This window comes from Papilio machaon, chromosome 6, assembly GCF_912999745.1.
Source record: "Papilio machaon chromosome 6, ilPapMach1.1, whole genome shotgun sequence".
NCBI classification, from domain to species: Eukaryota; Metazoa; Arthropoda; class Insecta; order Lepidoptera; family Papilionidae; genus Papilio; species Papilio machaon.
In genome coordinates, this window is record NC_059991.1 from 86,031 (window position 1) to 158,119 (window position 72,089).

Below are 72,089 nucleotides of genomic sequence, written 5' to 3' on the forward strand. Positions count from 1 at the left end.
TACAGCTCAGACTCTTAGACGTTGCGATGGACATACTATAATTGTTGACACGTTACGCTGAAACAATTACAATGTAAATAATGCGCTCACGAAGTATGTGACAAGTGAATATGGTCGCTCGACTCGATCGCTAGTAAAATGATCTGCGTGATATTTATTTATTGGGACTCGGGAACTGGCACGTGCAGGGCGTTGTTGGGGTACGGCTAGGGCGGCGGCTCGTAGCGCTCTTCATGCTAGAGGCTCTGAAGACAGATCGTCGCTCTCCTATTATCATATATTTGTGGCCAGATATAGAGGTATGTTGCGCTGCCGACCGGCACATCGGACACCAGATGTCGGCGCGGACCCGCCGATAACTCACCCGCTCCCCATATTATCTGGGATATCTGTACAGATAGCTCTCTAATTTTATTGGTGGTGGCTGTAACGTTTTTTGCGGTTCCAGGAAGGGAGCGCTCACTTGTGTGTGTGCGTGTGTGTGCGCGGGTGTGCACGCGGCCATTAGGAATGCCGTTCTGAAGTCGGCCGCGATGGTTGTTTGATAGATTCGGCGATCGGTTCCCGGACGACGGTTATGAATAACATCTACATAAATATTGGCCACATTCCTGGATCTAATCCAAACATTAATTTAAGTACAAGACATTTGTTAAGAAAAGAGTCAATTATATTGGCAGTAACCGAGAGCCGGGCCGCCACGCTGAGACGTCCGCTCCTAGCCAACGGGGTAGGAGCTGCCCCGCTCCTGCGCAACCGTCCTTTGTTTCTTTAAACTAAGATTATTTTTATGATATGATCATTTACTTTGGTTGTTTCAAGAACGTGTCTTGAGTTTAATCTTACTAATATTATAAATGCGACAGTTTAGGTGGACAGTGGTGGTGGATGTATGTAGAATATGGTCTGGAAGAAAACATAGGCTACTAAGTTAAGATGTTTGATACCGCTCGCACGTACTCGAGGGCGATAGCTACTTTTTTATAGTCAAACGTTGAAATAAATAGATCTCTTTACACTCAGGGTCTCACTAAATGGTTACAAACATCGTGATTACAATATCTGATCACGATAAGTAGATAACTTTAAGTAGGTACTGTAAGATAGTTTGATTACTTGCCTGCAGCCGGGTTGGTGGGAGCACACGACACTAAAAACAAGATAACTTTTTGAAAAAAAAAAATGTAACAAAAAACTGCAAAAAAACAAAATCGTCCCCTCTGACTGCCACTGACCGCCGAGAATCCTTTATAGTCGTTTTAAATTAAAAATTAAAAACATATTGGGATTGTTTTTTGTATGCCACCTGCGGCCGCGGACAGAGACTAAATTACGTCTTTATCAGATGTCATCGTCAGTGCGGCCGATTGGTGTGTCGTCCCGCGGCCCTTCGTCCCCGTGATCGATAGTGTGCCGATATCGCGCTGCGGGGTCACTACGGGGTCACTGCGTGGTCGCTGCTGGGCCACTGCAGGGTCGCTAGGGGGGCTCTACAGATCTGAATATAAATTACAAATACATAGATTATTAATACTAACGCTCAGGTCACCCGGCCGCGTCGCGGAGAGCGCGCTGTCCGCAAAATGTGCGACTGGAACGGAAAATTTGGATCAAGGAAATCGCTTTCGACCCGTATGTCTTTAGGTGACGTTATTGTATGTGACATCCAAGTTACAAATCGGAATGAGCTAAGACGAATATCGATTCATATCGATGAAGTCACAGAAGCAAAGACTTCGTCTATTTAACATATATTTTTTTCTATGTGTAATCTTCAAAGGAAATCACTGGATATACAGAGTGTAATGATTTAAAACAGCCGATTCATCGTAGTAATAGATAGTTCCCGCGCCGGGAGCGAGGACTGGCGGCCACAAAACGACGACTAGCAGTGATTTACTGCCGCCAGGTCGCTGACGTTTGTCCGTTCCGTGTTGACCCGTTGCCGGCTTTCGGATTGCGGCTCAGAGGCAGCGACGAGACGGAGAGCTGGGAGCCGTGCAGCGATCATCATTGCTATAAATTAGTGTAATCATTAAATTCATTAAATGTAAAACGAATTGTACCAAAATCTGTCGCTTACTTGTAGCTAATCAATTTTCTTAATCGCTCCACACGACAGCGACACAAGTTGTAGGGTGAGTGGTGTGTGACGTCACTTTAACAAGTTTTCATGATTATGCTTGTTATATGATTCTGTAAAGCACTAACTCCGGTCAATCCTCACATTAAGAAACTACTGAATTGTTAAAAGTATAAAAAATTATGTGATTTTTGTTTACTACTAGCATTTAGTACCATTCAAGGAATGTAAATGACGTCAATCATCAGGCGGGGTGAAGAGAGCAACGGGCGGGCTTTGTGACCACGCAATACGATTTACTTACTTATACCTTCATAAGCATTTTCTACGAGTTGATTTCAGTTTGATGCTATGAGATTAAATTCCATGCGCGCCGGCTGTCGTTTTATTTCATTATTATGCCAAGAAAATGCAAATCAGAATGTCGATTAACGAGTGCGGCCGCGCCTCGGACCTCCTACTGTACATAATTATATGAGTAATGAGATTTTGGTGGAATTTCCTAGGAATGTTAGTAGAAATATGATTTATGTGTCGGAAGAGCCTATTAACACCGATTCGCATACCGTGCCGCCGCCGCCGCCGCGCCGCCACCGCGCCGACTTGCGGCCGCAGCCTCGGCGCGCGGCGTTAATGACTGCTTGCCTTTTGTTTATTACGAATGTCGTTCTGTAAGTATGTTAATGGTCCGTACAAAAATGTTTAATTGTCTCGCAGCGGCATAACTCATGTTGGTATGGTTCGCCGCCTGATGTTAGATAACATGGTTTCACATGTGATTCAGTACAGTTCACCACTTGGTGTCGCTGCTGCCGCTCATACTAACTGTTAATTTCAAATTGAAATTACACTTTTTTTTCACAGACAATGAGATGGATGACTTAGAGTTTTCATTAAGCCTATTGAACACTAGGTCGATCGGTCACCCGAATAAACGGGGGGAATGACATACAATGTAAGCTTTTTTAGCCGACTTCAAAAAGAAGGAGGTTATCAATTCGACTGTATTTTTTTATATGTGTTACTGCGAATCTCCGCCCCTGGTGCTCCGATTTTGATAAAAATTATTTTAATCGAAAGGAAGTGCTTGCAGATGGGTCCCATTTTTTTTTAAATAACTAGAAGACTAGTAGATTTTGAATATAGCTTCAAAATTTGTTGCGAAAATTAGGGACATTTTGAATGAAACGAACGTAACCAAAGTTGATGGAAATGATGTAACTTTTGTTCAATACCTAGACAAAATTATTTTAGTTTCATAAAGAATAAAACAATAACAACATTAGTCATGCCCGTAACGCAGAGGGGTAGACAGAGACCACGGACCTCCAATTGGCGTGGTCCTGACACACCTCTCTCGCTGATTCTACATTCAAACATCTACTCAAAAGTGCACGTCCGTTTCGGGTGCTCTTAATTAATCATAAATAAAAGGAAATGGTTATGAATAAAATTAACTTACTTTTATCATTTTATGTAGATGAAAATGATGAGATAGGTAGGTACTTGTTTAACTGCAGGATTTGGAAGTATGTACTTATCTTTCAAAAATCTCAAAGCGTTTTTAAAAACTGCATAAGTAATTATTTACGTTTACAATAATTTGTAAAGTCGTCTTTTTACGCGGTTTTTCAGTAATTAAAGCAAAATTATTTTGAACTTCCAAACGATTGTCGCCTTTGTATGGAACATTTATGTCGGTGGTGAGTCGTGGTGGTGACGCTGCTTACGTCGTTGCACGACGTTGCGGCGCGTCCTTGCTTTATTGTTTAATTTTTATTATATAAGCTAGTGTGGACAGCTTCCGGCTTTAAACGACGCACTTTATCTTAACATGCTGAACGATTGTAAGCCTTTTGCGGAGAGCCATAAGGTCTATTCTCACCACGCCGCCGACTGAATGGCGAGGGCCGCGGCTTTGTCCTCACTGACGAGTGATAAGATATCAATATCTGCATAGATGCATACCATGTTGTAGTATTTCAAAACAATTCTGGAAAAGCACTATTTTTGAACATTGACAGTCGACCGTTAAGAGGTGGCGTGAGTGAGTTATCATAATTAAATTTGACGTAATCCCACTTGGGGAGATATACTTGTCGCTCTATACTCATAAGACGACTTTTGAAATGTTATTAGTATAGGTACGTGACACAGATATGGTAGGTACGAGTACCTACCTACTTATACATTGCGTGTACCTAATGATATTTTTTTCTAATTTCGGCAAAATACAACTTAACAAAAATAAAGTAAAATATACTAAACTACTTATGTATTTGTTGATATACTAATTTAACTGTAACAAATGTCTGGACAATGTGTAGATTACTATCTTCGTATGAATATTATATGTAGGTATATATAATTTAAAATTAAAGTTTGTTTGCCTCCAATATTTTCCTAAACAACGGAATTAAATTTTAATGAAACTTTAGTGCGAGTAGGATGGTAGGTATGTACCTACTTTTAGCTTGCGTTTGTTTGTTAACTTCAATGATTTCAAATTTCCTGTGACTTTGGTCCGCATACCTACTGTGTTCAGTTTAAATTACTATTAAATAATTTTCTTACATGTGAAGGTCTGTTCTTTTCAAGCGTTCCTAAACCACTAGACAGATTTTGATAAAATGACGGTCCGGTTTCAGTCCTGGGCCGGACTGTGGCTGTGTCCGCGCCGTGCCGCAATATGGCGGCTGCGGATGCGGTAATTGCGTTCGCGGAACGGCCGCGGCTGCGGCACGCATACAGATTGCAGCGCACGCAAAAAGTGGCCACCGCCCATCGCCGCCACGCCCCCACGCTGCCACACCCTGTCCTACACTGCCATACCTTGCCATACGCTGCTACACGCTTGCCCTCCAGTTACCAATGCTTGAAATAGTCCTCTTCAAGCGTTGCAGATTAGATTCACTACGTACCTACTTCTCCAGCAGAAAAGCTCGTAAGACATATTTCAGTTTCCCTAGTACGCTAGTCATTTATACGCGGCTTCAACTCACGGTTTTGCTAACAATTTTATGTCTTTATCCCGCTCAAACAGCTACTCGAGGCATTGGCGAGTGTTGGATGAACGAGGGACTTATGAATGCGCGTTAACCTTTAACGCATATGTTCAAATTGTTCTTGTTATAGTTCTACTATGAGCATAATATGTACAACACAAATTAAGTTTATTAATTAATTAGGAACGGCATAACGTCCCATTTTGTGGGACATAGTTTAGGTTTTTATTGTATTGTAAATAAATAAATAAATAATAAATAACTCACGTATGATCGTCGGGTGACGGTACTGACTAGTTTCGGACCCGTCGGGGTCTATCTTTAGAGCTGGTATTTATTTTCAGATCTTCGCAGTCGCGTCGACATATGACCGACGAGTCCGAAACTAATCAGTGCCGTCACCGGACGATTATACGTGAGTTAAGCCGTTCCTTATTGATGTATGTCTCATAAAATTTTAAGCAGGCATGAAGTTGTCTGAATGAAGGCGAGGTGAGTGCGCAGCACCGCACTAGGACGCCGCACACCACACTCCGCATACTGCACACCGCACGCCGCACGCCGCACGCCGCACCCAGAATGCGATCAGATTACAGCGGCATGCAGTAACGAGCGCGTTGCTTATTCATGAGCTCGCCGCTCATCGACGCTCGCGACGCGGTCACTTTCGCCGCGCCTGGGAACACCACGCTCGTGGCTAATGCGATGTGACACGGCCGATGCGAAGGACGCTATTTATGGCAACGTATTGACGCAGCGACGTGTTGGCGAACATCTGCGTGTGACGGCCGCCGCATTCCGCGCGGCGCTCGGCGCGGCAGAGCGCACGTCGTGCCCGCGATCCGCTTTCGCAAGTTCCCACGCCGACTCACTCATATACCGGCTAAATTATTTCGCTCCAAATTCAGCCCCGCTCCCCTCTTCTCCCTCCCCGCAACCACTTTATACTTTATCGATACAGTAGTTATCGTTTACCTATATTGCGCCAGCGCAATAACCAGACTGTGTGTCTCGAGTTCTTCAAATGACGGTGCCGGCTAGTAAATTAATTGTTTTCGGCGCTCTCAACTTCTCTGCATTTGAAACGATTCCAACAAAACAAAATGCACTAAAAAGTAACAAAATAATGTCATGAAAACCCTCGAAAGTAAGAAAGTTCTCTTCTTTCTTGTAACATGTCTATATTGTATAATTATTGTTATTTCGCAGTCGGTGTCGGCCGAAGTAAATAGGTGACATTTTATATTTGAGATGTATTTGACACACTTACGTTTATGTCCCTACTTAGGCCGAAACTATAATAACTAAATAATAGCGCCGTAAGCTTACGATGCTGTTATTCGTGTGCATTTTAATCGACGTTTTTTCACAATAACATGGTTATTCATAGACGATAGATATATTCCACCAAAGACGTTCATTTAGCAAATTTAAGGATCTATAATTACTCCATACATCATTTTTATGTAGGTCATATAGTTTGACCTACGTAAGCCAAGAAAGCAAAATTGTGCTTTTCATTGTAACGCGATGTAGTATTTTTCATTTGCGTTTCTTGTATACAAATTATGTATTGTTATGTTATGTGATAGGCATTTTCTTCGTTTGTATAATTTCAACGGTTTACTAGATCTGTTTGATATCTTTTATGTAATACGAGTATCACTATCTGTAGTAACAACGGCCGCGTCCGACAACAAGCTACTTGTTTGTTTATCGGTTAAGCTTATTGTTTGTGTTCATACTCGAAAAATACAATTTTTAAGAAGAAACAAAGCCGTCTTCATAAAAAACAATCTCAAACAATATGCACTAAAAAGTAACAAAATAATGTCATGAAAACCCTCTAAACTCTAAAGAAACTCTTTTTTCTTGTAACAACATGTCTATATTATATAATTATTGTTATTTCGCAGTCGGTATTATACAATCAAAACAGCATACGAACCTAATGATTATCGAAATTATCCATGTCTGTTTTTTTAATTTATAAGTCAGCAAACGAGCAAGTTGGTAACTGAATTCGCTGAAATACAGATGTGCTGCCTATTATTAATTAATGGAGGAGGAAATTCACAGAAAGAGGATACTTCCCCTTCCTATGCGTACCCTCCTCCGTCAAAGTCGCTATTCCTTCCCATCTTATCCTTATAAGAAAAGGGTGGAAAGGGAAAATAAACTAAAATTATAATATCCGCCCTGGCTTCGCCTGGACATCAAAACATGTCACCGGCTGACAATGTCACTTATCGTCTAAGGATTTATTTTGAAATGTTTCAGTGTTTAAATTGAAGAAACAAACATGCAAATTTTTATTTATTTGTTCACAAAAAATGTACACTATACAAGATTCATAAAGTGCACTCACTCATTATCTTATACTTAACCTACTTTTTCAGGAATGATTACAGGATTACAACCTTATAAAAGTAAAATCGTTTAGATATTTTATAATTTCCGTTGATCGCAGGTACTTATTGTTTGTGAGTTTGAGTCAGTTTAGGACACAAGTGAGGTTTTAGAATGCTTTAGCGTGCCCACACCCTGTGCTCGGTGAGCTGAGGGAAACAGTGGGGTTTTAGTCGGTAGTCTTCTATAGGGAGGGAGTCCGACATAACCACCGCGCCTTTCCCCTCTAGGGCGCGGTGGTATGCGTAACGCATATCCCCACTATAAAAAAAATGGCCACAAGTGAGGTTAGGTGAATGTGCCACGCCATTTACCCTGTACCCGACACACCGGATGTGTATCTCCCACGGCTCACGTAGCCCCGAGGCATTTTCCTGTTGAGATAGTTTTTCATAATTTGTTTCCTTTGAATGACTTCAAAGTTTGCTGACACATCGTCAATGTTTTATGAATGTGTACAAGCCAAATGCATGTAAAATGCAGGCCAAATGCTAGTAGCAAATGAAGCGCGCGGGCGAATACAGTGAGTTATGATCCGCTCGCAGTTTGACATCTCTCTAACTTCCCTCATTAATTACTGTCATAACGTGCCCCTCCCCCCTTGCCCCGCGCTCGTTACGAAGCGCTTTGCGTTTAATTGACGTCGCGCTGCGCCGACCTCTTCGCGTCTGTATTTCATTCAACTGTCAAACTTAGGAGACGTAATTCGACTTGGAGACGAGCACCTCGAGTGCCGACTCTTTGTTCTCGTACCCTGGCCCCCTCGTGAGTGATTGGTGGCGCGCGGCTCGCGGAGTTAAGGTACGGTGTGGTGTACACAATCAGTTTAAACTAAAACATAGCGCGAAGGTGTTTCGCTTTTATTACAACATTTTTAATATTATTCGGTTAAATATCAAATCTTATTTAAAAATAGGTAATGTTTAATTCACAAGATAAAATAATTCGGAGGAGTCTGTAACATAGGAATTTCTAGCCTCAAAGTCGGAAGTTTTCAGTTAGCGAATCTTCAAGTGGTGGATACGCAGGGCATATATCTATCGAGCGAGTGCTTTGAGCCGCGCCGCTTATCTCTATTCGTTTTATTTTGCGAAGAGTTCGGCGGCGGGCGACGGGCGGCATGCGGCGTGCGGCGTGCGGCGGGCGGGTCGCGGGGCGCGGGGCGCGAGCAGGACGGCACAGTCGTTAAGGTGTCAGCGCAAAGAGGCTTGCGCGCGTAGTCACCCGCCGCGCTGAGCGATATCTTGTCAGGTCCGCCGCAATTACGCAAGTGGAGACTGAATTTCAATAACTTTACAACTTTGATATTACGGAGTTCAAAGTAGTTATAAAATGGTATTTTATAGTTAAATGTGTATATTCAAAACTGTTATATCTCAATAATGATGGTTTTTGTTAATGTCTAATATCAGCCCACATGTCACCTCAAATGTTACCTCAAATGTAATTAATGTGATGTCTAAGTATATAACGTTTAGCAACATAGTTTTTAATTGTACCTTTATTTGTTCTTGTCTCTTTAACCACAAATGAAACTCAAAACACACGCGCTGCGTTGTATTGTTTAGTAATGTACATTTGAAATGTTATTAGAGGAGGCAATAAATCGTGGTCGGCGGCGGGAGGCGGGGGCGGCGGTACTTCGACGTGTCATCAATTGAACGGCGCGGCTATTTGCGGCGCGGTGGAATTGCGTCGCGATGACGGACGCGGTGGAAGACCCGCTTCCGACACGGCGCGACACAGCGCGAAACTGTGCGCGGTGCAGCAGCGACAGTACTGCTGAACTCAAATCGGTGGAATTGAATACAAGCTGTGAACCGGCGAGGGCGGCATTCTTGCGAGATTTACCGCTCAGATGTGCTCCGAGATAGCACCGTGCTGTCGCTCCACCGCCGCCAGCGCGTCGCGTGTGTTCATGCGACACAATCGACAGCAGATTTAAGAAGCCGCGTGATATCTCTTTAATAAATGTTGTTTTCTCCGTCGATTAAAGGCAGGCAACTCATCAGCAATTGCGGCTGTCTATGGACAGCGGTCGTTTCGTTCGCTTGCTCGTTTGCTACCAGTAATATAAATAAAAACTTTTCTGAGAAGTTGACAAGTGCGATAAAACTTAAAACAAATTCCACAATCACAAAGACCTCACATATGGCATTCTCCCTGATTCTACTACCATACTAGTTAATAATATGCGCATGTGTGCATTTGGCAGCAAGAGGAGAGAGACAGCCACCGCGGCCGCAGCCCCGCCACTACAAAGCTGTGTCCGCCGCTCGTTTAGAGTAATTATAACAGAAACGTTTCAGTGGAAGCGTTTCGCAAAGCAAAAAAGTAGTCGTTTGAACGAAATGCCGCGTAACGCCGCCGACCTAATGACTGCGCCTGCGCACACTAACGTGCGTTAATTAATTGTACCAAAGAAAGGGGCATTAGTGGCAGTGAGCATCGTACACTGCACACAAGTACGCCCGGGAACCTTGTAAACTGAATCTGAGGTGCGTTTTCCCGCTAAGCGGCATCATTCATGAGAGTCGACCTAAAAGCACGTGGCATCATGCAGGCGCATTTCCATGTCGACCTAAATTCACAAACATTATGCACCGCAAACAAAGTGCGTTAACATGCTTTATCAATTATTTCGCAAACATTGCTAAGTAATGGCGGTCGGTGCGGGTGATCTGCAACTCACAACTGGCAGACGATGTGCCTCCGCCTCCGCTTCCCTTCCTTGCATCAAACCTTGCAGTTAGGACGCGTGCTAGTAGAGCGTGCAACGTGCGGCGCGTTATATTTGATAATGATACTTGAGTCGAGAAGTAGTCTCCGCTTAGAGTGAGATGTGTCGTGGCACCTCCTGCTTGGCTCTTATAAATAAATTGACTAATTTTAAAACAATGTGATGTATGTTGTATCGGTGTACGGTGGGCTGACGGCAGGGCGGGGGAGGGGGGGCTACCGGTGGGGGAGGAGTAGTCTTAACACCGGAGCTGTTAATCCAGGGCAGGGTTGCGACGTGCCGCGCTGTTGCTCCGCGGGATTAGTAAGAGCCCCTCACACCGCACGACACGACGCCGACACGTCTTCGTGTCAGATAAATAATAAATTGCGTCGATGGGAAGAACTCCTGATTTTTAAATAAAGGCACAATGCAGTACCTACGCATCGTAGCTGCGGTATGACGCAAAATAAATAAATAATTAATATATGTTGTACTACAATGTCTATAATAAATATGTTACAAACTTCTGTTTGGAGAAACTATATAATTTACGCTATATTTGAGTTTTCCAACACAGTTGCTGGTCAAAGGCTGTGCTTAGCCTTCCCAAACGGGCCGGTCTCCGTCGCGAGGCATAGTGTATCCGTGGAGATATCGCTTACATTATGCATTAATGTCAACATATGCTGTCAGAGGGCACGCTTCGGCGTACACAGCGGTAATCCGCCCTGTCACCACTGCGCCGCGGCTGCGCCCCGACTGTGCCCCGAGAGAGCTGCGACTGCGCTCCGAGTGCGCCGCCGGGGAGCGATCACCACTGGATTAAAGGATTCAATGTAATGACTTGACTAATGTGAGAGCTTACCTCCGCTGACACGAACACGCGTAGCTCGCCGCCGCCGCTTGCACCTCACTGCTTGCATCTCACTGCCTGCACCTCACTGCCTGCACCTCACTGCCTGAACCTCACTGCTTGCACCTCACTGCCTGAACCTCACTGCTTGCACCTCACTGCTTGCACCTCACTGCCTGCACCTCACTGCCTGCACCTACATGACAAATATTCTTATCTTTTTCTCGGCAAAGCACGTAGTGTTGTGGACATTGAAAAGGTATATTACAAACTAAACTACAGTATACCTAGATCTTACTTAACGATGTTATAGAGAGTGGACGTTAAATGACGAGAAGTAAAAGATATTTTACTATTCTATAATAATTTACTATTTTATTATCACTTATCATTTCTGCCGCCTGTATTGAGCGTATTTATGAAACTTTAAGTCTACACACAAAGTCCCGTAAACAACTGCGATTATGACACAGGTCAAGTCATAAAATTGTCACTTTTTTTAATTTTACTAATATTATGAATGCGAAAGTTTAGATGGAGGGATAAATAGATGTTTGTTACTAACATACGTATCTCCGGAACGGCGCATGGAGCACGCTGAGATTGGCATGGATAGGTATAGAACATAGTCCGGAAAAACACATAGGCTACTATTGAAGTTTTTTTAATAAATTCCGCCAGGTCGGAGTCGTGGGCGACAGCTAGTCTGATAGAGTAGTCAAAAAAGATATCTGGCTCGAGAAAAGTAACGCTGCTATCGTAGTTAGTTCTTAGAGAAAATACATAAAATCTACATAGACATAAAAATGGCATAAAATGGCATAAAATGGCATAAAAAATATGACGTGACAGCTACAGTTTTCTTCTTCTTCTAATGCCTGTCCATTAGTGGAGATTGACCGTCAGCTCAGCAAACCTATCCTTGTCCTGTGTCAAGCGAAAAAGTTGTTCAACGCTGGCAATAGTGGTCCATTCCCGGATGTTTCTTAGCCAAGACTTTCTTAATATCGACGATTTAAGGAGTTTGATGTTGAGCAAAATTAAAATGTTTCGAGCAACATTTTAATTTGACGTAATTTATTTATGAGCGAGACAAGCTCATAAATTAGTCAGATAATGATATATGATGTGAGGGGCGTGAGGTGTTAGTGACGTCACGAAGGAAACTTTTAACCATTAGCTAAACAGGAACTTGAAATAAAATAATATGTATGCTTTCTTTCGGGAGACATCTCGTTGTTTTTCGGCATTTGCGGAAGCTAAGCTCACAAAGTGACCAACGAACTAAACCGGAAACGAGCGTTTAATTATGAATGGACAGTTCGCTGCAACACTCCGCCATTCACCACAACTCGCCGTAGCTCACCGAAGTCCGCTTGTGCCTTACCAGGACTCATGTCAGAGATGTGCCCAAGCGGAAGTGTAGGTACCGCTCCAGCACTGCGCTGTCGCTGTCTGCTGACGCACGACTATTTAAATAAAGATTTAATGTGCTCAATAGGTTCGAGCTATAGATACGAAATGTTAAAACAATTGTTTATTTTAGGACCGTGAGGCAATTACGCGAGAGATTTGTGTGCGGCACGCCGGCGGGGCGCGGTCCCCGGGATAAATCTCGCGGCGTCACACGTGCCGCGCGCAGTCTCCGGGGACACCGTCTCTACTTTAACTTCCTGCGCGTCGCATTGTGCTCGCGTCGACTCCGGCCACTTGGTCGAGTCTGCCGCGAGCCAGTCATCGCCCTGCTCAATGAACATCATCGGAACCTCAGATCTTCTAGTACTAGACAACGATTGTGCAATACTTCCATACAACGACTTCATAAATAAATAAAGTATAAAAGATAAGCACAAGTTTGCAGTATTACTGTAGTAAGTCATTATTATAAAATCTTTATAGCAAATATTTCCTATAACCTAAATAAAATTGTGAACATAAAATTCGCTTTTCTCGTTGCGTTCGTTGTAACATGACATAGAGGTGTCGTCGGCTGGTCCGTCGCTCGTGTCGAAGCGTTATTTAACACCCTACACAGATCGTAAGGCAGTCCCTGTCAAAACGCAGTATAGTTAACTTAATGAGCCGGAGTGCGCGGCGGAGGCGGGTGGGAAGCAGATGGTCGGCGCAGCGCGGCGGCGGCACCGTGTGACATCCGAGCGCCGAGTGCCAAGCGCCGAGCGGGTTTTTTGTGAGGGCGCGGGTGCTTGCCGCGCCGCACACGTGCGTCGGTCGCGCCGCACCGTACGTTCGCGTATTGACACGCCGCGTCGACTTAATGGCTTGTAATATAATTAGCATGACGATTTATATCCACCACGTTAAACCGATAGAGTGTGATTAGTTAAACAAAATGATACAGGACGCTTGTGACAGCGAGCGATCTGTTTGCAGCGCGCTCTCCGCACAATATGGTTGGTACCTTTGCCTTTGCCTCGATCAAGGATCCGGAATTGAGTACGAATTACTGATGCACTTGGATTGGTATTTTGATATAAATTTATAAAACCTTTTTGCCAAAAGAAATCTATGAAATTGATCCCAATGTATTATAGTTACAAGACATATAACGTATTTTTGAGTTAATCACAGATTTATATCTAGCTTAGTAGTTAAGGACATCCAAAAACGTGGTCGAGGGTTCGAATCCCATATTACAACTATAGCCAAACCAAGTAAGCTTCGTAGGAATGGTTACTTTAATAGTAAATTAACAAAAATCTAAGAAATAAAAATTAAAAAATTAGCGTAAAAGCTATTTTGTACAAAAAAGAGCCACATGGCAGGTTTAACGCAGGTTCATGAAGCCACGCCTACAGTCTTAGTGATTCCACGTTTTTTCCTGAAGAGTGTGTGTGCCGGATTACAACAAGCTTTTCCCCTTTTTTGTTTTAATAAAAGACCTTGAAGAAGTGATGGCAAGATTCGTACGGGAAAAGGATGGGAATTGAGATAAAGGGTGGGTAAAAAAGGGTAAAAAATGAGTGCATTTTCTTAAATCTATACTAAATATTGCCCTTAGAGATGTTTTAACGGCAGACCACCGACTGAACGGCCAGTTTGTTATCGTTCTATAACTCACTCGTACGTGTCGGGTAGAGAATATAAAGTGATGCTCAATTTAATGAGAACATCTGACACAATTCCTGCCGGACACCGCGTAACATATCAATATTGCACTGGGCAATACCTCAACTGATACCGTCTTCACTTATCACAAACACCATCAGCATACGCCCCTGGCACTTATCACTCACTCTATGTATGTGTATTTGAATGGCTTTGGGTTTTAATAGCGCGATTATTTTGGCGCGATTTATGTTCGTCGATAAATAACACTCGGTTGTCGCATTAACACAAGCCGCAAATGGATTTACCGCCGCCCGCTGCCCGCCCGCTGCCCGCCCATCGCTATCTGCTGCTGGGCGGCGGCTGACGTGCGACGATCGACGGACCTCAAATCCTCTTATTTATCGAGGCTACCTTGCCACCTCGAACTAAAATTTTCATATAATGTTATGTATTATACTCGTATATCTTACTAATATTTTAAATGTGAATGTTTAGATGAATGGAGGGATGGATGATCTGGCGCAGATTAACGAATGAACGGAACATAGTCAGGAAGAACACATAGGCTATTTACTATATATTTTTTTAATTCTGTACAGTCGGAGTCGCGGGCGACAGCTAGTAGTATTATAATATAAAGTACTAGCGATCGCCCACGACTTCGTCAGTGCAGAATTAAAAAAGTAGCATATAATATTCTCGCGTGCATCAGCTACCTTCCAGTCAATATCGGTCCGACTGTTCCGAAGATGACATGGAACAAACGCGGCCTTGCCGACAGACATATAGACAACAATTTATAACTAGATTTTTGTTATTTAATAAATATTTTTATTCTCCATATTACACTGCCATTTTATAAATATGCATAGATCATATAATATTTGACTGATAAGAATGTTTCACGATTTTTTATGAAATAAAAATTGGACCTCAACAACACTCTTTGGACTCGTACAATTAGATGTCGAGTTTCAGGCGCAGTACCTCCAGTTAACATTCAAAGACGGGTAAGATGGAAAATCGTAGAACACTCCTAAAAATATCATAATTGTTTATAAGCGTTTTCCCCCAATAGTGAGTAAAAGCAATTGTGAACGTGGCTAAAAGCAGCGAGTGCAGGGCGGCGGGCGCGGCGCGGCGGTAGCACTCAATTAGCCGATCTGTATTCCCGGCCCGCCGCGCCGCCGACGCCTTTTCAATTAAGACATTACCGTCTCGGGTTAGGTATAAGTCAACAACACCATACAGCAAACAGTCACTTTTCCACCTCGAAAATCACCTGAACTAAGTATGTAATTATAATAGATAAGATGTTGGCCCGTTTGTTGACTTTGGGACAGGATCTTAATGTTTTCTCTTTCGTCGGCATCATGGACTTGGCGAGGTGTATGCAGCAGAGCACGCCCAGGTGCGAGCGGTGTTGATCGGAGCAGGCTCGGGATGGCCGGCCTTGGCTTGACTCTATATCAGAAGAAGGCACTCCGGGTCCTCTTATATTACTTTATTTGTAACTTTTAAGACTTACCTAGGAACACCAAGAAAATAAGTATTACACATCTACATGTAAATCTTACTTCTTACTAATATTATAAACGGGAAAGTTTAGATTGATGTATGTTTGTTAGTACGTATCTTCAGAACGGTTCAACGAATGTCGATTAAATTTGGCATAGATGTAAAACATGAGCTGTAAGAACACATCGGCTACTAATTAAGTTGTTTTTAAATTCCATGCGGACGGAGTGGCGGGCAAATGCTAGTGAGAAATAAATGAACAACTTACGGCATCGTAACCACCAAGGACTTTTTATCTTAACTCCTAAGGTATCAAATTTGATCAACTGTTGTATAATATGGATTGTAAGGATAATGTGTCATCTGTTAACATGATATAATTGCATAAGAATTTTACTTTGGTTTTTGTTATTTTAGCTATGTAAATAACTAGTTGATGGGAAGTAGTGACGGGAGACGTTGCTGCACAGAGCGCCCGCCCCTGCCGCCGCGGGCCCTGATTGCGTCGCCACTCATTAGCATAAATAAGGCGGCGCGACAAATTACCTCATCTCGCTATAATATATTTATTGTGTGGCGCGGGGGGAGGTGCGGGGAGGGGGGGGGGAGCGGACTACGGCGGCGGAATGCGGCCGGGAGTGCTGTATTTGCGGCTCATTGTCGCCGCGTGTTTACAAACAGCGGCTAATGGCGCTGCCGATGCCTCAGCGGCGAGGCTATTGTTTATTTTAACGCATCCAAATCCCTAGCACTTAAAAATACAAAAGCCGGAGACATGCGTTAACGTGTGATGAAGCGGTCGCGCTCACAATGTGCGGCGCCGCTATATTTAAGTAGCGGCTTACTTAACGATACGGCAGCATCGAAATAGAAGATGAGATAGCACCCTCCCCCCCCCTGCCCTCCCCCACACACCCCGCACGTGCTCCACAGCGGCTCGCGACACGATCGCATCGAATGATTTTATTGTATTTGTACTGTGAGTGCGGACCAGAGATCCGCCGCCGCAGCATGAGGTACTAATAATAATATTACATTACAATATATTATTTTAAGTAAAACTTAATCCTTACTTTATTTCATTTCATTTTTGTTACAAATCACTGTATTTGTAAATGCCACAGCAGCAATGCCATACCTACTCCATGTATAACCAATGTCTATAACTCGCTAAAACAGCGACGCGACTGTGAGCACAAAGACATCTCCAACACGTTGTTGATTTTATTTATTTATAAAAAAAAAACTGTACACTACAATAGATTCATAAAAAGTCGCCAAACTGTTTGATGGCGACAGACACTCATTATGTTATACTTAACCTAGTTTGATTTATATTTTCAACTGAGCAGTCCAAATAGTAACAATAATGAGTTGCCTACCTTAAACGGACAAAGAAGGAGACGCACAGAGGCTTTTATCCCACCCTCGCTCAATCCAATTTCCCTTACTTTATAAGAGAATGAGGAATAGAATTTTGTCACTCATCAGACTGTTCGCGGAATTACTTCCACTGTAGGCGTGTCTTCTGTGTGGCCCCGGTGTTACGCTTGTGCCGGGCGAATGAGACATCCGTGCCTACTCTACCACTGTTAATATCTGTCCAGTTGTTTAGGAAGTCCAGTTGATTAGAACGCACGGGTAACAAAAATAAAAAATAGGACATATGATAGGATTAGCAGGAAGTATATAGGTATGTAGTGTTTGTGATCTCTGTGCGTGTGTGTGCGTGTGCTTCGTGCAAATAAAAGATCGTTTGCATTTAAATTGATAGATTTATTGCATTGAGCGCGGTCGCCGGTCGTCGTCCGACACGAACACAAACATCATCACATCGGTACAACTTCTATTATTCTATTACAAATTACTTACAACTACTATAATTTCAGTATTGCTGATCATCTCTTATACATTTTTCATATAGCACGCTTTATGTATGTTACCAAAAAACCACGATCTCTGATATTCTGAAGAATTACCAACTAGCTATGGTAAAATTCACAAGTGTTACATGGACTTTGTTTATTTGGAGCATTTACCACAATTCGCTAAGTAGGTAAATCACAAGATATAGTACTTCAAGTAGGTACATGGTAAAGATCGAAAACCGCCTGTTTAAATTAAATTTTATTTTAAAGATAATTTAGTTTTGTTATGTTCTATATAAATTAAAATCAAAATTAATTTTGATTTCTTAAAAAACATAATTTTAATCGACTATTCATCGATACTTGTGAAAAAGTATTCGAAGAAAATCTTATGATTTAATGGAATCAAATGCTCGAAATAAACAGAGATCACTCAAAGATTCCGACTTTTACCACACCTAGTCGGTAAACCTTAGCTTTTACCAATGAATCCTAAGTTTCGTCGTAGTTCGGGGTATTTATAGTAACACACATATGTGTATATTACAATTGGATTATCTTTTTAAGTTCTAATTACGAGTAATTACAACGGAACCTAAGTTTAAAACATGTTTATTCAGTGATTACAAATGTTTTGCTGAAGCGATGCTGACTCCACGGATGAAATTAATATCGACAAAAGGTATTGTAGTGGAGATCTGTGCGATTAGCGCCGTATACCGCACGCCGCACGCTTCTGCGCCCTATGCCCTATGTACAACTGCGCGCCCTAGCGCCAAATAACTACGTATACAACTATATCTAACCTATTTATTCACTTTTAGCTATAGGTATGTATTTACATACTTGTCTATATATTGAATACCTAGTGATGGGGTGTGGGGCGTGCAGGGCTGTGTCGCAGCATAGCTTAGCCCACCGCTGACATGACGCCAACAACTTGCACTCGCTGCACTTCTTCCACAATCGTAATCGAACAATTGTACATGTTTCTACGTAAACTATTGCCACCGCCCAACCCCGCTACGGCCCGCCCCTGACGCATTGCCCGTTTTCCTGCATTTGATATTGCCAAGGAAGAATTGTTATCAATTGCAGTGCACTTGCGCTGCGGAAAAAATTACACTTAACATTATCGGGCGAATGTGCGTTATGAACTCCCTGCGCGCCCTCGCCACTCTTGTGACATATGCCACTATACTGCATGGTTGTTGTGAGTTATAGCTATTCAATGTCGCAAGATTCGCTGCGCATAACACAATCTCAGCTATTGGCGGGATGTGCGGGCGCTTCCGCCACGAGAATGAGACTCATGACCAGACATCAGTGTTTGCATAAACGTGAGCCGATATAAAGTTTGAATCTTGTAGGCACAATTATCCTTAATCTGGCCACGACAAATGTATGTATAAACCGCGCGCTGGGCACCCGCACTCACCCCTTGAGATGAAAGCACTACATGTCCACTCGTCGCGGTACAATATACAAAACGTTTGACGTGGACGTGATTCAGCAGAACATTATATCAGGTAGAGAGTTAGCTTAATACATTTTAAATACGATGGATAACTTTGTAATTCTACAACAGGCGCAGCTTTAGATTAATTGAACTGAAAAGAAGTTAAGCTTGTCGTTGGAGAATCAAGTTGCAAAACATCGTAGTGTTGTTTTACACTAGCACAGAATAGCGAGGTGTCGTCAACCCTTGCTGTTTATACGTCAGCGACAGGAGCGTCAGGAGCGTCAGATGCGGCAGGAGCGGCAGGAGCAGTGCGAGCCGCTCCTGTCGGCTAAGCTTAACTATGTCTAAGCCTTGCTACCTAACTTTATGCCTACAACTAGAGTAATGTCTTTCTTTACAGCCTTGCAGTGTTCACGCGGCGGGCGCAGCCGAGATGCGTAACTGTCGCACACTGGGCACGCCGAGCACGCCGGCCATGCCGAGTACGCCGGTCACGCTGAGAACGCTGAGCACGCCGAGCACGTCGAGCACGCCGAGCACGTCGAGCACGCCGGGTACGCCGCACGCTAAGTGCGCGCCGCGTGCGTTCTCAGAACCAGTACAAATCCTTGGAGGTGTCCTGCACCTGCGCCTCCAGACCTGCGACAAAGAATAGTTGTTTTGGTGAGCTGGTCACTCTCCTGGCACACCTAAAGTTTCTGCTTGTGTGTGGACCAAGATCTCAAAGTCAGCGGGAGATAATGGTTGCTATCTTACTGATATTATAAATGCGAATGTTTCGTTGGATATATGGATGAATGGATGAATGTCTATTTCAAGGTACCTCCAGAACGGTTCAATGGATCTCAATGAAATTTGGCATAGATGTAGAACATAGTCTGGCACAACACTAATTAAGTTTTTTTTAATTAAATCCGCGCGGACGCAGTAGCGGGTGACAGCTAGTATTTCATATATGTATTTTCCTTGTAATTACTGACACCGATCACTTGCCTACACATTTTTAAGTTACGCAAAAAAAATATTCATGCTTATACTCGTATTTCTATTGAAGTCAGTAAGAAAATAATAATTGCTTATTAAACGAATGGAGATTTATAAAAAAACTTGAGAGGTGTCGAGGGACACTCGGATGGAACGAAGTTCCTTTCGATTAATTAGTGAAGGAACCAATGTTTATTCTATGAATAAAAAACTTAAGTCTTCACAAGAAGTAGGTACATTTTATTTCTATGAATTTTCGTTATATATTGTCACGTCGTTGCCATGGTGAAGCAGCGCTCATTCGTCGTTAACATACTGTAGCAAAAAGTGTCGTGACAACTTTACGTAAGAATTTTTTCCGTCTAGCCCCCTTTCACAACGCGCGATAAGGAACTTCGTTCCAATAAAATTAAAACAATTAAAAACGAATAAAACAAAAATATTGTTAAAACCGGCGTAAGACGGCGGAGTCTGTATATCCCTGGTAACTGTGGTAACTCGGCTCTACTTTACAAACAAAATTAAAAGTAAATTGAAAAAAAGTGGTAGTTTGTTACTCGAGGGCCTCGCGGAAAATAACTTGACCGCATCAATTTAGCTCCTGCCCCATCACTGATGTGAACCATTAACACGTTTCTAATCATTTCAAACATCTAGCTTATTTAAAGTGAGCAGGCGTTTAGTGGCGGCGTGCGCGGGCGTGCGCGGGCGTGCGCGGGCGGCGATGGCTGGCAGAGGCAGTGTGGTCTCTACAGTTGATTCGATTTTAATTCAAGCGTCCGATGTGCCGGCATAGCGAACATAGCGGACATAGAGCGCATTGCACGCCGGACATCGCGCGCCTCGGGATCAGAGCACGGCTCAATGCTGTGTCGCGCCACGCCATGCGTCACACATGTCACGTCACGTCAAGTCACGTCACGTCGCTTTGCGACTGCAGTGCTGGCTCACCGCTCCTCGGTTATACAATTGTTTCGCATAGCTATAAATGTAAGAATAGAGTGTCCGATTTTGTATTCTTAAATTAACCATATCAATGTCTACACTACACTAGTTAGACCAGATTAAATTGTTTAAACTTAACATCGCGAGTAAATCGCAAACTCGCTCGCGAGTTACATATGAACAAGCACTTGTATTAAATCTGAATAACTAATGAGTACATAAGCATAGCTACAAGTGATTCTTGTGATCTTATTTACGTTTGTTTGCTCCGTCAACAACAAACCACTGACGAGGAATTTCGACGAGAGGCACTTCATTAAATGCAGACAACATTTCATGTAACTTCAGAACTCCTCTGTAGTTGTACCTACTTGTATTAATACATATTGTCATCCCTTTCATTCTCTTAAATAAAACAGAGACAACAATATTGTATTAATACAAGTGTGGCAGTGCAGTGGAGACCCACAGTGAGGACGGAACATTCATTGTTTGATGATACGAAAAACACTACCTATTATAATGGCCATAAATGAGTGATAATTAGTCACTTATGGCCATTATAAAAATATTAAATATACTGTTTTTCATATCAACCTAAAAATACCATTCAGACGTCGCGTCGGTTGCCAAATCATTGTACCTATTTATTTGATGTGCCGACCATTTCTTAATATGTGTTAAGATTTCAATGATCTGAACGCGACAGATAACTTTGTACCTCGCACAACATGATCTTGTGTCAAAGGAGAGCTCCGCTGCGTTCCATCGCCGCACAAATGTAGGCTTGGCGCGGCGAAACAAAGGCACCAAAGAACGAAACTGAGAGCCGCCACCGCCGCGCCGCCGCCGAAGCCGGCACGAGGTAAGCGCACGCGCGATCTGCGGGCACCGGGACCGCAGCGGTGCATTAGCCTAGAGGCATTAATTGAATCTGTGCGTCGACAGCGGCACGGCCGGAGGCACAGGGAGTAGGCAATAATTGACGTCGCTCATGATTTAGTGGCAGGACACAAGGAACCGCCCGAGGGCGGGGCTCGCGCAGCCGCGATTGGCTCCGCGCGCCGGGTACGCACCCCGCCCGCCCGCGGCCCGCGGCCCGCGGCACGCTGCCACCGCAAGCTCCTGCTCGCCTGGTAACGGGCGGCCACGCGCCGCGCGCTTGCCGGACGGCGCGGCGCGGCGCAGCGGCTTCGACATTCATTTTGACGGGAACGAATAATTGCCATCTATAGCGCCGTGCGACACTAGATGGCGTTGTACGCAAGCTCTAATCAACGGATCGAGGCAAAAACTTTATAACAACAATGGCAACCACATTTTTACACACACAATAGTGGTTGCATCGCAAGGGAAAGTGTCAACGCAATAATGAGACGCGGCGCAGTTGGCACACGCTGGTGTACCGCAGCGCCCCCGCTAGAGAAGATGCTCATTAATGTTACAAAAGCTATTTTCTGACTTCTCAACATATTGTACACACATATATTGTAATGGATTAATTAGTTGGCGTTTATGTAATTAGCTAACGGTAGGTACCTTAATGCTGCCATAAAAATATTAATTTCCGAAAAGAGGCGAAACTGTATGTCTCCATGAGATGAGCCTACGTTTTATGAAATTTGACATAGGTATTTGTTTTCAAGTCATACTAGAGATGCTACAGTGGGCTAATTTTGATATGGTGGAGTTGTTGATAGGCAGACAGGTAGGTACTGTACTGGACACTCATGTGGTTATGTACATCTGCCAATAATAATAATACAATATCCCAGTTATTAAAATTAAGTATCGGTAAATAATATAATAAATATCTTATTTCTTGTCGTGCACCTGATGTATCGCCGGTACTTATAACCAAAATTTTAAGTTTAAAAAATAAATTTTAATTTTCTCTTCTGCCCGCAACTGACCGTTTGTTCCGATTAATCTCCGATGTAGCTCATCAGATTTTAACCACACTTTTATAGGTTTATTTTTTTGGTCTGGACTATGTATATACCATAGAGTTTTGTATACGGATAACGTTGTCAGCTTGCAATAAACACCTCTTCTACCAGACGAAGCAGCCCGGACGGAGCGCCCTCGCTCGGCCGGACCCTTCCCCGCCCCGCATCCCGCTCGGCTCCGCCCCGCGCCCCGCCCCGCGGCCGCCATACTCAAAAGGTTCCGCCGGCGGCCCCACATTCCGACGACCGCGCGAAGGTCCGCGACAACCGGGACTCTATCGATATCGATAATAGCAATGTGTCCATTCAAACTGACAGCATGAGGTGTTGTGGCCCTCGGGTGTCTAGAGTTAGTTTACACTTCAGCTTTCAATCAACAAATTATCTTTAAGATAATTCTATAATTCATAAATTCTATTACAAGATAATATCGTGTAATAGAATTTATGTATTTTCCTAGATTTTGTTTTATAGATTTAACGTCTTTATGATTCCACGTCCGTTGTACTGATTGCTAATGTTCAGGACATTACGCAATCCCAATCGAACAATTAATTTCATTCAAGTAAGTGCACGAGATGCAACCGCTGGTTGCGCAGGGCGTCGCTCGGCAGCGCGGCACAACACTATCCTCATACAAATATCTTGCCCCGCGGAAGGAATTAAGCATACATATATCACTCGCCGGCATCTACGCTTTCATATTAAAAATGCCGCACCGCCGCCGCCCCTGCGTGTGTCGCCGCACGCGAGGGCGCGCGGCCTCCCTCGGCGCGTCCCCATCAGCCCACAAAATTGTCACAAAACACATGCACACATATACCTATTCACAACTCCAAGGCGGGGGACGAACAAACTCACTACTAAAACATAATAGAAAAAAATGTATTTTTTTTTATAAAAATTAGCGAAACGTCGAGGCAGGCAAGCTGTCCCAGACCAGTCGGAGAAGCAGGAGAACAATAAAAAATTGCACGAAGCTCAGCCTTTTTCATTGTGCTTTATAGATCTCCTTATTTTTTTTAATCTTTATGAAAATAACAAAGTTATTAAAATGTTTTTAAATGCAAGGCGAACAAAATTTTAAGGTTTCATTGATCAGACATCAGCGCTATAAAATAGGTATATGTAGGTATAGGCAGTAGAGAGAGAGAGAGAGAGAGCCTAGAGATATATAGCATGTCAAGTTGTAGAAAGAATTTTAAGAAATATTTAATTATTTTTTTATTTTGCTTTTATCTGAGTTAACCACAAAAAGGTATAACGATACGAAAGTTCAATTATAAAGAATAGGATATTGAAGAAGTAAATTACCTACCACAGTAAAGACAATCATTGGAACGCAAGAGCGCGAGCTGGACCTATTTCACTTGAAAATTTGTTCAACTGAAATTGTACAATCTTTTGATAAAAAACGAAATACCTTTAGATTTATTGAAAATAGTTGAAGTTGAAGGTAAATTGGACTTAAAGATAGATAGATATCGAGGTCCTAAAATCCCATATATTTATTTAATTTTAGGGAGAGTGTGAGCTAATAGAAGGAATTGAATATATAAAATCGAAGTTGTTAAAATGAGTGCAAAGTTTTGATCACATTATTAAGCCAATAAAAGTTTACAAAAGGTTACGAAGCACGTGAGTTTGGTGTCGCCGCACCGCGCCGCGCCGGTCACGGGCACGTCCGCCAACAATAACCACATCTCAAGGTTTAATTTCTATAAAAGTTTAAAAATTATAAAAGTTTTTTCTTTTATTATCATGGCTTAAGAATTAACAAGAATATTCGATAAAAATGAAAAAAGAAACTCGGTTGGCAGTACGTACCCTACTAATATTCTAAGGATGAATACGAACCAAATTGTATTCTAAGTTTATAGTTTCCTATAGGCTATATGCGTACATACTAAAGGTCGCCAACACAGAGTATGCTGATACGAACTAAAATATGCTTGCGCTGTAGCATTTGATGCAGTGTCAGTGTGACACGGGGCGCGGGCCCAGTGTTGATGGAAGGCGGAGCGGCCGCGCACTATTCATTTGCGCCTCGCTTACGCCTCTATATAACATGCAGTGTGCAGTGTGTGGTGTGCTGCAGGTTTTACGAATTCCTATTGCGCTCCGCTCCGCTGTCGCTCGGCTGGGGTTCTTATCTGACGCTCGAGTTAAATAATCATCGCGAGTTATTCGGAGGGCGCGCATCCGTCGTCCGCGGTGCAGGCGGTGGGCGGGCGGGGCGGGAGGGGAGACGGTGAGGAATTTAATTCGGCGGCGCGCCCCTCGCGGTGCAAATTAATTTTAATCACCGTCATTAGAACAGGAGCCGGCGGCTTTGAAGTCGCCGTGCGCGGTTTTTGCGCGGCCGGGACGCCGCCGCCGCTGCCGCCGCCGCCCGCCGGCGGGCACATAACCATTCAGCGAAATGGTTCACCATTTAAGATAAACAATCGAATGTAACTTTTTAAACAAACTAATATAAATCATACTGAACTTGTACTCGCCTTGATCTTTGTATACAAGATAGACAATAATAATAATGGAAGTCGACGCATAAAAATGTGTCTCTACCTAATATATTGTGCTTGTAATGTCAGGAATTTATTCTATTACTTTTAGAATTCTAGGATAAATGTAATAAATGGCCCAGCCCTCTGATGCATGCGCTTTCAAGTAGGAGGGTATAATGTTTTGGGGCAATGTAGGGGGCGGGTGCGAGGTGATTGCGGACTAGTGAGGGGCGAGTGCGGGGCGAGTGCGGGGCGATTGCGGGGCGATTGCGGGGCGAGTGCGGGGCGAGTGCGGGGCGAGTGCGGGGCGAGTGCGTGGCGAGTGCGAACTGACAATAATTTTTCGTCGTCTTCCCCGCAATTCCTAATATACTAATATAGTGAGAAAACATTTGATTGCGTCTTTGTTCTGGATGAACTAACTTATTTAGAGACTTTGCTCCACCAGCATTCGATGATTAGTTGAGGCTACATATATTTTTCGTGTAGGTATCTATTAACGAGTTAAACCGGACCCGGAAGCTGGGTAGTCGGTAATAAAATACATTCGTATTGTTTTCCTAACTTTGGATACTCATTACTTAACAATCGGAGAGAAGGTTAATCCAAACGTAACAAAGAAACAATTCGTTACAAAGGGATCGTCTGAGCGCGCCCAAAGCGGCAACGCCCCCGACCCCCACCCCCGACTGGTGGGCCCGAGGGTGGCGGCAGTCGATTAATGCGGTGCTGCCGGTGCCGGGCAGATGCAGGTCGTGGTCGCGGGAACGAACGACCAGCACCAACAGCGTTAGCGCGACAAGTCCCATGCCCGCCGCGTTTCATATCGGCAAAGCGCGCCACCTCACCTCCGCCTCGCCGCTAAATCATTACTATTAAAGAATTCACAGCGCGCCTGGAATCTCTTTGAACAAATAAAATATTTCAAAGGCCGATGCCGCCTCTCTGTATCGCTTGTTTGTATCAACAAATAGCTGCTCCGCGCCGGCGGCAGCTTTTACTTGATTGATAATGATAATCGACAATTTTCTATTACGGATGACATGTAGGTACATGAAGAATATCGTGTGTGAGACAGAACGTGGAGCTGAATCATCGCTGAATTTTGCCGGAATATCATACGAAGGACGCGAGCGGCGAGCGGCGAGCGGCGATCGGCAGGCGGCAGGCGGCGAGCGGCCGCAACAAAAAGTCAACAATACTGTCGTGTGAGTGTGAGTGGCTGCAGGGGGAAGCCGGAGGAATGCGAGGTCGCCGGCGGCTTTCATCTACCGCCGCTCCCCCGCCGCCGCCCGCTGCCCATCTTATAAATTAGCTCGGACGTCTCCCGGCACAAAGACGATGGTAGCCCGCCGCCCGCCGCCCGCAGCCCGCAGCCCGCAGCCGACCTCTCCATTCAAAAGTTCGCAGCTCGTTTATCTACGTAGCTATTCTATTGCTCAGAAACTACGTAATACGGCTTACTAATTAAGAGTATTTTATTTAAAATATTTTCATTGAGCAGGAATGTGTCAGCGCGGACAATGGACCGTGTGAACGCCGCAGCTGCAGGAATGTCCAATATCTGACATTTTCAAGTGTTTCTTCAACGAGAAAAAGACGAAGACTTAATGATACATATGTGCTATTAGGTTTATATAGTACTAGCTGTCGCCCGTGACTCGGATTTAAAAAAAACTTAATTAGTAGCCTATGTGTTCTTTCAGACTGTTTTCTACATTTGTGACAAATTAATCGACAGAGGAGGGGAAGCACAGAAAGAGGATCCATTATAACATAGCTCATATGACAATATATGGGCATTTAACTTTCTTTAACGTATGTATGTTTCTATGTACTTACATATATATAAGGGTACGTACTGTAGGTATGTATGTAATTTTTTTGTGGCAAAAAATGTTTTCTTTCTTTCAATAACATGTCAGTTGAGCTCAGACCAGATTTTGTTGAAATTTTATTGTGTAGGTTTGTTTGGTATAAATTTGGTATATGTCGTGTAGTGTGCGGCGTGCGCGGCCGCATGAGGATTACTCACCGGGCACGGCGGGGTAGGAGTAGGGCGCGCAGGCGGCGGGGTCGAGGTGCGCGTGCTGCGCCCCCCACTCGACGGGCTTGTACTGCGCGTGCAGCCCTCCGCGACCCAGCAGCAAGCCGCCGTAGCCGACGTGCTGATAGTCGCGCGCGTAGCCGTACGGCTGGTGCCAGGGGTCGTACTCGTACAGCTCGAGACCGCAGCCAGGCGCGCCCGGACCGCCCGGCCCACCCGCGCCGGTCGCGCCGCACGCCGCCGCGTTGAAGAACGACGCTGGCAGGTTGCGCGACGCCAGCGGCACGCTCTCTGCACACACACGGACACACGTCACAACTACAGCTACACTAGCGCTATATATTCACCTGTAACTTACAACATTACAAACTCTTACTTAACAATACAATTTACATTATCATACATCCGGTGCCAAGCAAAGATATAGAAGAAGTCCCATGTCCGTGAAGATGGGAAGCAGTCACACCAGAGACCACGGTCATTTCCGTTGCTGACGGAGAACAACAGAGCCGACGGTAAGAGTACCGAACTATGAGTTCCGCCTCCGAAATGGCCATACAAAAGCATATGGTCATCTCAGAGACTGAACACTTGTTGTGTGACTGAACACATGTTTTTATACGTAACTAGAAATAACCACAACAGGGAGTAGCGTGCGGAAAAAAGTAAATGCAATGCGCAATGGTAGGTTGTTTGACGAGCCGTCCACGTCCCACTGTCCCCGGGCCCGGGACAGTTGGCGGAGCCGGGGCCGGGGCAGGGAAGGTAGACGCGCTCGTATGGCGAATGACATCGACAGTCAATTAGGAGGATTTGAATTCATTCACTCATTCCTTAAATAGCTGAGCACCAGCTCGGGATTTGTGACATATGTGGGGCGCGCGGTCGCTCGCAGACCGGTTCGCCGCCGTCGGATAATCGCATACATGAATAAGTTATCATAAAGCTAAAACAAACATTGTAAAAGGATCAATGAATGTAGTTTTCGTCGTTGATAACTTTTAATTCTAAAGTCTCCCACAGCCTTAGGTCAGAGAAACTGGCCTTCTGTGCCGCCCGTCTCCGCGCGACGCTACCTGTCACCTGCCCAAGTGGTACACTCTGCATTACCATCTCTTATTTTTTTATCTTTGACCGACAAACTAACGGATTCCATCAGACACACAGCATGAGCGAGCTGCATTTTGCTGCGCAGTGCTGTGTCCATCCGTCTTGCCGTCTTTACTCTGACACGTTACTTGTTAGAAGATAAGATTAATGAAGCTGCAGCGAAACTCCCGCGAAACAATATATTTTAATATACTCTCCAAATTAACAAATTGTTCAATAAACTTGTAACACAAACGTGTAACTTGTACTTTAAGTTAACGTGTGAGTTGTGTGCGAGCGGTGGGGCGGTGGGGCGGTCGTGGGGAAAGGGAGGCCATTCTTAAGTTGTTATTCTAAGCTCTCGTGTGCCACCTCGTGCCCGGAGCTTCTCAAAACCGAGCATTGTTCAAGCCTCACATATCTCTTCATCAAATCTCATTTGACAAAATAATCTTAGCAAACATTTGTTTGTAGCGAATTTTGTCAAATACAGATAGGTATTATGTTTATATTATTATAATTAGGTATTATATTTACGACAACCACTATGTTCAGAATCGGTTATTTCTTTGACAGGTTAAGTTTGGTTAGGTAAACAAAATTGCGCAGATGGCGTGTGCTCATGTGGGCGTGTGGGCGACAGCTAGATCACCGCCGGCTACCACTGGGCTGCGGGGCTGGCGTGCGCGCGCTAGCTATCCTTCAGTAGAACTGAAGAGCGCCGGCTCTGCCGCTTCGCTTCGCCGCATTGCATACATATTCATTATCTATTTCGCAACTGATATCTGCGGGTAAAAAGTGCCGCTTTTATTTAGACACAATCCATCACACATCGTTTTACAAATTGTCGAGAGATGGCGCGTATTTCGCTTACGAGGCCGTTCATGTGTAGTGTGTAGTTGGAGCGTGCCAGACACATACAGACAACTTCACGAACTCGAACTTATGTTGAACAGAAGCGTGCCGCGGCACACGTCCTCTTATAAATTTAAATTTTTACTAAATAAGATACAATTGCTAAAAACTATGCAAGATACAGTTTTAAAGGAAATGACAGATTAAAACAGTAACCATCAGAAAGGTGGCTATTATCAACTGATGCAGCGGCAAAACTTACAAATTGGAGACCGCACAATGGGCTAGAGTTGGACCCTCCCGCCGCCGCCGCCGCCGCCGCCGCCGCCGCCGCGGATCTCCGCACGTCCCGCCCGGTACCGCGAAGTGCGAAAAAACCCTCGGCGGCTTCGTGGAACACGGTCGTGGTCGCGGTCGTAGTAAATCAGTGCTCGGCCCTTCTTTGCGACACATTTAATTGCGGCTCGAATCCTTCGCCCGCACAAAGCATTATGTTCTTATATACGTTATGGATCTGTTTCGACCCATCTTAGACTTGGTCATCTAAGACACCAAGCTTTAAATTAAAGTGATTTTAGAAAGTCATCATCATCATCCCCACCGTGAAGCTCGAAGCCTACCCTAACTTAGGGGTGACTAGGTCATAGTCAAGTTAGAAAGTAGCTGTGTGCAATATAACATGACCTTGTTCATTGTCTTATCATCAATTTTTGAACAGACTATTTATAATAGGAATGTAGGTATTATTAAAAAATGGCCAATTCAAAGATCTGGTGACGACATGTTATACGACATGATGCCTGTCTGCAGTTCTGCAGCATGAAAATGTTACTATTTTACTTATCATCGACCCGAACCAGGTGGCACAAAATACAAATGTATAATCTCTTTTCTGTCACATCAGTAGGTACCATTGCCCTAGATGTCCCTTCTAAAATGACTTTTTTTGTAGCGCACAAACAGATCACACGCCGCAGTCGATGTCGCGTGCAACTGCTAGTATTAACTATCGTCATACTCGTAATACTGAAATGGAATTTAAAATAAGCGCTGCTTACAATCTGTCAGACTTCAATATTACAATTGAATTTTGGAGTTTAAGTTACAGTAGTTTAAGTTTCGTTACAGTATTCGGTTGTAATAGGTTCAGTAGTTTTTAAATTTATTCCTTAAATAAAAAAATATAAATCTTTACTCTTTATAACATTAGTATAGAATAGCGACTGCGGACCGCCCCGATACGCCCCGCCCCGCCACCCCCGTCCGTACGGCAATCGGCAACACGTTCAGTATTCACATATTTATGGAATTCTACACGTTTTTATAATCACCCAAATATCTCTCAATAACATCAACACTAACATTTTTTTTACAAACGACGATGTTTTATACTTTTTGATGTGTAAGTAATGTAATTAATTAAACTAAATAAACAATAAATTTGAACTTATCGTGTTATCTTGTAGCTATTGCTGTGAATGTCGTACATTGCGGCGCGACGTTTGCGTTATGAGTCGCCGGCGAAGGCGAGGACGCAGTGTGAAGACAGCTTTACAACTTACTGATACATCTCTACTAGATAATGCGGAGTAATCGATTCAATTATTTCTTCTTAAGGTAACGACAACAACATTAAAACCTTCCGCGTTTTGCAACAAAACGCATGTATAATTTTTTAAATTATGTGAAATTAACGAACTTGTGATAATGTAAATATTAAAATCAATCTTAAATAATGTTTTCTTTATTTATTAACAACATTGTAACATCTTTACGTGGTTCATCGAGTTCATACGTAACGGTAACGGTTAGCTAGAAATAAAAACCGGGCGTAACTAATCGATAATTTGGAATTATAAATACTTTAAGAAAACAATAATGTCTCTGCTCACCCCTTCTATTAACCAATTTTAATGTCAGTTTAATTGTTAAAAATGTTTAAATTAATATTAAGATTACATTTATAGACATTGAAATGTAACCTGCCTGAGCATAAATCTTCATTTGCGTTCGTTTAATTTAATTCGAGGATAAGGAATGTGCAATGTCAGCGCACGATTTGTGTTCATAAGGTCTTTCTGGACATCAGCACATCAGTTCTCAGAGAACGTATCGCGCTGTGGCACAACACAAGACACAACGCACGGCGCTGGTCGCTGGTCGCTGGGCGCACGGTGCGCGTCGCAGGGGGACATGGCAGCGTGTTTTTCTCGGCGGGAATCACTAATTAGCCGCGGCCGTTTGATCTGCCGGCGGCATGTCCTCGGCCTCTGTCGGTCGAACCCGTCCCGCCCGCGCCCCAGCGCCCCCTGTCCTCTTCCCTACTACGCTACTAACTCACATTTCCTTTTACAACAAAAAGTTTCATTAAATACGAAAGACTTTATGGTTTATTTTTAGAACAGCTTGGGTTCATAATGGCCGAGGAAAACGCACGGTAGTTTTATTGGAGCGTGTATGCAACCCATTGCGGCGAAACCGTCAAACGTTCTCGGTGGAGAGAATTGACGCGCGGTTTTAATTCTTGCCTGTTTGTGTAAAATGTTCAAGTTGTAGTGCGCATGACACTGCGGGAGGTCGACAGGTGGAGGTCGGTGCGGTGCACAGACCTCAGTCGACGACGCCCTGCACGGTACCTACCATTCTACCAGTATGGTACCTACTTTGTGGCGGTACCTAGGAATTAGGTTATATGAACGGTTATTACTCATCGTTTTCCCGCCGCTGGGGTCTGCGAATACATTTTTTATACTGTTAGGGTTAGTTGCTAATAGGTACAATAACACCCGCTTAGTCAAAAGATAAATCCGTGTTGACCTGAACCTAGAGATTGGCAGTGGCCATTTTATGAGAACTCGTGCAAGCAATACTGACGTCCCTTTCGAGAGCGGGGTAATGTTAAGAAGATTAAAAATAATTATGAATATACTGACCTTTGGGTTTATCGATGGCGAGTGCGCGCGCAAAGTGCTCGTCGACGACGGCGGCGACATCGCCCGCGTAGTGCGTGAACACGACGCAATTGGCGCTGACGTATTGCGCGCGCCCGCGTCCCGCGCCCGCCCCGCACTCGCCCTCCGACTCCGACGACCCGCCGCCTGCGCACGCGCAAACATCATTTAAAACAGTATTCGCACGTGAAGCTGAGTGAAGTCATGAGCCATCACAAATGAAGTCTTGTCCCGAATAACTTTATGAGCGATGAACGGCTCTTTAAGGTGAACTCACCGTCAGCACTGGCGCGTCCATGTGCAGACAAATCCTCTTCCTTGGCGCGCAGCCGGGGCGAGTGATGCGCGGCGTGAGCGTGCGGCGCGTGCGTGTGCGCGTGTGCGTGGGCATGCGCGTGCGCGTGAGCGTGCGCGTGGGAATGCGCGTGCGGCGCGAGCGGCAGGTGCGCATGCGGCGGCGAGGCGGGCGACTGCGCACCGGAGGAGGCCGAGCCTGAGCTGAGCGCCGCCGCGCCCGCGCCGTACTCGCCGCCATTGCCGGCTTGCACGTTCAGCTGCACACAATAACTGGTTTAACACTTCGACACTTGCTTTTCATAGGTCCACGCACCTTCCTCAACTTACTCGATCTCAAGCGACGAGTTATTGAGTGACGCGAGAACAAAGTAAACAATAATGTACGTATACCATACTGAGCTAAAGTCTGGTTGTTTCTTGATTCAGCAAGCAAAAATAATGTAAAAGAAATGAGCATTTGGTAAATGTGGTTGGCTTAACAAGTTTATATCCATCGACAATAGCGAGGTGAAGCAATAATCGCTTCACCTCGATGGTCTCACTATTTCTTCTGTAAGTAGTACCAATATCTTGTAATATGTCTCGACTGTTGTAATTTTAAAATCTAGAATAAGTAAATTGCTGCAGGTAGGTGGACGTGCACAGAAATACTAATGGTTTTATTGTATCACTTAACTATGTAGTTGTTATAAGAGTCAACAACAACTAGTTAGACTCCTAAACTTTACTAGAACTTGATAAGCTAGTGCGTCTTAAGTCTCCTCTATTCGCGGATATTTCATTATAATTAATTATCATCATAGACGCATCGACAACAGAATCCCTTCGTACCTCGGGAGCAGAAGCGCACGCGGAGATCTATTACGGTGAAGCGTAGGCCGCCGAATGCCATTCCCCTGACAAAGTCCACTAATAAAGGTTTCGGAGCCGATTCGAATTCGAACGTTCGACATTCCAAAATATCTGTCGATTTCCGGAATTGGAATTCCTCGTTCCCTGAGAACAATGTGGGATCTTTTGTTTTATTAAACATTAATCCCCTTCCAGCAGGCAACAGGCAACAGGCATACTGTCAACGGAAATCTGATAGAGACGAATCTGATCTCGGGTAACACTTTGTCGTATAGCCGTAGGTATACTAATTCTTGTAGAAGTTATTTTGTATTTAAAAACTTATCTATGACCACTCCAAGCGGGCGAGAAATTTTCTTTAATTATTTTAAGTACGTAGTAAAATGTTGGCCTTTATGTCCTAAAAAAATAAAGCGTTATCTTTATGTTGCGTTTATCGCCTCGCCTCGGCCACCGGCGCGCGCCACACGCGGCCGCGGCACACATGGCCGCACGCCGCACGCTACACGCCGCACGCCGCACGCCGCACGCCGCACGCCGCACGCCGCACGCCGCACTCCGCACGCCGCACGCCGCACGCCGCACACGGCCGAACTCCGCACAGTATATGGATCGGATCTATACGCTTCTTCTAACTTGTATTGTTTATAACAGTTTTTCAATTGATTTAAGAGCTACGTCTTCTGCACTTGCATTATTTTTTATTAAATCTTATTATTTCGTTCTATTAATAATGGATAGTAGCATAAACGCCAAGATTAAAAAAATGGGTTAAAAGATAATCTCTATCTTTTGGTCTCTATCTTAGTCCTAGGTCTCTTAGCAATAGATGTTCACGACTTTAGTAAGTTTAGATAGTGTGCGGGATAGTGCGCGACGGCGCGGTTGTCGGAGCCCGTCGCCGTCGCCTATCGCGCCACGATCTCGCCGCGACATAAAAATCCAAAACGAATGGTCTGCCGGTCGGCCAGTCGGCGTGAGAGCGCGCACCCGCACTCACTGCTACCACCTGCCGCCGCCCGCCACCCGCCAGTCGCCAGCCGCCAGCCGCCAGCCGCAACACACCTAATCGCCACATATTTCCTTCAAATTTTCTTTAATATTCAATTATTCGATGTCAAAAAGACGATAACGAGGAAACGAGGTCCGCTTCTGCTTAAATTATGTTTATAGTTGCGACAAACAAAGACACATTAATTTAATGATATCGATTGCCGGCGATAGCGCGCGCCCTCTCCACCTCACCTCTGAACATCTAAACCGGACAAAATATTGTTATGGCCTCTTGTCGCTTGCCGCTCGCCGCTCGCCGCACTGCCTATTCTTATCTGATGGACGTATTATAACGTTACAAATGTGTTAGTTTATTAGTGGATTACTAAGTCATTGCTGTGTCGCTAAAGGCATCATAAGTTGACTTAAAATGTTATATCAACATAAGATGCTGCACGAATGGCCCGCTCGACAGGTGCAAAACCAGGACCACACCAAACAGGCGTGAAGTGGAAGCAAGTTTTTCTTGATACCATTGCCAGGCAACATTTAAGTCGTCTTTCTCTTCTCGCTTTTTTCTATTAAAGAAAGGGTAGGAGGGGAAGGTGGGCATTATGTTCTTGCAGATGTCTATAGGTAACGATCACAAAAATAACAAGCACTGGCGTTAGAGGAATGGAAGAGGTCGTGTGTCAGTGGGCGCAGTCGTGTTGCCGCAGCAGCAACAGCCGCTAGAGGCGGCAGGCAGACGGAGGGCGCGGAGTTGGCAATGTGCGTAGCAGTCGTTGAGGAATGCCAACTGAGAGCGCGCTTAGTTTCCGTCGTCCACTGGCATGCAAAGCACGGCCCGCTATAAAGTATGGCACGCGATGTAATCTACGCCAGTAACGCAAGTTATTTATAATATTATTAATTGACCGAATTAAAGCAATCGACTAGCGGCGCGACCGTACTGATTCTGTTTTGTGGAAGTTTTTAGAAATGTTGGGGACACAAGCTTTGAAATAATAAGTCATTAATTTTGTTAAATAATTAAGGTATTTATGACTCAGTTGCAAACGCAATTTTTATACATAATTTATACGGCCTACTGTAAAAACTACGACTAATAGTTATACAAAAAATACAGCAATTGGAGTAGAATGCATCCGCGCTCACCCCGTGCCGCGTAGCGCCGCGCCGTGCCGCGCTGCGCGACTAGTTCACCGGTTTTTGTCGACAGTTGATAAATAGATAAGATACTGTACAGTTTGCTGGGCTGTGCAGGTCTGTGCGGTGCGATCTCTTTACATGGGTCATACGCTTTAGTGAACGCGCGCAGTTGCGGTGACAGTGACGAAATTTTCTTGCATTCGATAAAATGGATCTCGAGGAGATGTGGAGTGAGCACTTTTTTTTGAAATATATAAAGTTTATAAAGAAATAGACGAGAACTTGCTTGAACTTGAACAAAAAAAGCTTATATCGTAATAACCGAGCTGTAACACGATGTTATTCGAAAGAAGATTTAAGTATGGAAACAACATATAGGTAGGTAGGTAGTCAGTTGCGGCCGGCAGTATACCGGCCGTAATTCACGCGTTTTTGGCGGTTGTATATATTTCATTCGTTCTATTCTTATCGCTAGACAAAACAATGTTGGTCTGTCGCCGCTATTCTGTAAAGCATTTAATTGCTAATATAGTTAAAAAAGTTTTACGATTTTGTTGAAATGAACGATAATGTAGGTAGTAGCTACTTCTGTATGTTATATTTTTTAAATCATTATTTTAAATCTGTTGCAATGCTTTCGAAATCCAGGATATCATCATGTTGAAAGTACATTCTATTAGCGTAATTGATATCTAAATCTGAGAACGTTGTTGGCTCAGGTGTTAAGCACTTGACTTGCAATCTGCAGATTCTGAGTTCGAATCCCGCCATGTAACAATGTGTTTTTCGATTTTCATATGTGCCTACATTTATCCGACGTTCTTACGGTGAAGGAAAACATCGTGATGCTGCACATATCTGAGAAGAATTTCAATTATACGTGTGAAGTCAACCAACCCGCACTGGGTCAGCGTGGTTGACTATGACCTAGTCACCCCTAACTTGGGGTAGGCTCCGAGCTCCGCAGTGGAGAAGTATAGTTAGCTGATGATGATGATATCTAAATCTAAGCAGTGCATGTTGTCAAACATATTATTGTGATAAAATGAATGTATTGCAGCACCAGCGACAAATATTAAATGGTTAAAGCAACTTTTATGTACTAATTGTAACTTTAAAAAATTGTTAGAACACCTATTTCTGTCTCTCAGTCTTGCATTCGTGTTTTGGAGCGCTTGGGAAGTTGCTCATGTCGTTGTAAAAAGTGCATTTACTTGCTGTTGTTATAGCGAAGGCTTGGAAGCTTTCCGTGCGGGTAATGACGCCCGCCGCCCGCCGCCCGCCGCCCGCCGCCCGCCGCCCGCCGTCATCAAAGCAAATGCCAGCGTCGCCGCCGAGCCATTTTCCCATTTCACTTTTTCAATTAAATTCTTCATCTTGCAAAAGAACCACATGCGACTTCATTTGCAGAGATTATTAATCACGTTCCTTCGCGCCACCCAACGCTGCTCCTCAAGATACTTCTCACGCACGCAATCATTTCTTCAAAAAATTCAGATGCGCTTACGCTGTGTGGCTCTTTGTGGTTAATACACACATTTATGATTGGGTGTAGTGCCACCGGCGCGGGCTAAATGTCCTCCAACTGGGCCGAACTGGAGGCCACAGCATAGTGTGTCCGCCGTCACTCCACTCACTGTGTTGTGGTGTGCTGGCGATGCTCAAACGGCACTAACAACGGGGAATATTTTCCACTTTCCGGAATGATTTGTACACAAATTCCATTGAAGTACCTTCATCATACTTTCATAGCATGTCGCTGTTAGGTGTGGAACAGTGCGTGCTGCAGCGCGTGAGGGCGGATGCAAGCGGGGCGGGGCGCGGATTGATGAGGAATGTTCCTATATCGGTATCGGCGCGCTAACTCTTTACAAATATGCTTAATGACCAATTAAAAATGTATATAAAGCGTTAATTACGAAAAAAATTGTCGCAGCGGTCGATGCGGACTGGAAAGTTGCTCCCGGCCTAGACAAGTCAATAACGACTTACCGCGCAGCGCTTAGGGCGCGCACACACTGCCCGCAGCCCGCACCTGCCCGCACTCGGAAATTGATATTTGCATGCAAAAACGTTTTACACACTATCAAAAATTATGCAAACAATAAATATTTCCATATTCCCAAAAACATTACCCGCTTGTAGTCGGGAAAAAGTATAGGTATAAGATGTGAACTAAATAAACGACGACAGTGTGTTTTGCGTGCAAATGTTCCGCGAGTCCCCTGCTGCTAAGTGACGTGCTGCGCCGGCGCCGCCGACGGCGTTCTGAGTCGACGCGGACAATGGTAGCGACAGTACCGTTCCCGAGCAGCGATCAGTAGTTAGCAGTGGCGGCTCAGTAGGAGCAGCTCAACGACGTTGTGGCGTCACATTAATGAGTCAAAAAAAAGATTAGATTTTAATAACAATTTTTTGAGGCATAATACAAAGTTATAATAAAAATATTTCCTGTCATTATAATAATAATTGGGTAAACAATAAAGGTCTGCGGAACCCTAGAGTCGAAGCGCGTTCATTCGGTGCCACAAAAAGCAGTGGAGTGAGCTCGGAGCTGGGACTTGGTATCCTCCCCTGCGCCCGCCGCCCGCCACCTTCCCCTGCGACCGAGATGCGCCGGACCCCATCAAGATCTTATCCAATTATATAATTGTAATTAGATGAACAGATACTCATAGGTGGGAGAGGGCATTTGTACGCAAACTACAGCATAGCCCTACGTACGTCACATTGCGCAATAGGTACATTGTCGTGCTGGTTGCCAGCTTGCACTAGAGCCGTCATCGTCGCATCGCCTCAGTTTCATCAACACTAGACATATTTTATAGAATTTTTTTCTAGCGGACGAAGTCTTGGACATCAGCTAGTATTTAAATTTTTAAGAGCGATTACAATGCAACCCTTTGCATACTTACTATAAAACATCTCGTTATTCTGACAAAAACGTTTGCAACAGTTTGGTCGCGCCAACAGGTTCTGAGGCCGTAGAATTTTCATTGAGATAGATGATCTTATTCTGCTTGTTTAAAGCTTTAGTGATTATTGCTGGCAACTCTGACCGGCTCTCTGGCCATCTTGTTGCCGTGGTGTGACCTCGCAGCGATTAGAAAGACCCCCAATTGATGTTTATTTCATACAGATGTGCAAAAACGCAAAAAATACATGTTATAACATATTTTTTAAATTAAAATTGAACCTTTTAAAAATGAGCGCTAGTTTCTGATAAGAAAAAAGAAACGCATATAAGATATATGGGCCGGTGTGCGGGGCGAGAGACGCGGGGCGCGTGGGAGCCGCTCGCACTTGGCGTGTTTTTGCGCGGCGTAATGCGACCTAATGCTTTGAAACTAAAGCAGCAGCGACCGGATAATACGATCACTTAATACGATTTTCCGCATAAGACGCGCCGTGTTGTCGCTCTTGCGAATTCAACACATTCCTCATACTGCCGGATGCCTGCTTCTGTACCTACACATAGGCGTGAGCGCAATGCGTTACTAATTATATAAATATTTACAATGCAACTATTATCGATCGCAAATTATTATCAGATACGCCGATAGTTGACCATTTCATTCGCCTCAGCGAAATTAAAAGCCTCAGATTATCCAGCGTGCCGCAATGGCAATGGCCAGTATGGCAGCGCGGTTTAAAAGGCGAAGGAAGTGTAATGGCTGCCTCGCCCTCGCCATGATCAAGGACGCTGGAGGCGCGCGATGGCTTGTAAGGACCTATTTTGCTAGAATAATCATCTATAATCTATGTGATGAGTACGTTGCGTCGTATCTGACACGACGGAGAACTCGATGAACATGCAAACTACACAGTTTTTTTTTTAATAAAAATATTCCGTACCAAAGGCAAAAGTTCTTTGTCCATCGATTACAATGTTTAATTAGAGGCATGAAACACAATTCATCAAAAATGATATAACACAATATGAAAGCAACAACGTGTACAACAACAATAAACACACCACAATAATGTAGCGGATTAAGCAAACAACGATTAGTACCTAGGTAATTACAATCTAGACTCGGAGTTGTGTTAATGTATGTCCTATATTACTTTGTATTTATATTTATTTTAGATATTATAATTACTTATAAAACATTTTTTTATTAAAAAAATAGCCAATATCTTTTCGGACTTTTATCTTAACAAGTGATCTAAGAACTTCGTGAATTCGTGCTTTTACAGTATGTAACAAATACATTTTAAATGTTTCATGATTTTTAGTCATTCAGTAATGGGCGTGATCTGTTCTTGTTGTAGTGTTATGTTTGCCACGATTGCCAGCGTTAAGTTATAAACTTTTTCGCTTGGCACAATACAGGTATGGGTTCGCTGAGCTATCGGCTAACCTCCATTAATGGAGAGCCATTCGAACGAGAAGAAACTTTATGTTTGATATACCTACTACTGATGTAGAGATGTGTATCGCGGGGAGATGTGACGCGTGCCAGCGGTCGGCAATCAGCAGTCAGCACTCACCCGGTCGTACTGGAAGTGCGGCGCGTGGTGGAAGGAGCGCGCGGCGCCGCGCCCGTACAGGTAGGGGTAGTAGGCGCCGTACATCCCGCGCCTCAGCGCACCGGCCGCGCGCGCGCCCGCGCCATGCCGCGCCCCCTGCGCCCCCTGCGCCCCCTGCGCCCCCCGCTCGCCTCAGCAACCGCCTCCTGCCACAAGAACATTACATGTAAGCATCATTTTATACCGGACATAATATATCCGTAGTAAGCCTGCGGCGCGGCGCATTGTATTCGGGCGTTAATCGAATTAGCTGCAGCTAATGCGGAAGCCGTCGAGATCCGCTACAACCATCGCCTCGCAGCTCTGCATCTAACGCCACGCCGCATATATCGCTTCATTTGAGTTATCAACAGAGGTAAAGATGGGGATCCGATGTGAAATATAACATAGCAGTGGACAGGCGGTGAGGGGCGGGCTGCGTGCCGTAGCAGGCGACGGCGGCGGAGCGTTCTTTCTGGGAACTTGAGGAAATGACAAAAACTTGCTACACTTAGATCCCGACGCCGGCGAATTCGCGCTACCAGTAGGCTGACCATGAGGAAAGGAAACGATAGGACAGGTGCCATTCTAATTATAATTACAAATATTTTGTATATTTTTAATTTAATTACCAACTGCTTTCGGAAAAGTATTAAAAAATCAAGCCGCAACTACGACATGCTCGCTTAGCATTTTCAGATATTAATTGCACTTTTTCCGACAATTTGTTCCGTACTTTGAACCAAAATAAATTTGTAGAATGAGTGTCAATTAGAGTCTCTTAAATTGAAATCGCGTACGAACAAACTCCACACCTCACTTCCCACGCACGTCGCTTTATCGACCGGAGTTGATGATACGGTGAACAGCTCATTACCTCTCGGGGGCGAGGGGTGCGGGGAGCGGACTTTATAAATTTGTAACAGGGGGTGGAAATTTGCATGCGCAAATTCATAATTTCCAATTTCCACGCCGCGCCGGTGCAGAGCAGCGCGATATTATATCGACTTCTATTATTTAAAGCGAAATTTGATGTTTAACTGCAAAGTAAACAGTTCTGATAGTTACGTGTAAAATGAATGTTACGTGTAATCTTTGTTGTGTTCAAATAGCAAATTGTAAATCAATGAACTTACACAAATTCGTTACAGGTTTACATTTTTTCATAGCTGTGCCCGCGACTTTGTCCACGTGAAACTGTCTGTATTTTGTAATACATATAAACTAATAGCACATTACAATGAAACATACTAACCATAGGTACAAAACATACACATAAACCTTAGATATTCACATGAAAACGTTCAACCCCTATTCCATATTGTTATATTGCACCCTTGAGAACACTTTTTCAAGATTTTAATGTTTATATTATATCAAATTAAACAGCATAAAATTGACGACACTTCCATAAACTTTTCCTCCCCCCTTTCGAACTATTTATAGGATATATAAATAAGGACTTAACTTACCAACTAGAACATGCCGAACATACAAAGATAGCAGCTTGCAAAGATATCGTCTTTTAATAAACACATTGTCCGATTTAATAAAATTGCTTATTGGAATATATTCCATATAGGAGAAAGTGGGTTTGAGTCTGAAGCTGAAAAAGAAACGTTCAAAAAGCTCCTGTAATGAAGTAGATTCTTGCTAGTAAACCAATTCGATTTCTGTCAGAGGGTCGCAGTGGCCCTGCGCGGACATAGCGCGGCCGGCTGCGGGCCAGGTGGCCGATGGCCGTGCCCGCGACTCGCCGCATACATAATATCGTACGTGCGGACGTCGCGTCGTCGCATGGCACTCACATAATTAAATCAATATTTATTGATTTTTTATGTTTCAATAATCTTAATGTAGGTTTATTATAAACAGGCTGTCCACACTTCGCACTATAGCCTCAAAACGACCAGAATGTTTTACAATATACTAAGTATTATGTCTGACTACATACATCTAGTGTGTCTATATGAGGATGATTAGTTTGACAATTCATTTGACAATTCAGTAAAGATTGGTTGAGTAAAATCGGTTATGAATATTTTCTATTTTCAATGGTTGTTGTTCTCATAGAATTTGCAATCTAAAATTTCTTGATTATTTTTTTTCTTACAATATAAATAGTTTTGTTGCTTTCTATTCCTTCTTTATTCTTCAAAACTACACAAAGAAATAAAACATTAAACCAAAAATTGTGGTGTTGACAAAAAAAGAAAATGTATTTTATGTTTTTTTGGTTAATCGTACGATACATACCCGAATAACTGTAATAAATTCAACAAGTAAAAAAAAAAACCTAAATTATAGTTGTACTAGCTGTGCCCGCGACTTCGTCCGCGTGAAATACTATTTTGGGTAGCATTCTTTTTGGGCTAATTATTTTTTTAACCAACATACTATGCTTTGATGTATGTAGAAGAACATAGAAAGAGGTGTGCCAGGATCGCGCCAAATGTAGGGCCTGGGTCTCTGCCTACCCTTCTGGGTTACGGGTCGTGAATTATGTTGTTGTTGTGGTTTTTACTTAAACTTATAAAAATTGCCAAAAAATATTAAACTTACAAAATATTCACATAAACATCTTCCCATACAAACTTTCATCCCCTATTCCGTTTTGTTACAGTCCAACCTTGAGGGTAAAGCTTTTACAAATTTCAAATGTCATATTTATTTATATCAAATCAGCAGCCTAAAAAATAAGTTTAAAGCTTCTAACTGTAAAAATGACGATAATTCCATACAAATTTCCACCCTCACTTTCAGCCTCTTATAACCCTTTTTTCGCGTTAAAAAGTAGGCTTTGTCCATCCTCAGGCTCTAGACTAAATATTGGTAAGGGTAACATCAAAACATATTAAACAAAACATTCATCAAAACCTGAGATATTGCCTAACAAAATTTCATCCCCTATTGTAATTTAGCACTCTTGGGGGCAAAATTTTTACAAAAATTTAATTTCCTATATATTTATATAGAACTAGCTGTGCCCGCGACTTCGTCCGCGTGAAATACTATTTTGGGTAGCATTCTTTTTGGGCTAATTATTTTTTTAACCAACATACTATGCTTTGATGTATGTAGAAGAACATAGAAAGAGGTGTGCCAGGATCGCGCCAAATGTAGGGCCTGGGTCTCTGCCTACCCTTCTGGGTTACGGGTCGTGAATTATGTTGTTGTTGTGGTTTTTACTTAAACTTATAAAAATTGCCAAAAAATATTAAACTTACAAAATATTCACATAAACATCTTCCCATACAAACTTTCATCCCCTATTCCGTTTTGTTACAGTCCAACCTTGAGGGTAAAGCTTTTACAAATTTCAAATGTCATATTTATTTATATCAAATCAGCAGCCTAAAAAATAAGTTTAAAGCTTCTAACTGTAAAAATGACGATAATTCCATACAAATTTCCACCCTCACTTTCAGCCTCTTATAACCCTTTTTTCGCGTTAAAAAGTAGGCTTTGTCCATCCTCAGGCTCTAGACTAAATATTGGTAAGGGTAACATCAAAACATATTAAACAAAACATTCATCAAAACCTGAGATATTGCCTAACAAAATTTCATCCCCTATTGTAATTTAGCACTCTTGGGGGCAAAATTTTTACAAAAATTTAATTTCCTATATATTTATATAGAATTAGCAACCTTAAAAATAAGTTTCAAGCTTCCAACTGTAAAAATGACGATAATTCCATACAAACTTTCACCCCCACGTTCAACCCCTTGCAAACCCTTTTTCGCGTTAAAATGTAGCCTACGTCTTTCCTCAGGCTCTAGACTAAATATTGGTAAGGGTTACAGCAAAGCATATTAAACAAAACATTCACAAAAACCGAATATATTGCCAAACAAAATTTCATCCCCTATTATTATTAAACACCTTTGGGGGTAAAATTTTCCAAAAATTTAATTTCATATTTATCTTTATCAAATTAGCAGCCTTGAAAATAAGTTTCAACCTTCTACCTGTAGAAATGACGATAATTCCATACAAACTTTCACCCCCACTTTCAACCCCTTTTTCGCATTAAAATGTAGCCTATGTCCATCCTCAGGCTCTAGACTATCTGTGTACAAAATTTCATTTAAATCGGTTCAGTAGTTTTTGCGTGAAAGCGAGACAGACAGACAGAGTTACTTTCGCATTTATAATATTAGTAAGGATTAGTAAGGATTAGCAACCTTAAAAATAAGTTTCAAGCTTCCAACTGTAAAAATGACGATAATTCCATACAAACTTTCACCCCCACGTTCAACCCCTTGCAAACCCTTTTTCGCGTTAAAATGTAGCCTACGTCTTTCCTCAGGCTCTAGACTAAATATTGGTAAGGGTTACAGCAAAGCATATTAAACAAAACATTCACAAAAACCGAATATATTGCCAAACAAAATTTCATCCCCTATTATTATTAAACACCCTTGGGGGTAAAATTTTCCAAAAATTTAATTTCATATTTATCTTTATCAAATTAGCAGCCTTGAAAATAAGTTTCAACCTTCTACCTGTAGAAATGACGATAATTCCATACAAACTTTCACCCCCACTTTCAACCCCTTTTTCGCATTAAAATGTAGCCTATGTCCATCCTCAGGCTCTAGACTATCTGTGTACAAAATTTCATTTAAATCGGTTCAGTAGTTTTTGCGTGAAAGCGAGACAGACAGACAGAGTTACTTTCGCATTTATAATATTAGTAAGGATTAGCAACCTTAAAAATAAGTTTCAAGCTTCCAACTGTAAAAATGACGATAATTCCATACAAACTTTCACCCCCACGTTCAACCCCTTGCAAACCCTTTTTCGCGTTAAAATGTAGCCTACGTCTTTCCTCAGGCTCTAGACTAAATATTGGTAAGGGTTACAGCAAAGCATATTAAACAAAACATTCACAAAAACCGAATATATTGCCAAACAAAATTTCATCCCCTATTATTATTAAACACCTTTGGGGGTAAAATTTTCCAAAAATTTAATTTCATATTTATCTTTATCAAATTAGCAGCCTTGAAAATAAGTTTCAACCTTCTACCTGTAGAAATGACGATAATTCCATACAAACTTTCACCCCCACTTTCAACCCCTTTTTCGCATTAAAATGTAGCCTATGTCCATCCTCAGGCTCTAGACTATCTGTGTACAAAATTTCATTTAAATCGGTTCAGTAGTTTTTGCGTGAAAGCGAGACAGACAGACAGAGTTACTTTCGCATTTATAATATTAGTAAGGATTAGCAACCTTAAAAATAAGTTTCAAGCTTCCAACTGTAAAAATGACGATAATTCCATACAAACTTTCACCCCCACGTTCAACCCCTTGCAAACCCTTTTTCGCGTTAAAATGTAGCCTACGTCTTTCCTCAGGCTCTAGACTAAATATTGGTAAGGGTTACAGCAAAGCATATTAAACAAAACATTCACAAAAACCGAATATATTGCCAAACAAAATTTCATCCCCTATTATTATTAAACACCCTTGGGGGTAAAATTTTCCAAAAATTTAATTTCATATTTATCTTTATCAAATTAGCAGCCTTGAAAATAAGTTTCAACCTTCTACCTGTAGAAATGACGATAATTCCATACAAACTTTCACCCCCACTTTCAACCCCTTTTTCGCATTAAAATGTAGCCTATGTCCATCCTCAGGCTCTAGACTATCTGTGTACAAAATTTCATTTAAATCGGTTCAGTAGTTTTTGCGTGAAAGCGAGACAGACAGACAGAGTTACTTTCGCATTTATAATATTAGTAAGGATTTACCTACTTATTTGTGCGAAAAATTTTATTACAAGACCGTTGCGTTTATAGGCAACAGTTGTCAAACTTATCATCCTTAAATAAATATAACTATAGGTGAATTATTTTGAAACAACTCACAAACTTCAACGTCTATGATAACGCAAATAGGTAGGTACCTAATATATTAACTATAGCTATCTAACTAAACGCTCACACTAACAATCGCTAATATTACGAAGAGGAGCCTGCTATGTTAATTACAGAAAAGAAAATCCTACATCAAGATTTTATAAAAATAAAAACAAATTGATATGTAGCGATGCTGGGCCGGAGGGGAGGGGGCAGTGGCGTTCTATTGTCTGGTCCAAAGTCGTTATCGTGCGGCAATCGTAGGGCCAGGGCCGTGGCCGTGCCGTATGCCGCAGCCGGCCGCGGGCACAGTTCTCACGCGACCAAAATAAAAGGTGAGCTTTGCGAGGCAGGCGTTCGGGAGGTGCGGGACGCGGGACCCGTCATTCGCGCTGCAAAAAGCCCCGCCTTTGTACCGCCGCGGCCACAGCGGAGTGCCGCTGTCCATCTTTTGCTCTCTTTCGGACACAGCCGCCGATAGCATCGCGTGCTCTGCGACGCCGCTCGCCGCTCGCCGGCACCGCGCGCTATTGTAGGCAGTCGTCAGTCGCCTTGTATTTTGTATAACGCTCGTTTTATAAATGCTCGTTTGTTAAGAGCGAGTTAAATTCTTTCACACTACGGTACGAGTATTCTGAAGACGTTCTGTGGGATATAAATAGGGTGGCAAATGTTTTTATATTATCTTCTTCGGTTATTTAATAAGAATTCATAAACTTGGAAGTTCTATTCTACCTACACTCGTATCTAGTATTGTTTTATTTGGCGTTAAGCTCCCGATCGCCGTCGCTGTATTGTGGTGCTATACTTTTGATTACATCGCCCCGCTCCAGCCGTCGCGAATTTCGTGCTCGCAGCCTCTAGGCGACAGGTAAATAAACAATAAGATCGACGCGGGCGGCAACAGTGCGACTGCGACGTGACGCGCCGCGTGTCATATGTATAAAAGCTGATCCAAATTTCTGGCGAAAGCCGTTTTTTCTGGTAACGATGCAGCGACAGTTTCTCATCATCATCGTCGATGCAATCAAAAGAATATGTTTAGTAAAATCATTAGGCACCTTATTGTTCTAAAACTAAAAAATACAATAAAATAGGTTTTATCGTCAGAAATGTCAGTAGAACAAAATTGATTTCTATAGTATAGTAGTACTTACAAGTTTAAGCGATGCATATAAATATTTGTACAATGAAGAAATAAGTCCTCGTGACCTTTTTATAACTGAACCGTAACTAACGAAAGAAGCGATTATGCAAATGAAAACGGTTCCCGATTCTCGTAAAGCGTGATTTGTGGTCGTGGGACTGTCAGCGCCATCTATTGCATTGAAGTACAGCGCACGTTACCTGTCGTTAGCGTGCAGGTGACGCTTTCAGTTCAATAATGATTGTAATACAAAACAGGTTCATCATTCATTTGTAAAGTGACTTTGTGCTAGCATGTGTTTCTGAAATGCATTCTTTTTGTTTTTTTGATATACATATACTGTTTGTGCTCCACGTCATTTTACTAGTAGGGTAAAAGCCGGATAGTTGCCTCGGACGGATACATGCCTCAGTTTCAAATGCTCTATGTTAGACGTATTGACTGTGTTTCTTTTTGATCATAATTAAATGCGTCCCCCTCGCAGGCCTTAGTGCCGCATAAGCTGTTGAAATAGGGGTATGTGTTTTGTCCGTGTGAGAAAACATCTTCCGCGGCGATACATTGACGAGCGCCAGAATTATATTGGTAAGTAATCTCTGTTAAATATTTTTATAACTGATTGCGATTTCAGTCAAAAATAAATTTCTTTGAGTTCATTAGAGTTTAAATTGCACTGTTTATTAGGTTTTATTGTTAAATATGTTTTATATATTTCGTAAATAAAAAGGGCAAGTATCCGTATCAAATCGGATAGTTGCCCTACTATCTTTTGCGGATTGTTGCCCTGCGGCAACTATCTAACATATCATTGTTAACAAGCAAAAACAGATTTTTTTCTTACTCATTTTTTTCATTTGCTTTTACTGTTTTTTCTTGGTGATTTTTTATTTGATTTTACCATAGTTAATCTAAAATGAAATAAATTCTCAACAGCAAAACGCCGAAATAGGTGTGAGGCAAGCTGAGGGCTTATCAATTCAAAGAGCGAAGGGTCTAAGCAGAGCCGAAGTAGCCAAATTTTTTGATCTGCTCATAACCGTCTTAACTGATAACGATTTGCTAGATAAGCCGGAGCGAATTTTTAATATGGATGATAGCGGTGTCCAACTCAACAATAAACCAGGCAAGGTATTAGAACCCAGGCCAAGAAAGGTACTAGAACAGTGAAATCACTTACTTCCGGTGAAAAAGGAGAAACAATTACCGTTGTTGCGAACCGAAATAAATAATAACATTACATTTTTATTTTGGACACTTATTTACTATTTTTGAGTCAATTATTGTTATAATTTTATAATTATAATTTAACTTTAAATAATATTTAATAAAAAATTGTATTTAATAATAAAAACTGATTATTTAAATTAACATAAGTTCATTTTTATTTGAAAATAAAAACAGACGGGCATCTATCCTCACATTGGGCAAGTATCCCCCCAACCATTTTTAACGTTAGGCTAGTATCCGCTATAGTTGGCAACTATCCTCATTTTTAGAGGTCATATTAAAGTGGATTTACTTAAAATTTATAATATTTATAATTTTTTTATAGTTAGGGTATGTTAGAAGATTAATGAACTATGTTGGAGAATACACTTTGAATAAAAAATGTATTGGTACACATTTTTTAAAGGAGATTTTTAAAAAGTGTGGCAACTATCCGGCTTTTACCCTATACTTCAGATCGGCACTCCGTGACCGAATAGTCAATGATCTAAAAATTGAATAGTAGTTTTGTGTTCCTGCTGAATGCTTTTCGAAAGAGATTTTTTTATGAAATATTTATTCTATCATATATATATCTTAATATATAATAGAAATAAAGACAATAGTAACATCCAAAAATAAATGAGAATGACATTATGAGATAATAACAAAGTTTACAAGTGTGCGGTGTCTGATGTGGAGCGCACAATGCGATAGGCGACAGGCGACAAGCGACGGGCGACATTGTATTTGCTCGCGGCATTGTTTCCTGTCTCAGGCCGAGGAAGTAACGTCTTGTTTTCGAGATAGCTAACTTTGGTACAGGATCTTTTTAAGAGCTTTGCTTGCGCCACGTTTTCTACATTGATTTAAATTGGAACTTTTACAATGACATTCCTTTATCTTATTGTGTATTTCATACATCTACCCATCCAAGTAGTAGAGCATATTACATAAATAAACATTCCCATATTAGATTAAGAATCACTCATTATAGTATGTAAAAATTGTCCAAGTTTTGTTGACCTATTACACATTTTGGCAGCCATCTTAGATTTACAATGAAATTGCTGTAAAAATTGCATTGTCATCAGGTTTAAAAATGTGAACCAAATTAAAAAAAACCATCACAATAACATAGGTAAGTGATAACTTTACAATTAATAGTGCACGCGCCTCATTTATTGACTTACGCGCATCACTTGTTTGTTGTTGTAAAGCTACCAACGTACGTACATATTCTTATTGTATTTTAATGCCAGGAACTAACACACTACAGAATAGCATGGAATCCTTACAGCACGAGTATAAGTGGCACTCACTTCCTGCTTCAATCACTTACACAAAGCTATCAAAACTCCTGTCTGTCTGTGTTTTTTTGTCAAACATAAATAAATAAATCAAGAACATCTAACGATGATAAATGAATTATAGAAATAACAAAGCATTAGTAAAGGCGCGCTGTGTGCAGTATAGAGTATGATACATGTTGGTTTTGTCCGATCAGATTCTAACAATTAAAGATTTTTTGTGATAAAGACCGAGGTTTTTTTCACGTGTTCTCAAAGATAAATCTTAATGTCAACACGGCTTATCTCAGATCTTATTTCGGGTCAAGCTTTTTGTAGCAAGAGCATCTTAACGATTCGTTTATTATTTATTTTTTACAAATGAGTGATTTTACAGTGCTACGACCGACACTGTGGCACCGCAATGCAGTGCCGTGCTGTGCCGTGCCGTGCTCACAAGCACGCGGTCAACTTATAATAATCTGCGTGTATTAAACGATATCGCACTGTTAATTTCACTGACCTCTCTGAATAAATGGACTGGCTATAAGTATTTTGTGTCTATTTCATTTTCACCACCTGGAGCCGGTGGTAGCGGTTTGTAGCGGTGGTGTGGATTTGAACTAATAATACCTATGTAGATAAAATGATCTGTGACCTAACATCAACAGGCGCGTTTAAAGCAGAACAAAGACTGCCATTTCCGAGAAATTGCCTATCAATTTAATGAGATCAGTGGTAAATTTCCAGCAGATCGATAGGCGGGGGTTGCGGTGGCGGAGGGGTGCGCTGACCGCAACCCGAGCCACGCCGCGCCACTCAACTGAACTGCATGAACTAGCGGCCACACCCCGCAGCCTTTGCCTATCGATGCTACTGTTATTTCCAACTATATGAACTGTATTATAACTAATATACAAATTTAAACAGACTATTTGTTGCTCGTGACTCCGTCCGCCTGAAATTAAAGAATAACTTAGAAGTCTATGTGTTCTTCCAGGTTATGTTTTACATCCATGCCAAATTTCAGTGAGATCCTTTTAGCGGTTCTGTAGATACCTTCTAACAAACATACATCCATCATCCGAAACATTTGTATTTATAGCAATAGTAAAATTAATAATATGTACCTAATATTAAGTCGCAGCATCAATGAATTTTATGGGTCTTTAAAATTTGTAGGCGATCTATTTAAATATAACTTTTGTAATTTTTGAGTAATTAACAGCCGGTGTGTCAATTATTTATTCATTTTTTTAAAACCTTTTTAAACGAATTCACAAACTACGAATTAATTTTACATCTGCTAAATCCATGAAAGGGCCAGTTATAAAAAACAAAGCAATGGTTTGTAAATACACAGCAACAAAATAATTCAATATGCATGACAATGTCGTTGAAAGTATTCAATGAGGAAGGAATAATCCAATGTCAGCATTGGCAGGTGAGCGTCGGTGGCTCAGGGGTTAAGCACTTGACTTTCAATCTGCAGGTCCTGGGTTCGAACCCCGCCATGTACCAATATGTTTTTCTATTTACATATGTACATTTATCCGACGTTCTTACAGTGAAGGAAAACATCGTGATGCTGCACATATCTGAGAAGAAATTCAATGATATGTGTGAAGTCAACCAACCCGCACTTGGCCACCCTAACCTGGGGTAGGGTCCGAACCCCTCGGTGGGGACGTATAGTGAGCTGATGATGATACCCAGGTGTCTAGCGCCGCTGATCAATAGATCTCTCCAACAAATAAATAAATAGAAGCAGTTTGACATTGTCGTTGTCTTTGTCATTGTTTAATTACTTGATAACACTTCAATTTATAATATTTATTAGTAATAAAGTTGACTAGAAATTAACATATAGGTAATTGTAATGTATGTTTACTTAATACGTATTTATAAGAAGTAATGTATACATTTGTTACATACATATATAAGTACCTGTACATATCAACGCGGACGTTGACGATTTATTTATCTTACTAATATTATAAATGCGAATGTTTAGATGGATGAATGGATGAATAGATGTTTGTTTGAAGGTATCTCAAAAACGGCTTAACGTATCTTGATGAAATTTGGCACAGACGACATAGACTGGAAGAACACATAGCCTACTTATTGCGTTTTTATTAACTCCGCGCGGACGGAATCGCGGGCGACAGCTAGTACGTACATAAAAACATTATCTACATGCTCTATGTTTGTTCCCTATGCGGTCGTAGACTACCTACTGGACACGTGTTCTAAGGACGGCAGGTTTGTGCTCTATAATTCTAAAGAAAAAATACTCGGCTACAATGAATATTTTCGATGCACTAGATGTTTGACATAAACCGTATTAATTGTTTAGACTTGCGATGTTTTGACATTGACATTGGAGCGCGTGCCGGCTTCAGTTAATAGTAGGTACCTATAGTAGCAATATGGTAGATAAATACTTCTTTCATTGTATAAAAATAATTGGTGCGATGAATGGGTAATGTATTGTTTTATTAAATAAAACTTGTTTTCAAGTCAATGATCTGACTTATAGAACTGTATTTAAATGTAATTGAAAAGACCCCTCTGTTCGAGCCATATTTGTATAGGAATGCGTAAAATTTAACTTGTGTTACAGGTCCGCAATCTGCCGACATGCATACTTTGATGAAAACTACTATACAAGTTGTTAAACTAGTTGTTCATTTAAAAATCAATAAAACTCAACTGACTGTGCTGCTATGCCACTCCACGAAATAATGCAAATCGAATGACACCTCACTCTCCATTTTTTCAGCCGTCCAGGTTACATGAGGCCGCAATGGATTTTCCCGACGCCCGTATAAATAAACATATACTGAAATACCAACACCGGCGAAACATATTAGCCTCGTTTTAGACAGGAAAAATTAAGCCAGAATTATTGTTCTTTTAAATTATTTAACATGAATGGAAATATTGAAAGTATTGTTTCCAAATTGTGACATATTTGAACTAGGAAATAATAATTTGGATCAGCTAATTTTAATTGTATGCTATAAACATTTATATTATTAGACGGTATTCGAGCAATGAGAGATATCGGCGACGGTGAGAAGGTTTGGAGGAGCAGTAGGTACGCGTTGGCTGACAGACAATATATGCGGAGGATTTCTTGCAATTGCTAACATAATATATTTGATAAATAATAAAACAACATGACAATGACACAGATACAAGAGCAACGTTTTACGTCTATTTCAAAAACTTAAACACGTAGTTATTATTTATAATTAATTTGAACATTGAAACGAATTAAAATGTATATAACTATCTATAATAGTGTTAAGTTATTCATTGTTATATTTAAACGACAAGCTTTTGACTAATATTATGTTAATTATATGCGTATATTTGTTTATTTATAAATAGAAAACTGGTTAATTTAATGATTTTTAACTAGAACCGCACACGACACTAACCTTGTTACCAAGTTTTAATAACGACCAATAAGATACAAAGCTGTTCTAATTTGTAATAGATAGGTAATAAGACAAAAAAATCTTTGAGTTTCTCAAATAAATATGCGTAAGATTAAATATCAAAGTGAGGAGAAATGCACATTTTGAAAATACAAAAATAAGTGTAAATAATTGTTCTTTGTAAGGCTCGATTCTAGGCATAGATATTATAGCTAAGTCATATCTTATTTCCAAGCCTTTCAATGGTTTGTAATTGTAAAATTAATTTACAGATACATAAGTAATAAAATTAGAAATGTTTTTGGTAAGAAATTATGCAAATCACGCAAACAAAAGAATAAATTGACATTGTAAGGTTCCAAAGCAACCGGGAGAGTACGGCCGGCGCGGCGGGTGGCGGCTGGCGGCGACGGGACAACGTTGCCTTGACTTCCTAAACATCTTTACCAATAATACCCTTATAATTTCAATAGAATAACAGAAGTGACAATATGTTTGTTATACATGTATAACAACAGTGAGAACTGAATCGGTGATGGCTATTCAGGATACACTATCCGTGTCTATAGATGACAACACGTTCCGCACTGCACCGCCGCGCCGCGCCGCGCCGCGCCGCGCCTCTCTTTGTATCTCTACATCGCGTACTGTCATTTATTATACAACGTAATGTAATTAAAATTAATGTAAAAACGTTCTTTGTTTGTTCCACTTAGTTATGCATTATTGATATAAAACATAAAAATACGCAACTATAGATAATTGATATATACCTGTTTGAAATCTACTTAGATTTTACTTAATTTTCAATTTGTTACTATTGTATGAGATATGGTTTATCTGCACTGCTCTTTTAGCTAGGTGTAAGTAGCTTAATACCTATCAGAAGGTGTATTTATTGCTGCTAGGTATCTATTCCTTTCAACATGGTTTTTTGGAAGTCGTCCTTGAGCAAAAAAATATAGGTTCGAGTTCTGATTAGAATCTATTTGAATTAGTGCTAATGATAAAATGAAAACGAATTGAAGGCGTTCACTTTAAATTCATTGCAAGCACCTAACGAAACGTGTACGAGATGACCAAGAGTGGGTAGTAATTACTATCTTCTATTGACCTGAGCGCGACGCATGCACTGCTCCGCCGCCGTCGGTCTTTGTTAGAGGCTAGCGGGTAACGTACTCTACATGACGCATTGCTCAGTAATTCATTCAACTAATCACCATGTATAAGTAATGTAATTATCCTTCATCAGAAGTTGATCCAGTATAATATAGCACACGGCACCTTATTTGGAAAGTGACACGGACGAGATAGTCATGTAGGTAGTTGTGTAACAAACATCATTAGGTATCTGTTATATTTGCAATGATTCAATTTGTGTTCTGAAGTGTTTATTTGTTATATAAAATGTGATCTCTATTTCTCTATATAAATGAATAACAACCCTTATATTTTCTACTCGGTACCTACAGCTATCTACTTGTCTAGCCGATCTTTGTTATCTTATAACATAGTTTATATTAATAGGAGCCGTCTGACAGTAAATAGTATATATACGTGTTTATTGACCTAATTATTTAAACGTAGGACCTAGCGGGAAAACACTTTTTTATGACAGGCCGAGGCGCTTTGAAAAGCTCAATGTATCATTTTCCACTTATTGCCGGATGCCGTGCCCACCTTGTAGTGCGGGAGCAGGTCGCGACCCCGGCGGCGGCGGCGGCGTCGGCGGCGGAGCGCAGCAGGTCCGGGGTTGTCGGCGCGCCCGGGCTGGGCGCCACGGCACGTCACTCAATAAGTATGTACACACAGCACTCGGCACTCGCGGCTCGCGAAAGCTCCCGTTGGTTCGGCTCGGCTCGCCTCAGGCTCGGAAGCAGCGCGTCAAGAATGCATCCGGTGCGGCGCGCCGCGCGAGACTGGCGCGCCAGCCGTGCCGGCCGCGCTAGCCGCGCCCGCCGCCATTGGCCGGCCCCGCCCCGAGCCGTCCGGCCTCGCCCTACGCCCCCGTGCACACACACACAGGCTGTCGCGGCGACTAGCACGCCCCGACTCTCGCCCCCTCACTACTTGCTTCTGAAAACTTTGCTATACGTTGATTGGACTTGCATTATACAGAGCGGTCAATTATACCTTTTACAATATGGATTGAGAATTAAGTTTGTGGCTATATGCTATCTAGTATCAGAGCTGCCGATACGTGAAGGGCATAGGTCCGGTGGGAGGCGGCGCCCTGCCGGGGCCCGCCCCCGCCCCCGTCCCCCGCGCACCTCTCGCGATCATTTACTCCAACAACTCAGTTAACTCAACATCAATTGTAATCCAATTGTTTTGTACAATATAATGGGTTTCAAGTTAAATGAAGTGCTTTAGGTAGCTCTGAGGTATTTACCTACAAGCTCATCAACATCTCTACCTACTTGTAATATATTTATTTGTTTATTTATTTGAACATTTTTGCCTTTTCCAGGCATCGTTACATATAATTTGGCTAAAATTTAGATTACGTATCGTCGAGTTGGCGACTGCAGCTTTTATGGTCAATAGACTTAGGTATATCTAAGCAATACAAAACAATAACAAATTACTTATTACTAGGAATTACTATACTATTAAATTAATATAGGTAGGTACGTTACCTATTTATTGCCTTATGTGTGCATTCTTATTAGGGTTTAGTTAGAGATTAAATTGTATTTTTTGAATTTTTAAAGTATTCTAAGTATATAACACGATATTTATGAAACAACCTACATTTTATTATTTCATTGTAATAAATATTATTTACCTATATATAGGTAATCAATAAATACGTAGGTACGCATATTATAAATAGGTAAAACACAACAATATTCAGTCGTATTAACCGATACTTTTTACCTGTAAACAGAACTGTATTTTAAATTGGCAGTTTATTCGGTGTTCGGCTTGGGTCTACGGTTTTGGTCACTATAACCGGCTACGTCTTTTAAAAGTATCGCTATTGAAGAATTGCCCATTTATCGTCTACATTGGCGAAATATGGCGAATAGTATTGAACAATAGAAATATAGGTAGGCTACTTAGTGCATGATTTAGTGGTAAATGTTTCTTCATTCATTCCTCTCGGTGTAACGCTAACTTAAAACTACTAACCTGCTGGTACTGTTGATCAACTTTCAAATGTAAACAGGACATCTAAAATGTTGCACAGTACAAAGTTCCAAGCCTATACCCAGCTCAGTGGGCATTCCGTGTACCAGTGTGGGCACACTGGCTGCCGCTATATCCACACCGCTGCTGCATGCTGCTCAATGATTTAATATTTCATTAAGTTCTGATCGTTGTGAGTGGAAGGTAAATTAGGGGTGAAAACCTTATAAAAACTCAACCGTCAATGTTATTTTCAGAAAATAACCGTTAAAACGTAAAAGTTGCTGCAACCTGCCCCGACACAAAGGTGCTGGGGTGTGCGCGATCACTCACCCCGGGGGGCGCTGCTCACCCCGGGGGGTGCGCACTCAACCCCTCTCGCTACAAGTACTCGCCGCTTTGTCAAGTCATTTGTGCTTAATGTTGCAAGGAATACAAAATTAAGACGTAACAATTTACAAAAGGGAAGCTTGTCTAAGTATAAAATACATATTGTTATGTATTTATGTTTCTTTGTTTGTCTGTATATCTGGAATGGTATCTTTCCACCTGTATATACGGAAATACTTATCTTTCTGTGTCTACAGCTTTATAATTTAATGCAAATAACTTTTGCTGAACATTAGGTAGGTACTTAAGTAATTATAAATAACAGATAGGTATATTTCTTAAGCTTGAGAAAAAAACTGCAACAACATTTGTTGCACGAATGGGCTGGCTCGCCCGGTGAAATAGCACGATCGCACAGAAGACAGGCGTGAAATAAAAGCAATTCCGCCTTTCTTTTGATGAGTTTTGTGCCGGAGACCTAAAATTTTGTCTTCTCTCCCTTTTCATCCATTTTTTATAAGGAACGGACCGGAAGGGGAATTGAAATTGACGGAGGAACGGATACATAGGAAGGAGAAACATTCTCTTTCGCTTCACTATTTTGGCGAATTCAGGTGACCGCTTGCTCGTTGGCTATCTAACAATATATAAAATACGTATTTTATTGACTTTTCAAAGGAAAAGGACACAGTTTGGTGGAGCAGCAGCGCCTGCTGCCGATGCTGCTCTAGTGAACCCGCACGCAGCCCCTTTGTTTCCGATACAATGCGAATTATAAAGTAGGTAGGTACTAGCTGTCAGCCACGACTCCGTCCGCGCGGAATTAAAAAAAAAACGTGCTAAGAAGCCTATGTATTCTTCTAGACTATGTTCTATATCTATTCCGAATTTCATAAAGATTCGTTGAGCCGTTTCGGAGAGACCTTCAAACAAACATCCATCCATCCATCTAAACTTTCGCATTTCTAATATTTGTAAGAAGATAAATACTTTCCGAAAGTGAGGAGGTTCAAGAAAGGAACAGTGAAGTCAAGCTAACATTAACCTTGAGTTATAAATTATCTAACGACAATGTCGGTTGTAGCCTCGATACGTCTCTACGGGCTCCACCGCGCTGGCTACACAACGTTGTCCTACATTTCCAATTTACAACTAACAATTAGAATTAGAACGTTATCAGTTGCGCATGAACACGCACATCCGACACAATCGGCATCGAGTAGAGAGCTTTAAGGATGAGAGGAGAGTGAGGAGGGTTGCTGCCTGCGTCTCTCACCTCGCTTCTCGCTATTAGGTACATATTCGTACACGGAATGTGAAGAGCGCGCTCCGCTCTGCGAAAGGCATCAATCGCCCTCGCGCACGCCGAGCCGGGATTACTTAGTTAGCTAATGACTTTAAATTCTTCAGCTGAATGCTAAGCAATAAACAGAAACATTAAATAGTAGTCTAGCCGAGTTGCGCCTAGGTCGATGTCGATGCGTATCGGCAAATTTTATTGGACGAGTTTTCAAATAGTTTCCTGATGGAATTGGAACGACATCATTACGGCTGCGGCCGTAGAATTATGTGAAAAATGTTTGGTTATGTATTACTTGCGGCAAAGGTATTGCGGAAACGATTTGCTGAATGTGAACGTGTGGGAATACTTCCTCGTGACCTCCGATTGCAGATGGTCGAGGTTCATTCGATACATGCCTCTCATGACAATACCAAAATCCCTGATCCCTGAAGGGAAGCAGATCTAAAAATCCTTAGATATACCTAGATGAGTATATACAGATGTACCTAAGTATGAAGATCAGAATCAATAATCTTCCCTAGACTTGAATAAAGCATAGGACTAGGTAACTTATAGATAGATCTTCTTAAGGTTCTAAATTCTGATTAATTTAAAAGAAAAAATGTGTAAATGAAAAAAAGTTATCTCGAATATATTTCCGTGCTAGACTGCTTACCTTTGTTTATTAAGATCGTTGCAAAAATGTTGCCGCGATTTTGAAGACGGCGAAGCAAATCTATACAAATGATTACAATTGCATTTTGTATGTTCATGTAGAATAGTTAAATCGTGTTGTCGCTATGCCTGTATTGATCGAATAGATAGCAGTTTATGTGTGTATTATCTATGGAATAGACGAATCGCGGCTACGTTCAACGTTATGTGCGTGTTCGGAGCGTGGGCTACATGTTACTCGCGATGATGGGTTCGAACAATTCAAACAACATGTGCAATTCACGTTTCATTGTATATAAAAGGACTTTATACAGAAGGAAACGTAAATCTTCAATACTAATATTGTACACTTGCGTCCCTAGTATCGCGTAGTGCGCGCACCGTACACACAACTGCACACAACGTTGAATCGTCGCCACTAGTAGGTACACGAATTTACAAAATGTCAACTGTGTAGATTTGATCTACCGTCTCGAAAATCGCAGCGACAATCTTATAAAAAGAGGTGAAGCGACTGGATTTGGCGACGAAAGAATAAAAAATCCTATGATAATGTATTGCGTAAGTCGCCTGGCGACTAAAATCGCTGTTTTTTTATCATAGTTCCCATCCTAATTATGATTGATTTTGTATTAAACTCATTGAATTTTCTTTATTAAAAATAGGTACGCGTAACAAAGATAAAAATTATTTGTCCGTCGTAGGACCATTTTAGGCACGATCAATAAAATAATACCTATAAAGTATTGATTTTTAAAATTAAAAAATTCATGCTTTTGTTTCATTTTGTTAATTTTAATCAACGTTATATACGAATTGAATAATCTTTATTTTGTCGGTCTTTGATTTGGTCGTGTTCATGCCCCATTTTATTCCAATCAAATAAAAAAAGCGCCATCTAGCGAGCTGTAAGTAAAGTGTAAATTCGAACATTTTTAATGTGTTCATAGCGCCAACTAGTTATCTATTATTTTAAGCATAGACAAAGTACTTTTGAGAATTTTACATAAAGTTAAATTTTAAACATATAACACGTTATAATTATGAAGCACTTTTTTTTCATCATGATCAGTTCGGATAATCTGTTTTTTAAAGTGGCAATGTCAACTAAACAGGACAGGATTTGACTTTGACAGTAATGACAATAAACATCGGTGCTGTTCTGTCGGCTGATAATATTTTGTAAAGCAATTTGTATTGTTATGAAAATGTGCTGTGATATAACTAATAGTAATCAATCAAGTTAGTCAAAATGGGAAGTTTAAACATAGCAGAGTGGTCACCGGACCAGGTGATGGATTGGCTGTCTGGTTAGTAAATGGAGTAGTGTTGATTGTATAGTTTTCGCTTGGTGAGTCACAGTGTGCGTGTGTTGTGTGCAGGGCTGGGGCCCACTGTGGCGGGCTACGTGCCGGCGCTCCGCCAGCGCGGTCTGGACGGCGCCAAGCTGCTCACCCTCCGATGTGATGATCTTGAATATCTCGGAATTCACATTATCGGGCACCAGGAGCTGCTGCTCGAAGCAGTCGAACACTTGCGGAACTTTGTATGTAATATTTGATTCCCTTGAATTTACACATTATCATACTAGCTGAGTTTTGTTCTGTTCAATATAAAAATTAAAACCTTGTGGTATTTAAAGAAAATTAAAATATTTTGTATTCCCAGTATATATTAATTGAATCATTTTTATATTATTTTATTCATTAATTTTTTTTTGACAATTTGATTAATTTGTTAGTTTTGGTTCACAGTCTCAGTTTGTCCAAAGAATCTTTAAAAAAATCCTTACAGTAAAATTACAATTTTTTTTTATACTATTAATATTTTCATTGGTGATTTAATGTTAGAAGTTATTGCAAATGTAAGTTTACTCCTTAATGGCTCATATTGTTTATTATATTATTCTGTAACTCATAGAAAACTTCACTGGGCAAACTATGGTGTACAGTGAAAACTATCTAATGTTAGTCAAGTAACAGGATTGTGCAATGTAATAAAGTGTAGACATTAAATGTAGACAGGTAAAAGATATTATTTTACTGCTTTGCTGTCATCATTTATCAGTTCTCATGTTTCTATCGAGTGAATTAATAAAACTTTTGCGTCAATATGCAAAAAAAATCACAAACTCAACACAATTACAGTTCTAAAGTCTGTAAACAACTGACGTTATGTTAACTTACTAAAGTTAATGAGAATTTAAGTGACTGGATTTAAAAATGTGCTAGCAATTTTAATGTTACATCAAGTTTCATTATAAGGAGTTTATACTGTATGTTTTTTTAAAGGAGATTTTAACATTTTGATATTTTTAATATTTTTATATGACTGCCTCCTGCGACTTTGTAAGTTTGAAATACTGTCCTCGGGTAGCATTTTAGTTATTTAGGCTAATTATTTGACTCAAACATACAAAACATTCACATAAATATTACATATTCCCGTATAAACTTTAATTCCCTTTTCCCTATTGTTATTTGGCAATCTTGAGGGTAAAATTTTTACAAACTTTAACTAACTAACTAGGGTGACACAGTGATTCTAGTTAGTTAGTTATCCCTTTTTTTACAAACTTTGAAAGTCATTTTTATTTTAATCAAATTAAAAGTCTAAAAATTGAGTTTCAATCTTCTAACTGTACAAATGAATCATCATTCATCAAGGATGAATGGAATGTTGTAAAGTAGTATCAACTTCTTTATAACATTCCATTCATCCTTTCAGTCATCTTACAACCCTTTTTTTGCATTTATTTATTTTTTTATTTTTATTTATTTATTTAAGCATTACATCAAATTTGATAACAAAAAAATAATTTCGCCAAACTGCAAGAGCAGTTTATTGGCGAAATTATTTTTAAGTTTTATTTTTAATTAGTTTAAAGTAGCCTATGTAATTTCTAAGCCTTCAGCGATTCAATAGTTTTGGAGTGAAAGTGAGATATATAGACAGACAGAGTTACTTTCACATTTATAGTATTAGTAAAGTTAGTATTGTTATATATTACAGTACTGTGTGGGCCCAAGTGAATAGATTCCTTTGTGAGTTACAGTGAAAAATGTATATTTTTGATATAAAATACAATGACATTGTAAAATTTGTAAAATATCTTTGAACAAGTATAATAGACTGCCATTTTTTGGGTCACATTGTTTACTTTTAGAAATAAAGAGCTCAGGTCCGCCGGTGTAGACATCGAGCAGTGCAGCAGTTAGAGTACTGTGGCTGTGTGCGGGGGTGCCTGTGTTGCAGCAGTACGAGGTGTCGCGCGAGTGCGTGCAGCAGCTGGCGCTGCGCGTGTCGGGCGCGGCGACCTCGCTGGCGCGCGCGCTGCGCCACGCCGCCGACGCGCGCCTCGAGACGCACTCGCTGGCGGACGTGGCGCGCACCGTGCACGCAGTCAAGCCGCTCGTCTGCTGGCTCGACAGGCGAGTATACACTCGTACACGAGTACCTCCCTTCATTAAGGAAACGAACGAAGTGAATTCTGATTATTCTGAAATTCAATGAACATATTCACTAACCAAAATACTAAACATCACTGTGTACGTACTAGACAGTTGAAGACTATGGTAGTTTAGAGGAACTGTATAACTTATGAACATTATGTAATAGTAAAGAGATGCTGGTGTGCAGGTGGGCGGGCACAGGCGTGGCGCTGGGCGAGCGCAAGGCGGCGCTGCTCAAGCTCGCGCTGGAGGCGGCCACGTGCGCGCAACGAGACCGCTTCGCCGAGCAGCCCGCGCGCGCTGTCGCCGCAGCCGCCGCCGCCGCCGCGCAGCTCGCCGACTACATCATACAGGTGCCGCACGCCGCAGCCGCAGCCGCACGCCGCAGCCGCAGCCGCACGCACCAGCGGGCGCCCCACTCACCGACACCGCTGACTCGTTCCGCAGGACGTGTCGGACCCGATGATCCTGCAGCCGGCCTCGCTGGACACGGTGACGCTGCGGCAGGGCGCGCGCGCGCTCGGCTTCGAGGTGCTGCCCTCCTTCTGCGGCCATCACCAGCTCGCCCACATCCGCTTCGGCTCGCCCGCGCACGCCTCGGGCGCCGTGCACGACGGGGACGAGATCGTGCAGGTCCTACACCACCTCGCGCGACACACGTCTGACACCTCACACACACCCCTACACCCCTACATCCCTACACCCCTACACCCCTACACCCCCTCTGAAATACTTAGAAAAGATTCCTCAAAAGTTTTCTCCTAAAGTAGAAGATGTAAATTATGATTGAGAAACAGTATTACCATCTGTTGCAGGTGGGCGGGCAGTGCGTCATCGGCTGGAGCGGCGAGGCGGTGGAGCGGCTGTGTGCGCGCACTGCGGCCGCGGCGCCCGGCGGCGACCTGCCGCTGCGTCTGCGCAGGCGCGGCGCCGCGAGACCCGCCCGCACCCCGCCCCTGCACGCCCCCCGCCGCGCCCGGCGCCGCCCCCCGCCCCCCGCCGACCTCCTCCTGCACAGGTGACCGCCGCACCGCCGACACGCGCCATCTCACGCGTGCACTGGGATCGTTCAAACGACGGAGTTCCTTTTTCAGATACGAGTTGAAGGTCCCCGAGTTGACCGGAGGCGAGGAGCGCGGGAGGGGCTCGGAGGGCGCGGCGCCGGGCGGGCAGTCGGGCGCGGCGGGCGGGCGCCCGGTGGAGACTGGGGGCGAGCAGGCGGGCGCGGAGCAGGCGCCCGCCTCGTCCTCGGACGAGAGCGAGCCGCTGTCGCCGCCCGCCTCGCCCACGCACCTGCACCTGGACGGCGCCAGGTACCTCGACCACGAAAAGAACTTATAGAACATTTGTTACCGCGCGCAGCGACACGGTAACGAGCCGTTGTTATGTTCTAAGGATGTACGGGGAGCGGCCGCGGGGCGCGGCGCGGCGCCGGCACAGCGTGAGCGGCGGCAGCCCGCCCGCGCGCCGGCACCACCTCGCACTGCACCGGGTATGTCACCATCGCACTTGTATAAACTACTTTCAAATTAATATTTTTCATTATTTGAGCCTCCAAGTCTCAAAAATCCTGGATCATATGATCCTTCGTTCGATCTCATTTCGTGAACGAATGTAACGTACGAAACGGCGAATCATATTGAACTATTTGTTCGTCGTCAGTTCTGGCAGGAGCTGCAGCAGCGGCGCTGGGAGCGCGGCCACAGCCCGCCGCCGGAGGACGCCCTCTACCGCCGCGACAAGGTACCCGCCCTTGCTGAACCGCTGCACAGCATTGTTACGATAACTTGAGTTGATAACAAAATAAACTGAGACATAAAGCAACACCGATCGCAAAGTATTGTATGCGCTTTGTTCAGGCGGTGTCGTACAGCACCGGGCTGGAGCTGTCGCCGCGCCCGCGCACCTGCCTGGGCGTGCCGCCGCGCGCGCCCCCCGCGCCCACCGCGCCCACCGCACCCCCCGCGCCCCCTACGCCCTCCTCGCCCTCCGCACCCCGCGGCAAGCTCGACAAGAGCCACTCCACGCCCGCCTACGACTTCGACGGCTCCCCGCCGGAGCCCCCTCTCGCCGCGCAGACCATCCCCGAGTCGCCCACCACTCCCACCGACGGGCCCCCCCTGCCGCCCTCGGAGAAAGCCGGACAGATCCTAGACTTCAAGAAGTCCAGCTGCCAGATCGGCGAGGCCATCCTGCAGCAGCGCAGCCGGCGGCACGAGGCCCGCAACCTCGCCCTGGTGGAGGCGCGCAACCGCCCGCTCATCGACCTCGTCATCGGAGACGAGTCGGAGACGTCGGCGACCGAAGTCTCCGCGCCCCACAGCCCTACAGCCGACCGACGTCGGGTTATGCTGCTCCGGTTCGAAACTCTTTAATTTTAAATTTGCTAATGAGATTGCCTCGGAATTTTTGCTTTAGGTTTTTAATTGATCCCGTCATTATTGTTTGTTTTAAATAACGCGGTTTGCAGTCAGCCCAGACCTCGCGCCGCGGAGCGCAGCGCCCCGCCCGACCCGCCGCCGCGCACCGCACCGCGCGCCGCCCCGCCCGCCGCACCGCGCGCCGCCCCGCCCGCCGCACCGCCCGCCCCGCCGCGCGACCTGCCCGCGCCATTGCTCAATATCGGTATGTACTGCACTGCATGCATCTGCAGTCACACTTTATGAAAATAATCCTTCCACTTCATTAGGTTACTGTTTGTCCAACGCTGCAGGTGCGGGGGAGAGCGCGTCGGCCGTGACGTCACCGCTGTCGCCACCCGCCCCCGCCCCCGCCCCCGCTCCCGCCCTCGCGCCCGCCCCCGCCCCCGCCCCCGCCCCCGCCCCCGCGCCCGCCTCCGCGCCCGCCACGCCCGCGCCGCGCCTCACCAGAGACTCGCAGGTATGACTAGGCACTGCTGGCATCAGGTGTAGCTATGAAACTTTTATATCCTAATGTGATGTGATGTGCAGGGGTCGCTGGTGCGGCACATCACGAAGCACGACATCCGACTGGTGTCCACGGAGCGGCGAGCTCTGCCGCCCATCAACGGCGAGGCGGACGCCCCGCAGTCCCCGCCCGCGCCCGCCCCCGGCCCCGCCCACATGCCCGTGGCCACGCCCCCCTCTTCCACCTCGCGCGCGCTCTTCACCTCCTCCAAGACGCGCAGCCTCAAGAAGAAGAACTCTATGCTGGCCAGTCAGTATATCATATTTATATTTTTGCTTTTACACGAATTTAATATCGGATGCTTTGAGATAAATTTAATGTGATCCATCAGAGAGGCGCGAGGTGAGCGCGCGCGCGGTGGCGGCGCGGGGCGGCGCGGCGGGCGGCGCGGCGGGCGGCGGCGTGTGGCAGCGCGTGAGGGCGCGCACCGCTCAGCAGCCCCGCTGGGCGCGTCGCCATCTGCTGCTGGCGCACAACCTGCTCTACGCCTACCGCTCGCCCGACGTAAGTACGCACCGCTGCGCTGCGCTGCGCACCGGTCGCGAGGGCGCAGCGCAGCGCAGTGACGGGTGTCCGGCGGTGTGTCCGCAGTGCTCGCGCGCAGACTGCATGATCTACCTGGAGGGGTTCACGGTGTGCGCGGCGGGCGAGGTGAAGTCGCGCGCGCACGCCTTCAAGGTGTACCACACGGGCACCGCCTTCTACTTCGCGTGCGACTCCCGCGACGCCATGCTGGCCTGGATACAGCTCATCCACCGCGCCACGCTGCTGCCCTCGCTGCTGCCTCACCCCACCACCACCGCCGCCACCACCACCGGCACCGGCACGGTCAGCTTGCATCTCATTGTCATTGTCACCACACAGCCACAGCCACTAGAAACAGGAATGTTTCAAAACTAGTGAGTGCTCCGGCCAGCCCGCAGTCCGCAGTCCGCAGCCGACGACACTCTGAGGTTCCATTGATAGTGTACGAAGTTACATTTATCAAGTAAAGTTACTCGATTACGGCTCGAGTTCAGTTAGGATCTTGAGATTTTAATTAATTTTCGTTTTTGTGCTTCTCGATCCTGAAATATGTACACAAAATAGATAGGCGAAGGAAAGAAAATATATAAATAAGTGAACAACGCAATTTGCAGGAAATCTTTAAGCAGTTTTCTGAAACGGATTATTCGGATACCGATTCCGATACCGAGAGCTCGGAGAGGCGGCACGACCTGAGGGAGAGAGAGAGAGACAGGGAACGGGAGCGGGAGCGGGATAAAGACAAGTCCAAGTTCGGGTCCCTCAAGAAGTTGACGCACCGCGCGCAGCGCAGCGAATCGCAGGAGAGCGTCGCGCTCGGCCCCGGCCCCGGCCCCGGCCCCGGCCCCGGCCCCGGCCCCGGCCCCGGCCCCGGCCCCGGCCCCAGCCCCGCCCCCGCCGCAGCCAGCCTCGACAGAAAGTATCTGCGCTTCTTCTCCCGACACCGCGCCAAGGACGAGCACAAACCTCGCAAGGTACGCCACTTTTAAATACTTTCATTTTATGTCCTCGAGACAGCGGCTGAATTTGTCCGCAGTTAGGTTTTGATATCTCAGCATACTTGCTCAGTGCTGGAGTGATGCGACAATACGAGCTCGCGCCAGTGACCTCCACACAATTACCACAAGAATATGTTAAATCTTTACTAATACATATAGTTATTGTACCGTATTGTGTAGACGAGCCCGGGGCGGGCGGCGAGTCCGGGGCGGGCGGCGAGTCCGGGGCGGGCGGCGAGCGCGGCCAAGAGACTGCCCAAACCCATCGACTACATCCACGCCTCCAACCCCAACCTGCTCGACTTCGAGAAGAGCGACTTCGTCACCAAGCCGGCGATACAAGTATTCATTATCTTTTTATCCTATTTTTATTATGCTTTTCTTTCTAACAGAGTTTTACAAATTTATTCTGGTGTAAGATTTTCGTTGTGATATGTAATATTGGCAAACAAACTGTAGCAAGTGTTGCGAGCAGGTGCCGCGGCGTCCGGCGCACAAACCCGACACTCTGGTGGGGCTCGTCACCCTCGAGCAGTTCATGCTGCAGCGCCAGGCCGAGGAGCGACAGCAGCGCGCCCCCGCCCCCGCCCCCGCCCCAGCGCCCGGCCCCGCATCGCACCAGGTGAGTCCGGCCCCGGCCCCGCTCCCGCCCCGCCCCCGCCCCTCCCCCGCCGCCAGTGACCCCCAGTGCGCGTGTCCGCAGGAGCTGCGGGCGCAGCTGGGCCGCGTCGTGCCCGACGTCATCTACGGCGAGCTGCGCGACCCCAAGCGCGACCTCAGACAAGACCCCAACAAGCGCGCCGCACACGGGCACGTATACATCTCTTATGATATTCCAAGCGAATTACATTTATGCGAGTGGTAGTGTTACATTGAAGTACAAGTACATGCAGTGCTTGTGGTGTGATGACTTGTGCGGTGACGTGTGCGGTCTGCTGCAGGTGCGAGCGTGCGGCGGGCGGGGCTGCGGCTGCGGCTGCGGCTGCGGCTGCGGCTGCGGCGGACTGGCGCGACTCGCTGCGCAGGAACCACAAGGTAGCCACTGCTACTGCCGCTGCTCGATTTGTACAATAAAATCGATGCGTTGGTTACACGTGCTAACACATTCTGTACAACATTCCAGGTGCACTCCGGCGCCAGGCCCGCGCCAGACAGGTCGTACAATCTATTATATACAGTCTATTTTATTTTTAAGTAAAAACACTATTTCACTATTTTAACACATGTAATTCATCAATAGATTTATATATACATTGACGATCATTGATTACGTTTAAACTTTCATAAGACACTGTAATAAACTGTATAAAAATGGCTACGCTTAAATACATTTAATAATGTGTCGGCACAGATTAGTTCGAATCGAGCCCATCCGAGGCCGACATGTTTTACATGTGTTAAGCCAAATTTTAAAATTGAGGTGTAACAATGAATTAATGTAGTTATATTTGTATTGTATTAGCAGCTGGGTGAGCGGCGGCGGCGAGGAGGCGGGCAGCGGGGCGGGCAGCGGGGCGGGCAGCGGGGCGGGCAGCGGGGCGGCAGGCGGGGCGGGGGACGCGGCGGGCGGCGCGGCGAGCGGGCCTGGCGTATCTCGTCTCAGGTTGATGTTCGGCGGCGCGCGTCAGGTAAATGATGACTATGACGAGCGTGACACCTCGGCGCCGCACAAAGTAATGTTATATACAGGGGAGGAGACGTGTGCGTTACAGGAGAGCGGACGCGGCACGTACCCGCACCTGCAGTGTCCGCCCACATTCCAGCCCGAGAGCTACTCCCTGGCGCACGCCGCCGCGCGCCGCCCGCGCACGCACCGCCCCGCACACGCCCCGCACGACTGACACGCCCCGCACGACTGACACGCCCCGCACGGCCCACACGACTGACACGCCCCGCACGGCCCACACGACTGACACGCCCCGCACGGCCCACACGACTGACACGCAGGTACCGCGTGCGCACAGCAGTGCCACCTGCCTTCTTACTGGTCCTAGAGACTAGAGAGTATTGACATGTTGCTCCCCCTGTTGTTAAATTGTGTTATCTTGACGTGTGCTTTTGATTGTTCTTGGATCAAAGCTTGTATTCCTTTGGTAGAATTACTTGAAGAGGGTGGAAAGGGGTGTGTGGGCGCAATGTGTGGGCGCAGCGTGTGGGCGCAGCGTGTGGGCGAGCAATGATATTTACACCGTACTCCGCATGTTGTAAACATTCATTATAAAATATCAATTATATCACTACGTTCAAAACATACGTGCGTTATAGAAGAGCTGAGAGCTGAATAATAGTGTCCATATCACTGAGAGACACAATTCAAAACAAACCGTTAGTTACGTAACGTGTACACTTTGCACCGACGATATATGTAGCCGTCCATTTTTCTTTATTTGCAACGATTTACTGTGAATTTATCATGTCGGGGAATGTAATTCTCTCCTGTACAAGTAGACGAGAGGTACAACTTTCACAGCGCCTCGACTCATTCACAGACAGATAAATGTGAGAGCTCATCACATAGTTCTTTTATTTCTAATTAGATACATTGATTAAGTACAATAGTAAGGTAAAGATGTTGTACGTCGCCAGTAGAGAGCAACGAGCCTCCTGCACATTGATGTATAACATATGTATACTATGAACATGTATGTATTTATGTAGCGAGTACGGAGCTGTGATGTCGGGACTGCGCTCGGTGCGAGCGAACGAGAAACGTCCAGTATTTTGTACAATAACTTGTATCCTATCTATATCCCATTCCAAGTGAACGGACAAATTTTATTATTTTGTGAAATTTAAAAAAAACAGAGATGAATTAAGTGAAAGTTTATAATTTGTATAGTTAGTAATGTGACATATACACATATAGAGTGACAAGGGTATCTGAACAAGTGGGCATATGTTAAACTAAATTATGACAACACACTAGCGCCCCTCTGTCAACATCAAAAAATGTGACAAGATTCTATTTGTATTATAGCTGTCATAGTAGACAATGCGTTCTTCTCACTATGTTCTAAATCTGTGCCAAATTTCATCGAGATTCGTTCTGCGGGAACCTTCTCACAAAGAGTCATTCATTCATCCATTCATTCAAACATTCACATTTATAATGTTAGTAAGATATATTCTGACAGAATAAGAGCTAGTTCAGACATGGCGGAATCCGTGCGGATGCAAATCGCGCGGTTCTAAACGCAAGTGTTCAGACAGGCGCGGATGTAAATGCGGAGTGTCGTAATCCGCATAGAGTGACAGTCGTTCCAGTTCAATCATGGAAGTCGAAAAAGCAATATGTGTGTACTTGTTGCTCCGTAAAAAAAAAGAAAGAAGAAACGGCAGTATTGGGTGCATCCAATATTACGTGATCGGCTCACCCATGGTCAGTTTCAGACTTTATATCCAAAATTAAGAAGTTTTAAACCGAAATTCTTCGTTCGTTTCTAATAATTTTACTAGAATATTCTGCACATTGGATGTCCCACAAAGCAGGTCTCTTTTCCACCTCATCGATGAATAGCTGGGTGTCGAAGCGATCCATTGTCACCGTCCAATACGCGCGGCTTCCGCTGAGCAACTGAACGCGCTCTAGGTACGTCAAGTAAATAGATCCGAGCGGCGACCGCGCGAATTCATTTTCTAGCGGTTGAGTGGCGGTAGCCGCGCGGATTGTCAATCCGCGCGGACAGGTATGAACGAATATATAGGCGCTAATGTAAATAAGATCCGCGCAGTCTAACCGCGCGATTTGCATCCGCACGGATTCCGCCATGTCTGAACTAGCTCTAAACAGCGACAGTAGCGCCTCTCTCGCCGGTTCAGATATTCATGTTTGACTATGTATTTTATCTGAAATATTTCAGTATTAACTAGTTTGCAATATTTAGACTTTCTCTTGGAACGAGGGATAGACATTTAAGCTTAGTGTTAGCAGTTCAGGTGACACACGCATACGTACAATTTTAATGTTGTGTATTTTTGCATTCATAATGCATTCAATGTTTACTATTTAACTCAACTATAATTATAATTATATCGTAAAAGACTTTTCTAACATTGAAACATAAACTTAGTTTCCTGAATATAACATATCGTGACACTAAATTCCTAAAAAAAAAAATTGTTATTTTTTTTTTGGTCGATTATTTTGTAACAATGAACGTGCTTCCCAATGCAAACGGCCCCACAAATTATGTTGCAAATACACCGACCTCTATAAATGGACTGGCTATAAGACTTAGTATTTTGTGCTTATTTGAGTTTAGCCATTTTGGCGCTGATGGTAACGGTTTGTAGCGGTGGTATGAATTCGAACTAATAATATACATACAATTAACTGTCACGTAACATCAACAAGCGTGTTTAAATCGCTTATCCATTTATAGAGATCAATGGTTGAATATAAAAGTAAGTGGTGAGGACAGACTCTGAGTACACTCTTATCGTACTTTGCATGTATTTGTATGTAAGAATCAGAATAAGGTCTCATCGGCTCCTCACCACTCGATGTATTCATATATTTTATATTTTATTTTAATAAAAATTTATGCTTTAGTTAATTGACTAGACATTTGCATGTCATAAGAAATTATTTTTAAATATAAAAATGTTATTTTTAAATCTTAAGGCCGTAAGAGTGATAGTGATATATTCACTGGAATATTTTACTTTAAAATAAATTTTATTCCAAGTTTTTATGAATATAAACAATTTTAATTTCCGATGTTTCATTTGGATTTTTTTTACAAAAACATAAAATACAACGGCAAATGATATTGAAACATCGGGAATTGAAACTTGTTGAATTATTATTAAGCTTTATACAACGTAGAAATTAGTGATGCAACGGATGTCTGTTTCCGTTTCCGCAAGTGCGGAAGTTCCGCATGCTTTTCAACATCCGTTTCTGCTTCTGTTTCCGCAACTTTTATAACGGAGATAAAACGGAACTTTACGACGGCTGAGAGATCCAAATGCGCGGCGCGAGACGCGCAGTCGCATTTGTTTGTTTACGTACTATTTTGCGAATTTAAGCGCGTAATATTTTCTGCTGCTGTTTGAAACAATCAGTTTCTCTTGCTGGAGTAAACTGTCTAGTTGTTGTCCATATAAAATTTGACAACTGGCAAAATGTGACTATTTCATACTTACGAGTTATTAAATGTACTTTTGAATAAGTGATAACCATGTAATATATCATCATCATTATTATCATCAGCTCACTATGCATCCCCACCGAGGGGCTCGGAGCCTACCCCAAATAAGGGGTGACTAGGCCATAGTCAACCACGCTGGCCCAGAGCGGGTTGATTTCACACATATCATTGAATTTTTTTTCAGATATATGCAGGCAGCATCACTACATTTTCCTTCGCCGTAAGAACGTCGGATTAATGTACATATGTAAATCGAAAATCACATTGCGGGAAATGGCGGGATTCGAACCCAGGCCCTGCAGATTGCAAGTCAAGTGCCACGAGCCAACGACGCCTAATAATTACATCTTTTTCTAATCTAGATTTGGTGTATTTGATACTTAACACATTCACTGTTTACAAAATAAAAAAAGGTAACAGCTGGGAACCAAAACTTTTCATGATGAATTTTTATTTAGTATCTGGGAATGTTGAACATATAGAGTAATTAATAATGTTATTATAATTATTTCAATTAAAAAAACACAT

The 72,089-nt window shown here is 43.3% G+C and overlaps 2 protein-coding genes across 2 annotated transcripts; one reads left to right on the forward strand and one right to left on the reverse strand.

Moving 5' to 3' along the window:
• Positions 1-17,421: 17,421 nt before the first annotated feature.
• LOC106712002 (protein vestigial) lies at positions 17,422-40,188 on the reverse strand. The gene is made up of 5 exons (XM_045678377.1): positions 40,105-40,188; positions 32,594-32,870; positions 32,299-32,463; positions 27,410-27,712; positions 17,422-19,628 (listed from the first exon to the last, which is right to left on the reverse strand). The coding sequence occupies exons 1-5, from the start codon at positions 40,186-40,188 to the stop codon at positions 19,579-19,581; spliced, it is 879 nt and encodes a 292-aa protein (XP_045534333.1). The 3' UTR covers positions 17,422-19,578.
• Positions 40,189-59,651: 19,463 nt separating this feature from the next.
• Positions 59,652-68,249, forward strand: LOC106712001. The gene is made up of 22 exons (XM_045678378.1): positions 59,652-59,815; positions 59,888-60,051; positions 61,761-61,936; positions 62,145-62,310; positions 62,405-62,590; positions 62,773-62,975; positions 63,052-63,270; positions 63,353-63,449; positions 63,620-63,700; positions 63,817-64,316; positions 64,428-64,582; positions 64,671-64,837; positions 64,909-65,134; positions 65,217-65,389; positions 65,477-65,706; positions 66,024-66,235; positions 66,314-66,384; positions 66,589-66,750; positions 66,884-67,000; positions 67,097-67,222; positions 67,287-67,531; positions 67,871-68,249. Exons 1-22 carry the CDS (start codon positions 59,758-59,760, stop codon positions 68,247-68,249), a joined length of 4,113 nt encoding a protein of 1,370 aa, XP_045534334.1. The 5' UTR covers positions 59,652-59,757.
• Positions 68,250-72,089: the final 3,840 nt, after the last annotated feature.

Bases quoted from the DNA above. Each gene is read 5' to 3' on its own strand.
- LOC106712002 (XM_045678377.1), bottom strand. From the start codon at position 40,188: ATGTACGGCGCCTACTACCCCTACCTGTACGGGCGCGGCGCCGCGCGC. The intron at 32,464-32,593 runs GTGAGTTCACCT...GCGCGTGCGCAG, and splicing joins TGGACGCGCCAGTGCTGACG to GCGGCGGGTCGTCGGAGTCG. The intron at 27,713-32,298 runs GTCAGTATATTC...GTGTGTGTGCAG, and splicing joins CGCCATCGATAAACCCAAAG to AGAGCGTGCCGCTGGCGTCG.
- LOC106712001 (XM_045678378.1), top strand. From the start codon at position 59,758: ATGGGAAGTTTAAACATAGCAGAGTGGTCACCGGACCAGGTGATGGAT. The intron at 59,816-59,887 runs GTTAGTAAATGG...TGTTGTGTGCAG, and splicing joins GGTGATGGATTGGCTGTCTG to GGCTGGGGCCCACTGTGGCG. The intron at 63,701-63,816 runs GTACCCGCCCTT...CGCTTTGTTCAG, and splicing joins CCCTCTACCGCCGCGACAAG to GCGGTGTCGTACAGCACCGG.